The following is a 72,089-nucleotide window of genomic DNA, read 5'->3' on the forward strand; positions in this document are numbered from 1 at the left end:
AAAAAAATCCTGTTCATGCAAAAATACAATTGAAGCGCTGTCAGGAGCACGCCAACCCTACAGGCAGCGTAACTCCAATCTGGCAAATAAGAAGACGTTGGCCAATCAGAAGCCTGAAAAAAGCTGTTACCAGAAGACTATCCACTTACTAGAAGTCTGACAAACTTGTCCAAAACCGGCTGCATTGGCGTCAAGGTCTGTGTCACAGCAGTGTTGGATTCAGTGACCTCCGTAGCGCATTCTGTCGGCTTCGTTCAACAACACAATGGAAGAGTTATTGTACAACTATGTGAAAATATGTAAAAAAAAAAACAAAAAAAACATTAAGTCCTGGTAGCAAGCCTGTTACCAGTACTATTTTGGCCACGTCTGCCATTGCAAGAAATGTTGCCTCATTTATGACACCTCACAAAGGAAATAATTGCCCACACTCTGACAAGCCAAAAACTCTGTTTTCCCTGTTTACACTAAAACACACAAACAGTGTTTCCAAAAGTCTTCACCCTGGCCTGAGTTTTTCAAAGCTACTTTTACAGTGACCTAAAACGCAGCAAAGAAAAAGCTAAATAAAGAAACAAAAAACGAAAAAAAAACATGTACGTGTGGACTAGGCTTAAGTTTTGGGGCGGATCTAAATTTTGGGTTGGACACACAAAGTATTTTTCACTGTCGTTAACATTGCGAGATAGGGCATGGCTTTGGCAGAGGTCTGCGCTCCCCAAGTGTCCTTCCAATTTTTTAAATGTAGTTAGCTTTGACTTGGCTCATGCCCTTGTAATACATTTTGTTAGTTTTGGGGCTACATATCCGTGATACTCATGAGTAGGATTTGTGGTGATTGGGACTTTGTAGAACAGAGGTGTGTGCAACAGTTAAGTGTGTGAAGAAGGTTCACACAGACATTTGCACACCCTGCATCACAGATCAACATTGCTGACTTGTTTCTGTTGCTATCTGTGTTATTTTGAAACCAATATATTATTTGATTGCCACAAAGTGATCCACTGTCAATATCACTATATAACCAAAGCACCCAAAAGGATGAGACCTTTGTGTTATGATTTGTGGAAATGTATTCTAAAATATCACAGTTGTATTCTTGTTCTTGAGTGTGTCTGATCCGTCTCAGTGTGTATGTGTGCTGGATTAGGATGGCTCAGAACAGATTAGTTAATTATAGACACCTACTGTCTAAGTGTGGTGTGTGTTGTCAGGTGTTGCAGCATGAGGTCGACTTGATGCTGAGGGGGGAAAGGGCAGTGCAGGCTGTGGAATTGCGTGAACAAATACTTTGCCACACGCTCTTAGATTGTCTTTCTTCTCCCTCCCTAAGCTCTGAGAGCAGCACAGCAATGGGAATCTTCACACACTTCACGGATATAAAGTGTCACCTCCTCAACAAACTTACATCCAGTAACTCTGCAAACTGCAGGGATAATATGCCTATCTCCTACAGCAGCTATTTGGTCTTTTAATGGTCGATCACCCTGCAATCGTACAGCTAGCATTCAATTCTTCATTGATTCTGGCCACGCAATTCTTTGATTGCAACATCCTCATAACTAAACGACATATAAGACCTATTCGTGCACTAGTGTCCTGAGATAATTCCTGTTATGATTTGACACTATACATACAATTGAATTGCAAATTGAATTGAATATAATGTCGTTTAGGTATGAGGATCTATAAGGTTGATTTCCAAAGACTTTACGACCGTTCTGTTTACTGCAGCACGGTGGCGGTTTAGTCATGTGACCATAATCATGTGACTGTTCTATTTAATGTATATAACAGGCTAAGTTTTAAACATGTAGTAAATCTTGTGAAACTGATCTATTGAAATTTAGGCGACAAAAATACTTATTTAGGGTTAGTAAAACATCAGGGATTGGCTTTAAATGTGAATGTCCAATAAAACTACTACAATGAGGATGTCACGAACGTCATTGCGTCGAGGTCTAAAGTCCGTAAAACTTGGTTAGTTTGAAAATGACAGTTGACTTTTCTTTTCATATGAAACACAAACCCCGGTCTGCTGAGTGAAAGTCCTTTACCATCCCAACCGACATCCTTACGCGGAAATTGGCGCTTTCATACTATGTCAACTCACTTTCTCGTTTGCTCTCACAATAATGACTACAGCCACGAAAGGTCGCCGCCTAACCAGAAACCTTATTGTTGGCCGTTATGACCTGCTTGCAAAATCGACCCATACAGTCGTTTTCTAGGTAAAGACGTTCTGATGATTGTCACGTCAAGGGATAAAGTAGTATCACAGTCAACCTGCATAGCCCCATTTAACAACTAAATTATACCGTGGATAACAATTGATGAGGCTTAATGCAATCTTAAGAGACTACACATAATCATGACTGACCTATAATGAGAGACCAAAGAGGGGCATGATGACTGTCAAAATGTTAAAATGGCTCCAATGACCCCGGACACCTTGGTAATCATCTTGTCCACATAAAAAGTCCCAACATAACATTCAAGAATAAATGCTGCCATGGCAACACCATCACAATGACTGCATATACCATAGAAATTTCACACTGTGAAACTTCATAAGATAAGCCGCGGTCTCAGGAAGAGGTCTCCGTATAATAATACGGAGACCACTCAATGACTAAGCACCACCAACAGCTGCACCACTGCAAATACCTCAACTCAGATCAAGATTTAATGCTGGGAGAGCGGTGAGCGAGCAGAACGGGAAAACACTCAGGATCATATTATTGGAATACAATTTATAAATTCATGAAAAGTTTATATTTGGCTTGATTTGCTTTTTATTTGCCTTCATCCAAATTATCAAGTCATCTCAAGCAATCCAATGTAGTTTAAGCTGAGGAACAGAACTGCCAGAAGCCACTTGAATGCAGAAGCCTCCATTAAAATAAATATAATTATAGTAATAAATATGAAATAATATCTAAATATAAGCCATAATTGATGTCTGATTAAATAATCAAAACTGTGTAGAGGAAACAGCTGCAATCAGATTTTTTTCTGTTTCGCTCTCAATTAAGCTTTTATTTTGCTAAAAGAGTTCTCCTCGAAGCTTTTTGCAGGTTAATTTGGAAGTTATTGTTTATTGTTAAAATTGTATTAAGAACCTGACATTAAACCTTAAAGGACAAATGAACCTAGGGGTTAATAACACATGTGTACCAGGTTTGGCCGTTCTCTGGGATCTGTTTTCATGGTAATCGAATGTGACCAGTTTTATCGCAAACCGCTAATTACCTTATAACGGTAGTCGTCAGGGCACGGGTCAAGTAAAAAGAAATCGCTATTTCTATTTAGATTAGATTAGATTAGATTCAACTTTATTGTCATTGTGCAGTGTACAAGTACAGACAGCGAAATGCAGTTTGCAAAAAAAGCAGAAAAGTGCAATGCGATATACAAGTATAGACAGGTGGTGCATAGGCAGGACAAGAAAATAATAACATATATATATATATATATATATATAAAAAATATATATATATATATATATATATATATATATATATCTTTTGTATGTCTAACTGTCTGGACACTTACAAAGTTCTCAATGCTTTGGTTTACATGTAGGGACAACTAGCGTAATTAGCGGTTTGCGATAAAACTGGTCACATTCGATTAGCATGAAACCATATCCCAGAGAACGGTCAAACTGGGTACACATGTGTTATTAATCCCTAGATTCATTTTGCGCCGGATTTGTACTTTAAATGTGCTCACATATTAATGAAGCATGCAAATAAACCCATTTAGCATTACAAATAAATCACTTAGTTTGCAAGAAGCTTAGTCATGTTTTGAAGACCATTTTATCATGTGTGGCTTGCACACGAGTAGTACTTAATCATTTTCAAATTCCCCACATGGCGGCACAGATGAACAGTACACATTTGATCAGCCATTACAACGTGTGTTACCTGACCCTGATTAATTACAGGAAAGCCACATGAGACACAATATATGTATAGGCAAGGTGGTAAAGCTCATGGTAACGTTTTTTTTGAAAGGGCTGTACAAAATAAAAGCTATGCAAACCATGCTGTCTGTACTTTTCTGCAGTTGCAAACATGTGGACACTTAAAAAATTGCCCTGATGAATATGCATTGATTTGTTTATTCTCTAATTTATGAAATCTAATGAAATAAGCTGTTTAAAGCAACCCAACAAAATGTGTGTGTTTAGTAAAGTATGACTAATTAAAGATCACAACTCTAAACATTTATTTCTACTCATTCAGGACCTCCTGAGACTTTATTTCTTTGGAGGTCCAAAGTCAAATCACTCTTGCTGGAAGGAGAAGTAAACAAATAAAACCAAGCTGAAAAAAAGAAAAAGAAAAGACCGCAACAAGGATTTTCGCTCCCTTGCTAATCTTCGCAGGTTGACTCCACCCTTCGTGTCTGGCAGACTCCTGTCAGACCTCCAGGATAGTCAGTTTACCTTTACACACCTCCCCTGAATCTGTGATTGTGGATATACATCCAACGCTGAGGAAGAAGTGATCTGCAGATTTTTTAAGGACGGAAAAGCCCTTCCTAAAGGGACAAAAAATACTTGTTCTTACTGGATTTACTAATGCATGAGCCATGACTCCATTATATTCTTCACCGACGCAGATGGCTGTGTAGTAGCTCTGCACTAATACAATTTCAACCCAAATCAACATACAAATCAACTGGTAAGCATTTTAATTTGCATGTAATGATGTGGTAGCAGTTTATGAAATGAGTGGTCAAAACATTTAAGAGTGGCCATATTCTGCAGCTCCTGTGCAACTTTCCTGTGAAAGCCTGAATGATGCATCAGTGATGCAATAATAGATATTGTCTATTGTGTCTAGAAATAACTGTCATAAGGGTAAACTTCTGTCAGTTTTACGTCTGTAGTAATCATGTCGGCGATAGAGGGAGTAAGATGTTTTTTTTTCAGATTTCTCTGTCATTGCTCTTTAAAGAGAGGGCATACACTCCGTCATGTTCTGCCCTTTGACCCTTTTGCATCAGCCTCACAACCAGAGATCTTTAGAAAATAAATGACCAGCTTTCATTGAAAAATACATTAAATATTTCCTTCATTTGGTACGAAAACTACCTCAAATTGCTTATTCAGGAATATTTTTTTGGAGCTAAATGATTTGTCCAACGCTTTTGCTTTTGCTGTAGAAAAACAAAGAGAAATTGAAGCGAACACTCAATTTTGGTGTAGTGTGTAATTAGTAATATCCTGCATAACAGTCGTCAGGGGGGTATTGGTGACACCTTGACTTTTCCTGGGAAGCCCCTTTTCTGTTGTATAACTCGATCACTTGAGGTGCTAATTTTATCCTCTTTAAAAGGCTTAAGGTTTATTAATGCTGGAGCACAGTGCATCAGACAGGCGTAATTGACTTGGCAGTTGTTCTGTCCTCGCCCTATATGTTCCCTGTACCCTTTCATGTCTGGTACAGAAGCTCATTCAAATATTTAATTCTCAAACATGTTATTGAATGTGGGAAGAAGAGCGCATTATGTTTCTATAGTGCCTATAAGCAAAGCTTTGTAGCCTGTCTGTACTGTGTATTGTCCTAAAGGGAAGTCCTTTTTTCGGAGGAAGCTTTTCACATAATTCACCACGTTTGCTGAAAGAAACTTCAGAATTTTTCTGTTGGGTTTTATGCCAGCATTAATAGTCCAGGTGTTAAAGTCATGAAGGTCAAGAGTGTCCAAATGACACGGGCATTCACTGTTACATAACTGTGCACGTCTGTGCTCTACAGAGGATTTAAAGGCTGCACAGGGGAGAGCTGATCTTTAAGTCAAAGAGGCTTTACGGCAGACCACAACAAACCCGGCATACTTGTTGCTACAGTGAGATGATGGGGCAGTAAGAACAAGGACTGGAAATCAACATCTCTCAGCAATGAAATAAGAAAATGCTGGAAACTAATAGAAAATATCATGCCAAATCACTGACTACAAAACACACTCTTACACACACACACACACACACACACACATACTTTATGTGTATATCGTTGCTGTCGGGTGAAAACCTTGTATGTCCAAAACCATTGTTTTTCAGGAAATGGAAAAAAAAAAGGTTAATTTGAAAACATTTTATTGAGCTATTTACCTTAGATGAAGTCTGACGAAATGGCCTTGTGACTGCTTAAATAGTTGTAAAACCCACAGAGAGACGTAAAGGGTGACCAATAGTATTGATTTATTAAAAAAATAAAAATGACGAAATATGGAGATACAAGGTTTCTGTCCGACGGTGACAATATATGAAGTATTTGCTTGTGAAAAAAAAACTAAAGCGGATTTTGTTGCTCTCATATTTAATTCAACACAGAAATAGAATATCTCAAATTATCATAAATTACATAGACATCGGACAGAAGCAACAGCAACAGAAGCAGAGGGGAGGATATGACTAACAGCTGGTGTTCTGTTTATTCAATTTGAGTACAACTGGGATAATGTATTTAAAATGCAGATTATAAACAGGCTCTTTATTGATTCTGTGCTAATTGTTTGAGAATGTCAGTCACTAATTACAAAAGACCATCTGCAAACTTTTCACAACTTTGCATGCATTCAGAATGCAAAGTATGCAGAATAAATTGAATTGAATCATGTCTGCATGTGCCCTCATTAATTACTTAATGACAAGTGAACGCTTTTTTGATACAGTAATCTTGAATGCAATATTGTGAATTCAATCACTCATGCACATTGTTTTGTAGCACTGTAACTCAATGCTATCATAACTCTCATTTTGTGTTGGGACCCCCTTTTCTCCCCAGTTTTGGAACCACCAAAACCCTGTGTGTTGCCATCTTGTCACTGCTTTCTCTACTGTTGGTATGGTGAGGGTATTAGACAGACATGTGTCTCCTGCAGTGCACATGGTCGCACTACTAAACTTTTTTTCACCTGCCAGCAAGGAGGTGCTGAAAAGGAGGGACTAATATGTGGGAGGTTCACTTTACTCCCTAGGATCCCACCCTTACCTGTGTAGGTGACAACATTGTGATCCCTCACTGGCTTCCCACCAACACACATTGCCAATGATGTATGCTTGCACAACCAAGACGGACGTTCCTAACTAGGGATGTAACTGTACACTCAACCCACGATTCTATACGATTCACTATTTTAAGTTGACGATACGATTTTCTCTGGATTTGTTTGAAAGAATGAGCTTCAGACAAATGACTGAAAATATTCCTTTATTATATGAACTGTGCAAAACAACAGATGTGTCCTCTTATCTAAAGTGCAACTGAAATTGTATTTGATCTTAAATAACAAATATTAAATAAAAAAATAGGAATTAGATTTTTAGAACAAATCACACATCAAAATAACAGAATAAATAAAAAATATCTCTTCAAATAATTTAATTTAGAAGATGTAGTGATGTGTGAAGTCAAACAAGTGAAATCTACAGTAGATTACACCCTAGGCTGATTTTTTTTTTTTCTCAAGCGGTTGTAGCTAGCGAAACTTGGCACAGATGATCTTCAGACCATGCCTCACAAAAGTTATTCCATTGGGTATTGATATTCGAAAGTGTTTGCCCGTCACAGCCAATTGAAATCGATGGCGAAGCTGCCAATCAGGAAGAGAACTCATATCTCGACAATCTTAGTACATAGGTACAGGGCCCAATTAGGAAGGGGCTCAAGAAATGTGGTTACCTTATACCTATAGGGGGCGCTGTAATTAGCAAAATTACGTTTTGGCCTATAACGTTTGATGTGTTTGGAATTAAAACTTACTAGCAGTGTCTGTTAATACTGTGGGAGGTCCTAAGGCCGACACATGCCAATTTGTGACCTCAACCTAATTGATCCGGCCGCCATATTGGATTTCATCAAAAACACTAAAAAGCTTTCACAGGTCACAACATTTCTCAGATTTTCACGAAACTTGGCACAGATGATCTTCAGACCAAGCCACACAAACGTTATTCCATTGCATATTAATATTCGAAAGCGTTTGCCCGTCACAGCCAATCGAAATCGACGGCAAAGCTGCTAAACAGGAAGTGAATTCATATCTCGGGGAGGCTTTCACGTATCAAAACCATAGACAGTATATAAACTGGACCAACAGATTCCTCTACTATGCAACAGAGAGTCCCGTGGTTATGACACAATCGTTGGCCTATTTTTACAAAAACGTCTACTATGGAGCCATAACGTGAGATACAAGGTAATGGAGCCTTTTATACATTGTTGTGGAAGTAGGCTCATATCTCAGCAACGCTTTCACGTAGCAAAACCAAACTTGGTACATGGACTTGGGACCCCATCCCGAGGACGCACAATACATTTGGAGTCTTTTGACCACTAGGTGGGTGCTATAATCACAGGAAGTAGGCTCATATCTCACCAACGCTTTCATGTATCGAAACCGAACTTTGTACATGGACTGAAGACACAATCCCGAGGACGTAAAAAAAATGTGGTGACCTTTGACCACTTTGGGGGCGCTATAATCACAGGAAGTGAGCTCATATCTCAGCAACGTTTTAATGTATGAAGTCCAAACTTGGTACAGGGATACGGTAGCTGATTGTGAGGACGTGCAAGGAAAGTGGTGTCATTTGGCCTTTAGGAGCACTGTAACAAAGTAAATGAGCTGATATCTCAGCCATTCTTTATCCAATTGCCATCAAAGTTGCTGTGAGTGCTTGCTCATGCCATGGCAACGTCATTCCTGCTAGTGTACTGTTTGGCCCCCTCATTGCTGCTTGCAGCTATATTTATATCTATTTTTGACCAATTCATGGTGCATCTTTACATCCCTCTTCCTAACATTTCATGCTCAGTAATCATGGAATACTTCTACTAATATGTCCCACTAGACTCTTAATCCTAGTATAATCAAACCTCTATTTTTTTAACTATTAATGGCAACTAAACATCATTTTGATTACTAAGCATGTCTGCTTCTTTGTAATGTATATCACTGATAAATTCATCATAGTGCAACTTAGAAATCGGTCAGTAATTAACAACAGCTCTTCTTTCTTCTTTTTGTTCTTTCAGTGCCATCAAAATGCAGAAGCAAGTGGAGGTCAGGATGGATGAGACCCAAATGGAGCCCATAGTGGATGCTCCAGAGGGTTGGTGTAGCAGTTTTTGTGATAAAGTCATGAAGAACATGGTTCTCACTCTCACAATCCTGGGTATGTTTTTGGTCTGGCTACTTTCATTGACCATTTATCCATTTGCTACCCCCACTCAGGGGGGGCTGGAGCCTTTCCCAGCATACATTGGATAATCCACCCACCCATACACATATTGTGAAAACAAACACACTTCATCAGACTTCACTCAGGAATGACCCCCAGTCTTTCAAACCCAGGATCTTCTTGCTGAGAAGCAATAGTGCTTCACAGCTTCTGTCTTTATGTTAAAAGCATTTTTAAAGAAAAGGAGTTTAATGATATTCTCTCTCTGGGTTCATGCTAGATTTAAATCCCACTGTGATACACTGAAATGCCGTACTTTAATATTTCATTTGAATGTACCAGAGGCAAACTTAACAAGGGCAATGTTATCTTCAGCATTGTTTTCAAGTCATTTTTTTCTATGCTACATCTGTTGACAGAAGTTATATTTTCGTGGTGTCATTTATTTTTTAAAGGGTGAAACATAATCACCTTATGAAGATAAAAGTTATATTCCTTACACAAGGATTGCAGTATAGGTGACACCATGGCACTGTGACTCTCAGATGAGTTAGATACATAGTTAGTATCTCATGGCTCAGAGTCACCTGGCTTAGTGTTTGATTTGTGTTTTCTCGCTGGCTCAGGTGTGTTTCTGGGTTCCATTGCTGGAATGCTGCTGCGGCACATATCGCCTCTCCCTCCGGATGTTATTATGATCATCGCCTTCCCTGGAGAGATCCTGATGAGGATGCTGAAGATGCTTATATTGCCTCTTGTTGTTTCCAGTTTGGTCACAGGTGGGTGAGGTACAGTAGCTGCTGCAAATGTTCTGCTCAATTTGCTGACATCTGTCATAAAATGAGGTTGCATGGTGTGACTTGTTGCTACCTGAGAGAGGAGAGAGTGGGCATTTTTTTTTTTTTTTTTTTAGCATTTTGTGTATAACCAAAAGTGTGGAGGATGGGAGCCACAGTTCCTTTGCACAAGTACATAGGTATTATTGTTTTTTTCCATAACTATTTTTATTATGCTTTCCAGCTGTGTTCATGTGCATCTAGATCACAGTAGACATGTTTTAACAAACTTGATTCAGTTGTTATATGTTTTTTGTCTGAAATACCTGTGGTCATAACTCCACACGTCAAATCACTTAGAAGATACTGTACAACTTTGATTTTTGGACTCTGGCCCTTAGATGCACGAGTGATTGAAATATTGTCTACAGTACAGTGTGCAGACACATTCACAATATTGCCTCTCCACAACCTTGAGAGTGCACATAACTTCTAGTAAGCCTTCCTTACCAATCTCAGTTACCCTCAGTAAACAATTTATGTTTTAAACAGGGGCAGAGCAATAGGGTGGATTCTGAGGCTTCAGCTCTAAATGTTTTCTCAAAAGCCCTTCATCTTTTAGATTTTTAAAATAACTTCAACTCTGTGTCATTTCCCCTCAGTGTCTCTGACTGGATTGGCAAATCAATGCAGCAAATGTTCTATTACTAGGGAAATATCACCATTCATTCTTTGAACACTACTAAAAACATTCAAGATTAGTAATGCTGTTTAAGTCACATTCCTACCCTATCTATCTTATGAACCTTAAAAATAGTATCATCAATAGTTGTAAGTTTGTAAGTTTAGTAAGTTTGCAGTTTGGTGAGGGGAGGTGGTCAACTTAATTGTGATGTTTTAATCTTAGTTAATTCATAAACACCTAGAGAACAGTTCATATTTACTATGTATAAATGCATAGATTATAAATGTATTGACTCAAACCAAATCTAACTTTATCACTATCTGTTAAAGAGAGGAATTGCAGCTTTTTATATTGGACACTTTATTTTCCTGTAAAACATACTATGCCAACAGGACTAGCCGGTTTGGATGCCAAATCCAGCGGCCGCTTAGGCACCAGGGCCATGGTGTACTACATGTCGACGACGGTGATCGCAGCCGTCCTCGGAGTGATCCTGGTGCTGCTCATCCATCCCGGTAACCCCAAGCTGAAGGCTAATCTTGGACATGGAAAGAAGAACGACGAGGTGTCCAGCGTGGACGCTTTCTTTGATCTCATCCGAAATCTTTTCCCAGAGAACTTGGTGCAGGCCTGCTTTCAGCAGGTAGGAGTCTCACCCACCACATAACCTTTGTTTCATATGTCAGTTGCTCCAACTGTTTGTTCTTTTCTTTGCTTCTTGTCCAGATCCAAACAGTAACCACCAAAGTACCAGTGCCCACTAACAGAACTAAAGCACCTCCGCAATTCACAGTTAAAAGGTCGCTTCAGTTCAAGGGTGGGATGAACGTCCTGGGTAGGTAAAAAGTCTATAAAACACACCCACTAAAGAAGTGAAAAGAAATAGCAGTTGTTGAAGAAAAACACAAGTTATTTTTCATCCTCCACCAACATGGAGCCAAAAACAAAACCTCCTTCATGGATGTAAAAATTAATTAAATTTTCCTTTTTACCACTATATATCACTTAAGTACTTTTACTTTTTAGAATATTATCTTTTTCATATCATTAAAAACACATACCGAACAAATTTACATTTCCATGTGGCTTTCAACAAGTGATTCACTCTCATTCCATGCTATTAATTTTCGGTAAGACTAATTCAACATCACTGTATTCTTACAGGTTTGATTGGATTCTTTGTCGCTTTTGGAGTTATTATGGGGAAAATGGGAGAAAAGGCCAAGCTGATGTTGGAGTTTTTCAATGTCCTGAATGAGATTGTTATGAGGCTTGTTGGCGCAATTATGTGGTAAGTGTTGTCCACTACAGGCATTGCTCCACTCAGTTATGAGTATCCCACAGCTAACATTAACTATGTATCAATATATTCAAAATACTAATGATATACCTGCAGGCATACACGTAAATAACGTCATAATCCTAATTTTAATCACAAACATATCCTGTGTCTATCTTTAGGTACTCCCCTATTGGTATTGCCTGCCTCATCTGTGGAAAGATCATCTCCATTGCAGACTTGGAGGTGGTTGCGAGGCAGCTGGGGATGTATATGGTCACTGTGATAGTGGGTCTAATCATCCATGGAGGCATCTTTCTTCCGCTGATATATTTTGTGATAGTAAGACAAAACCCCTTTACGTTCTTCATGGGAATATTCCAAGCTTGGGTCACGGCACTTGGAACAGCGTCCAGGTATGAGGGATTTCTGTCTCCATGTTTTATATTCTAGGATTCAGACTGTATGACCTGAGACGTATGACTCTAATTCCAATTCCATCTCCAGTGTGCTGCATGTTTTTGTGAATACTCTAATTTTCCTCTTCCTCCATGGGTTCTGTGTATGTTCTTACATAGCAAAAGTAACCTTTATTTCAAATGGTAATGATAAAGTAATCTTGCCAGCAATGGCTTCTATTTGCTATGTGGGATAACTTTCCTGTACCTAATGAGGTGAGCTCAGTCCTCTAAAGTTCCGGCCTGCTCACTCCTCCGCCATCAGCGAGAAACTTATTATCATGCAAAAACATACATAACTGCTGAGTCACAACTGCTGTTTTCTCTGTGAGAACTTAAAATCGCATAACTTTTAGTTTTTTTGTGAAACTCACAAAAAGCTTTGCATAGTCTATTTCATGTAACAAATTAACAATGAATAAATCACCATTGTTCAGAGGGGATTAATGTCTGTATGAAAAGAACAATAGTATTATTAAGTTTAAAAACTATTGGAGCACCAAGGGTGACCCAGTCTGATTAATTCTCAACAGAAAATCTATAATTTATTGTAGAGTCCCTTATTTCTGCAAGTTTTTAGTGCCAAATTGGGTGCAGTTTGCAAACTGACGCTCACTGCATGTTGTTCGTGACTAACCTAACCTAACAAAGCAATTCTTCCTGTTTTATTTCCAACAGTGCCGGTACCTTGCCTGTCACGTTCCGATGCTTAGAGGAGAACCTGGGCATCGACAAGAGAGTAACACGCTTTGTCCTCCCAGTGGGTGCCACCATCAACATGGATGGCACGGCGCTTTATGAGGCTGTGGCTGCCATCTTCATCGCTCAGATGAATGGGATCAACCTCGACTGGGGCCAGATTATTACTGTCAGGTGAGAATGTGGCTATGGATTCAGATATGACAACACATTTGCAAGGTAAACTTTTGGTAATGAATTAGCCTAATTCTCAATCAAATCTGCCTGAGCAAAGGAATGAAAGTAATATTCATTAAAATATTATATTCTTCTGTAAATACTAACAAGTCCTCCAAACCATACACTCTAATATGACCCACCAAAGCGTTTAATAAATTAGCGCTCCTAGTGGTGACAGGAAATCCAACCCACAGGAGAGTTTTCCGTCGTCGTATCTAAACCAGAGAACAAAACGGTCATGGTTTCAAACATGTTGTTAACGTTGGGAAACGGTCGCAGTTTGGTTAGGTTGAGGCACAAAAACTACTTAGTTAAGTTTAGAAAAAGATCGTTGTTTGGTTTCAAACCGTTAAGTTACTTCATCTCCGGTCACGCCCGCTATGCAGAATGTGGCGTAGTTCCTTTTGTTCCGTTAAATTAAAAGAAAACTTGTCGTGTACTCTTATTTTCAAACAGGACATGAACCCCGGTCTCCTGGGTGAAAGTCCTGTGTTTGTTTGACCCATCCACCATCCCAACCTGCGTCTTACACTCCGTCACCTTACTTCCTGCTTTGCTCCCGACATATTTACTGCTGCTGCTAGAGGAAGCTGCCACTATAAACGTAAATGTGAGTGGTAATTGCTGCTGGAACGAACAACTTGTGGGCGTTTTTCAGGGTAGGACAGTCTCGTAAATACTGGTGAAACATGCGTAGGTCTACATTGATTTTTTTTTTTTAATATAGTAAACCTCGTTAACATTTTATCGAACAGTTTATTTCACATAAAGAAGACTAAACTATAGTTTTGGAGTTATAGTACCATTGTGGATATGTTTCCTACAATCTGTCTCACAAACAACTTAATAAAGATAATTTACTTGATTATCATTAGGCACTGAGGACTCATATACTTTGATTGATTAGTCCTTTCAAGTATTGGATTTGTTGTCAAACCAGTTTGATTAGAATCACAGTAACTGCATGTTAAGTACGTAGTGAGTGGCAGAGGAATGTTGGAGCCTTACCGCCTGTGGTTTGTCCTCCTGCTGAGAGTTTGAATTTGCTTCCTATTTAGTATGACAGCCACCCTGGCCAGTGTTGGAGCAGCCAGTATCCCCAGTGCTGGACTTGTGACCATGCTTCTGATCCTCACAGCGGTGGGTCTGCCCACTCAGGACATCAGCCTCCTGGTCGCTGTCGACTGGCTGCTGTAGGTTCAACATCAACACAAATACTAATACTGAAAACATACAGACACATACCAACACAATGCAAGGGTTTCTTATCTTCAGGTTTGTTAAAGTAACTAAAGTGAGATCATTTCTGAATACATCATTTTCAAATAATGGTGACTACCCCCAGTGCTAAATCTTTCATCATTTACTTCTACAACCTTTCACTTTTTAATGAGACATATACTGTATATATTTCATTTTCCATTTCAGGGTAATTTCTTTGGACTATTTTCCAGAGCAACACGTGTTTTGCACAGTGTAGAGCTAATCCACGAGTGGCCAAAATAGCATCAAAACAGCTGCTTGACTTTAATTTGAATGTGCAGTTTTCTACCGGTATCTAACATATGTTATGTGAGGATGTAAAAGTCTCGTGCTTTGATAACTTTTCTGTAGACGTAGAAGTGTTACTCTCCATACGCCCACTCATTCAGAAGCATAACTAACAACATGAACTTAAAGTTAGAACAATTTCATTCTTTTATTAATCATTTCAATCGTGTCTTTCACACCACTTTCCTCTTCAACATGCAGGGATCGTTTCCGTACCTCAGTTAATGTGGTTGGCGACTCCTATGGAGCGGGGATCGTGTACCACCTTTCCAAGCACGAGCTGGACTCCTTCGACCAACAGGCCCGGATGGATGAACTTGAGATGACAAAGACACAATCCTTCTATGAAAATAACAGCAACCAGAATGTTTACACTAACCACAACTCAATCTTGATAGACGGCTGCAAGGTACATTTCACGTTAACGGACATAGAGACTTGTATGTAGAGAATCCTACCCCGCTCTGTCTGTGTGTTCGTCTTTCTATTCCTTGTGTTTGTGTTTCTTTTCTATGTGACTTCTTTTATTGGTGTATTTGTTTCTATGTGATTGTGAATAGTGCATGTCATATTTTCATTTAAGAAAATGTTTTTTTAAAAGGGGTGAAAAGCTAAATAAATATTTCTATATTTATTTATTCACCTGTTACTTATATGAAAAAGCAGTTTTTGTGGTACCAGGTTCAACAAAAGTTTTTTTTATTTTTTTTTTATTATACTTTTGGTTTTTAGCATCTTCGAAAACTCTGTTTTACTCTCATGAAATCCAAATGAAAGTGTTTAATTTTAAGCATCAACCATTCCTAATGTGTTGTCTTGTACACAATTATATTTGACTTGTATTTTGTTGTGGTATGTTTTGATTTTATTAAGAAACTGGTTTTTTTTTGTCTACTAATTGGACATGTATTTGTGGCAGCCCTGACCAAATTACAGTTTTCAATCATTGGCCATCTTTTGAAAGAGTTTTTGTAGCCAGTGGTATACATAAAGACTGCTGTTTCAATATGTTTCATCCAAAGTGATGCATACATTCCTGAAATGCCAAAGATCCTCTCCTATCCACATTATAGCTAAGAAACAAGAGCAAAAGTATGCTAGTGTACTAGTAGAATTTTGTTGATATTTCATTGTCTGTATAATGTTGCGTTTGCATGCTGTTGCTAAAGTTGCATTCGGATAATTGATGACTGACTATTGTAATTCGTATGGGCAGAGAATCCATAAAATACATGGCCAACTCTGAACTATAATTATCCTTGTTCTCATATAATCGTGTCACTGACCAACTACATCAGAAGCATCACTGTATCATTGTATCAGTGTATGTAGATGACATGTTATTCAATGGTGGGGATTTACACATTAATTCTGCCCCAAAGTCAATTGCCTGAATGTAATGACCCAATGGCTTCTCTGCTCCCAACCATTGACAGTTTGCTAATGACAGTGCCTTGGCCCCATAGTTAGATGATCTCGATAATTGCTTACAGGTCACCATGGGCAAAAATGGCAACACTGCAGGGTTCTCTCTTGTTGAGGAGGGACCATGGAAATGCGAGTGAAGCAGATCCAGTGCTGCTGCGCCTTACCCTGAGTTCCAACAGCTTTTACTTTCTGCCGACACAACTATAAAAATCAACAAAAAACATCACAAAAAAAACGAAGAACAAGTGAAGAGTCTTTTTCTTTCAGTTACCCATCCGGGTAGCTACTGGAGCAGAATACAGATGACTCCCCAAGTTGTATTAGATCTTGCATTTGCACTAACTAGACACAAACTGTAATGAACTGGTGCATTTCATGCACTTTGTACAGAAGAATAAATCGTTCGGTTGACTACACTCAGGGCCTTACTTAGCTTCCTGTTCTGTCAACGAGAACAACAAGAACTCTTCAACCTTGTGCAACATCTCATTTTTCTTTTGTATTGAAGCATTTTCTTTGTAGCTTAAATGGCAGAGAGATGATGGCCTTGCCAGTTACATTTAAAACAAGGACCAAGTAAGAGAAGATGTAAAGGTTGGTGTAAATGGGTCTGAACAAATGTTACAGCTCAGCTTTCATTACTGAATGGTTTGTGACTATCAATGTGTATTTGTGTATTTCTGTATTCTGTGATGCTCTGTGTTCTTATAAAATGTCCATAAACACTGGACCAAAGGTTCAAAATAATGCAAACTGGGTTTATGAAAACAGAACAGTGCTTCCTGTGGCATAATGATGTACGTGATGGTTAAACACTGCGTTACCTTTGACTGGTTGACTTATGGGATTACATCTTGATGTCACACACACCTGGCCAAGCCTAAGAAGCAAAGCTTAGGACTTAGAACATAAGAGCAGAGGGTGTGACCTCTAAATGTTGCAACAAACAGTACAGGGTGTGTGGCAGAGAGCTGTAAGGCAGAAAATATGTATGTGAAGGGTGCCCCCACAGTTATTTATTATTGTTTCTTTGTATGTATGTTCTTTATGTATGAAGCACTGAGTTTCTATTTGTAGTCAAAACGTATGCCTGTGTACTGGGATTTCTGTGTGTTCTTGTGTGTCTCTGAGAGGAAGAGAAGGATTAACAGGGAAGAACGTTGGAGGTTCAACAAGAGCGAAAAAAAGGGTGGGCGTCTCTCAAACTCTCAGCAGGCTAGTGCATTGCTCTGTGTTTTCTTTCAAACTGTTTATTTCTTTGCTATATTGACAACCTTGCCTTGACGATGTCAACTGCAGAGCGCAGTCAGTGTGATGACTAACACATTTCCGGATAAAAGTTACCACTATTCATTTCAATAGAATATTGGGACTCACATTTTAGTAGAAGAAGTAAATATTCTCCACCTACCAACTTTACTACACTCAAAGCGAGGACGGCTGGGCCTTCCTCACAAGGTATCACGTAGATTTTGCAGAATGTAGTTTTTACACCGCGGATTTACATATAATAAATAAAAAGCTTGTAATTACATGTATGAGTTAAATAGCTTTGACGTCTGTTTTCCAAGTGCACACTAAATTATGCCTCCAGCACTCGCATAAATCTGAAGCCATGACAACAAGGTCATTGGATGTTGGCTGAACATGTTTTTGAGTTTATCTTCACGTGGCAACCAAGCAGAAGTTGAGTGTAGTTCAAACCAAGGTTAAAACAGGATAATTGATTTCTTTTTTTCATATAAGCGACGGCTTATATATTCATGTTTAAAGTGCCTCCTTGCACTTTGTGTATATACTCTCCTTAGAAAAAGTGTATAATGTATAGGATTTGACATGTTATGTCATCTATCAGACTTGTTTTTGCTATGCTAAAAGTTTCTATAAAGACTATAACTATATACGTATGCAACAATGTTAGTACAATGTTCATTTTCTTTTAATGGGCCTCGTCCCAATAGGTTGTGAATTTAGGGTTATTTATTTACATACAATGCATTCAAGTGATCTGTTTTTTAAAGAAACTCCTGAGCATCAAATTTCTGTCAAGGAAGAAAGTCCAATATTTCTCCCCTCTTTGCTGAGTGAATGTTTTTACTGATTATTTAAGGGTTATGAGCACATTAAGGCAGTTTTGTGCAAGCCATCCAGTGTTTGGCTTAAGGACCACCTTCCTCTAAAATGGAGTCTTCCTCAGTTATCAGCATACCCTGATTCATGTCAAAATACTGTTATCTATTAATTCATCACATCACTTTTCCATCTATTGAATCTGTTGTTGGGCCTTGCTCTTAAAAGGAATATGTTCTTAGACAACTGGCCTAGTGAAGCAGGTGTTTTCTATGAGCAGGTGAAATTGTACAATCTTTAGATAATAAAACATATATTTTCTATCTTTATTTTTGATTCCATGCACATATCGGTCCGAGAATGTATTCAACTTTGTCCTTTTGTGTCTGTTCCTTGTGATGCAGAACGTCTTTTGACTAAATGCAAGCGGGATTGAATGCACTCGTACTAAATAAACTATAACAAAGCACAAACCATATTTGACAGGCAAATGGACTGAAAGTGTGTCAATGTTTAAATACTTGTGTGTAAATATTAATGGGAGCAAATAAATGTTTATTGATGAGTTGCCGTTGTGTTTATTTCTCAGATGATGGCGGGTGGGATACAGCATATGAACATACAATAACTGCATGTTACGAGTGCTGTGTAGGTTGTCAAGAGAAGATAACCAGTTAGTGGGCTGAGCACTGTTTAGTACTTTAATGAATGTGGGCTAAAGAGTAGCTTCATATAAGTTACAATTGACAACATAGTCATCAATAATGTTTTTACAAAGTGATTTTAAATACAACAAAGACACCTTAAAAAGACATTTACACCAGACTGCACACAGAATTGTGTTCATGTTTCCACTTGGAGTTAAACAAAGACATTCATTATTTACAATAACAATAAAAAAAGGAAATAAAACACTGAGATTTTGTTTGAAATAAATGGCATTTGTGATTCTTACCCAACCAGTTTTGTATTTTATACTTAATACAAAACTAGAAAACTAAAAATATTAGTTTCAAAGTAAAGATATTATAATAGTTCTTGAAAGTCAGCAGGAAAAGCCAGCTCATGATTGTGGTTCACACTGGACTCAGAGCTGTGAAAGTCCACAGAAAACTTTTGCTCAACAGCCCCGACAGTTTTGTTCCTCTGATCAAAACCATTTGCTTTCAACACAGTCTTGTGGTTCTGTGATGAGTCTCAAAGCCTCCAGAGGGTCTGTTTCTGAACCTCAGTGTGATGAATGTTTATCTGGAATCTCGTCCAGGCTGATGACTGTGTAATCTCCTGCCTTTCCATTCACCATGAGCTCGTCTTTGTGCAGGAATGTCTCCATCTCTAGCCCCCTCTGCTGGTTTGAGAAGTTAGTTTTGGTCTCGATCTGGGATGCCTGGCGTGGTCCACTCCATCTGCGCAAAAAAAGGAACAATGAGCATTTAATTCTACATTCAAGAAAGTATTAGTCAAAAGTAGTGTTCTTTTTTTCTTATTTTAAAGTCTTACTTGTCTCTGGTAGCGATGGCAACAAAGACTATTACCAGTGCTGCAAAACCAACCATAAAAGCAAGGATCATGATCCAACCTGGAGATATGAGAGAGTAAGAGTTAATAAGATGGACTGTCTTAAGCCAGAGTTTAATCATGCAGATATCTGGTTTATTAAATGCCGTTTTTTTTCTGGACTCACCTGGCGTACTGTGTTCTTTGTTCTTGGGTGCCAGAACAATGTCTTGTTGTTCCACTTTGTGTGGTTTTTGAACTAAGAACAGATAAACAGAGGCTTAAAATCTTCCATAGGCAACCAATAAAGACATTATGATAGTGAGTGAAGCCTATATCTAACTAAATAACTATTGGGACATGTATAGGATATTTACCATCGTTAAATATTGCATTCACTACAATACTGGTTGACACTGTACTGAACTCCATTCCTGATCCGTCGCCTGATCCTTCACTTCCGGCAAACGTTACTAGAGCCTTTGGTTGGATAAAAGCTGCTGTGGAGGTTGATGCTGCAGTGCTAGTGTCTGTGTTGGAGCTAGACGTCGTACTGGTGGTTGTAGTAGAGTACTGGCCAAGCATTTCTCCATCTCCAGACCCTAAATCCGAACTCCAGCTGCTCAGGAAGTCAAAGGTGGAGACAGCGGGGTAAGTAGTTTGAGAGACTGAGATGTGGTCTGGGGTGACGCTTGACTGGGCTTTACTTGGCACTGATGAAGAGGTAAAGCTAGACTGATGGCTTTGGCTGGTGGATGAATCTGGACTGGAGTGGACCGTGACCCTTGGCAACACTACCTCCACGGTAGAGCTCTGAACGTGTGAAACACTCGGAGTTGTGGTAGCAAACTGGAGGAACGTGGATGTCTTGTCGTTGGTGTCCCCCGCAGCATTGCCTTCAATCATGCCCCTCTCTTTGGAGTCAGAGGACGGCTGCTGGGTGGATGCCTTAACGGTTGTGTTTCTTTTGGGTGATTCAGTTGTGAGCGACATGAGGAAATAGGGTTCTACGAGGAAGCCTTCTGTCATGGCCTCTTTGAAAACTTCATCCTCAACCTTGGTGGGGATCTGGGTTACAGCTAGGATAAGGAGAGACAGACAAATCCACAAGTCAATTTGAGTGTTTACGTACCAACCTTGGCATGAGCCTTTTTGATGTATTACAGAATCATCACACAGAGCTTAAGTGCTTCACTTCAAATTCTTGTATAAACTTGTGTTGAGGGACAGTAATAATTAACTTGGGTGACTAATGGTCTATGAGTGGGTTCACAAAGGAGAGGCAACCTCATCAAAGCATCAGTTTCACGAGAGCATAAAACAATTTTGACACACCCGGTCCAACAAAGTAACCCATGACTGTTATTTTGCCCTGTTTAAGTTGGAAGGAAGCCATTGTCAGGATTTTGTGCCGTTAAGAAAGCAGAAGCAACAGGACAAATTAGGCAATGTACTGTATAATTAATGCAAATATTCATTTTGTTATATTTCATAGCATACCATCACATTTAATGCTATTTTATAGTTCTACTCCACTAAATTTCAGTAGGAACAACACAATACAGAATAATACAATACAGATTAAATCTGTGGTTTCCAACTGTCTGAGTTCACAAAACTCTTAAAATGGGTTCGATTAAATTACTTGTCAGGGCCCAAAGAGGTAAAATGATTCAATATTTCATTTAAAAAAAGTAAAGCGTGTGGCCAGGTCAGTTCAGTGGTAGAGCAGGCGCACATATACTGAGAGGTTTATCCCTCGATGCAGAGATCCAGGGTTCGAATCTGACCTGTGACAGTTTCCTGCATGTCTTCCCCTTTCTCAACTAGCTGTCCTGTCAAAAATTAAAGGTGGAAAAGCCCAAATAGTAAAACAATATATAAATTAGTGTGGGATCACTTCATTTTTTCATCACTTTTTCTTATCTATGCCCCATTATTAATCACTTCATGACCTCAGATTTATGTTGTGACCTTTTGGAGGGGGGACTCCCCCTAGGTTGGCGACCACTAAGCTAAGGTATAAAGTTGTTATCATCACGAGCAGCTACAGCAGTAGAATGCTACTTATACATTGATACAGTATTACAAGTATTAACAATCTAATAATATAACATATTTTTCTACAGAATAAGTACTTTAACGTTTGCTACTTTAAATACATTTACTGAAAATACTTCTGTACAATTACTGAAGCATTCATTCATTCTTTTAGCTTAGCACTTTAAACACTTGACTTGGACAACTCCACTCTCCATTTCTGCCCAGTCATGTTCAGCTCTGGTGTTCCCTATGAAGTTACCCATTTGCCCAAACTTGTGTAACAGCTATTTTCTGATCTTTGGTTTCCCCTTACTCCAGACTTAGACATTAATGCACCTCCTGGAGCAGCTCAGAACATTTTACAAAGATCTCTGTGTGTAATCTGGAGGTGAAAGTGAAACCCGTGCACCGACGATGAAATACTACTCTGGAATTCTTACAGAAAGAGTTAGACCTGAAACATAAAGAGCATCTTGGCAGGGGAGGTGGGGGGGGAATGCTGACTCATGTGGTAAGAAAAAAAGACACCATGGGAATAATTGAAATTTCAGAAGTCTGTATAATATAGAATACTTTCTGTGTTTGTCAGACTGCAAAACCCATGACTATGGCCTCCAAAGATCTTAAGTAGAAGAATGTAATTTTGCCAAATAATTGTATTGACCACATGTCACAGCTGAGGATATGTGCAAAAAAAATCTACCTGGATTTGGATTAGAATTTTACAGTTTAATCCTAAATGACAAAATCACATGGCTAATAAAATCACACTAAAATAGAAAGTTTTGGTGTTTAGGAAAGACACACTGCGAAAAAACTAACAAACAGATGAAATAAGAAGAACACTTTCACTTACTGTTAACAGGTGTTGAGTGGACAACAGCGAGAAGTCCAAGAATAATAACCCCAAAAAGAAGATTCCTCATCATCATACCAGAAACTTGTGAAGGAGCCATTGACTGAAGTTGACTGTTAGCGAGTCGGAACTATTTGGAACACAGAACTGATGAAGCATTTTATACACAGCAGCAGGTAGGTGTTTCATCAGGACAACAATGGCTGGCGACGCAGACACTCACAGGAGGGCTGGCGCACGTGTGCACACACCCTCTTCCCCACTACGGTGTACATTTTAGGACTTCCTCAGCCCACACACTTTCTCACGCCTTTTTCTCCCTCTTCCTCAAACACAGCAGACACACACTCAATAAAATGAATAAGGATGTTAATTTCAGATACTTGTTGACAGTATTAGCATCAGTACTTGAAAGATGACAAACAACAGAAAAGATAACATCAGTTATTTAGGACAGCGTTTCTCAATCACATCAACTGTGAGGACAGCTGTCCATCACGCACCAGGGTGTGTTTAACCAACGACAAACCCTGGTTCACAGCCAAACTCAGACAGCTCAGAATGCTGAAGGAAAAGGTGTTAGGAGTCGGCACAGGAATGGGTTTGAAGAGTCAAAGTGCAGCTCATGCCATGTACCAGCCAGCTTCAAGTCCTCCACCATCATCCCTGTTCCCCAAAAAAACAAAACAGATCACATACCGAATAGTTTATATCGGCTACGTTTTCATTTCTGGGATGTCCGCCACCTTCCCCTTTCTTTGTGTTGGCATTCTAAACTCCAGTGGATTTATGAGGACTATGGTTGCTGCTGCTCCTCAGATCTCTGCAGGGTAAATCCAGACAGCTAGCTAGACTATCTGTCCAATCTGAGTTTTCTGTTGCACAACTAAGACAACTTCTGAACACGTTTCACCAAAACAAATTCCTTACTGAGGCTATTTTGCAGAGACACCGCCATTGTGGCCTTTGCTTAGCACTGCCCAGGATAATTGTAATTGGTTTAAAGTAGTGTTGTCAGTTAAACGCGTTATTAACGGCATTAATGCAAACCCATTTTAACGCCGTCAATTTTTTTATCGCGAGATTAACGTTCTTTTTGGCCTAGCAAACTTTGTAGTTTTTTTCACATGCTGTTGCAACAACTAGTAACGTGAGAAAAACTACAACACCACACCAGATCTAGCTAGACCGGAAACAAAACAACAGGCACGCCGCACACACTTGTTTGGGCTTGCGAGCCGGCCAAAGAGCAGTAGGCTAACGTTAGGTTTTGAGTGGATGGCGAGTGCGAGACGCCGAAATGGATGCCAATAAGATTCTGAATGAAAAGTTTACTTTTAAAAAGTTGCCAAATGGTTCCATTGACAAGACCAAAGTGATCTGTGTGTTTTGTCGTTGTGAACTGAGCTATCATCGCAGCACGTCCAGTCTGAGATACCACTTGATGGCCAAGCACCCTCGTCAAAGCCAGGCGACAAAAGCACAAAGCAAGCCGATCCACTTTTCCACGTTGATAAGAGCTTTAAAATGAGAAAAAATAATTGGACAAAAAGAAATCTAGGGACACGTAGAATAGATTAAAATGTGCGATTAATCGCGATTAAATATTTTAATCGTTTGACAGCACTAGTTTAAAGAAATGCCAATAAACCAGAGCACATTTTTCTCCCATCCCGAAATGCTGTGTTGACTAGCCAGAGCTTCCTCCGTGGCGCTGTAGAGGAAGGTCTGGCATTGCGACACTACATAGTGAATGACGGACCCGTCGCTCTGACCTCTGTGGTTACGAAGTCTGTTGAGCGCCTTGTTGTGTCAGTGTGTCAATGTGATTGTGGTTGAATGATCACATTGACCCCTCCAAATTAAGTTAAGATAAAATGACAATAAACACCGTGAATGAGGCTAAACCTTATGTTTACTACACTTTAATGTTAAGAGAGACAATAAAACAATACATGGCAGACAGAAACATCACTACAACAACAACAACAAAAACAACTAAGAAGCACAAGAAAATGTAAATGTCTTCTAATTGTCTTCTACCATTCAACTTTCAACTTTACTATCCCGAAGAACATTTGATCTGCAGCAGGCATCAAAGCACATCAAGGACCATGACAAACATAAAATATTAACAGCACAACAACAACAACAACAACAACAACAACAACAACAATAACATCCCACACCACAATGAAAAACAAGGTACAGCTGCCACACTGAACCAGAAGCTAAAAAAACAAGCTACTATACATTAGAAAAAGCACAGTAAATGCATACATGTTAAGTGCTGCAGAGACAAGTAAAAATGTAATGGAATAATTAAATAAATGATCAACCCAAGCTTATCCAGCTACCTAACACAGATAAACATAAAAACAGCAGTTAATTAAGTAAATTAAGTAAATTAAGCTTTGTAATTGCCACAGGGATAAAAGAAGCCTTGGCATGCCTTGTTCCTGTTCTAGGCATTTTAAAACAGCAACCAGACTAACCAACTCCTTAAAAAGTGGGTGGTTAGGGCAGTTGAGAATTTGTTGAGCCTTGCAGGAAACACGCTTACAATATTTAATTATTACAACATTGCTCAGATACATGTTGTACGTGACCAGACTCAAACCCAAACAAACTGTGGACCTAAGAAAAATGGAAGGAAATCAGGTTGGATGTAAACTTTAAGTATTAAAATAAAAGTATGGTTGTAATATCTGACTGGTTAAAGTCTCATCCACCCAGTAGAATATTTATCCATACATGCAGGTGTACTTGACCAGTAACATGATGCAAATAAAAAAGTCAAAAGGGGATGAGCAAAATTTCAATATGCTTTGATTTTCATTTTCTATTTCACATAACAAAAAAATCTAAAATCACTCGAAAAAAGAAACGAAAAAAGGCCTGTTTATTTTTTCATATTCTGAGACCTAATGTTGTATTTTCCAAGGCAACAGCGCCGGTGTACCAGTGTTGTTTTCAGCCCAGGCTAAAATGGCTTTGGAACCCTACTCTTATGATGCTTGAGGGGCCTTTTAAAGAGCCCCTATTATGCATTTTTGGATTTTTCCCATCTTTTTCACATTTCACTCCAAATTTTCAGAGCTTTTCTCTCCCACAGACAGCACTTCCCCAACTGCCTGAAAATGGCTCGTCCCCTTTCCTGTTTGAAATTCCTCAATTAATGATGTCATTGATTGAGAAAGCCAGCCCAGTTTTCATATTTGCCATTTCCCATAGGTGCTGCCTGAGCAAGCACAGCCCGCCCAGTGGCTTGTTCGAATTTGGTTGACCAATCACAACAGAGTGGGCCAGCTGACCAATCAGAGCAGACTGGGCTTTTCAGGAAGGCGGGCCAAGAGCTCAGACAGAATAGGCCCGTTCGAGATGAGCTGCGCCTGTGAAGTGGACGAGAGCTGGCGGCAGCAGCAGGGGGCGGTGACAAAAAGCAGTGGTCAAGTTGGACAGTTTACTACCGTATCAAGCAGCCTTCAGTCTGAACAGGAAGTCACAAAAACACTCACATCCTGTTATCCTTGATCTCGTGAGGTTATCGTTGCCCACGTGTCCATGCCGTCAGAGCAAATCATCACGAACGAGCCTAATGATTCAGACAGAGGAACTGCAACAATGGCCAGTATGTCTAACATAATATGTTTTTTGAACATCAAAGCATGTAAACCTATTCTAGTAGACCCCAAGAGGACAAATATAATGCTGAAAAGGAGTATAATAGATGCTCTTGAATTTATAATGTCACATTTATTAATTTCCCTATGCATGGATACCAGCTCAGGTGACAAAAGATGCCGTTGCCTTGGAAATGACAACATCCAGTCTCAGAATATGAAAAAAAACAGTCCTTTCTTTGTTTCTGTTTTCTAGTGATTTTATTTTTTGTTATATGAAATAGAAAATGAAAATCAAAGCATATTCTAAAATTCTCTCATCTCCTTTTGACCATGAAAAGGAAAAAAACGCCCTGTATTTAAATTTTTAATTTTGTATTTTAAAATGAAAATCAAACAACTGTTTTTTTTTTTTGTTTTTTTTTAATAACCCTTCACAAATGAAAATCGATTGACCAAAAGATACAAGGACCCTTCAACCACAGAAATAAATGTAATGATACAAGAATCTTCATTTTTGGTCTTGTTTCAAAATTTTCCCACGCACTTTTAGACTTCACCAAAGATTTCGCCACACACTCAGCTCAGTATGATCTCCCCACAGGCAGTGTGTAATGTATACAGTGACTGTTGTGAATGGATGCGTCACTGCAGACCTTTGGACTTGGTCCATCTGGCTTGTTCATCAATTTGAGACAGTTGTCATGAATTGATCAGAATGCGTGTGGGTGAGCACTTGCCCAGTCTTGCAATCCACACCCAGAAAAGGCTCATTTCAAGTGATGATACATGACAGGAATAACCTCAAGGCTAAAGCGCAAATCGTGCATTCACAAGTGTACAATAGTCAACTTCCCCTGGCTGGGCACTGCTCATGATTAAGTATTGAAATTATTCTCACGGTGTGGTTGTCTAGTGAGTGGGGAAGTAACAGAAGGTCAACACATTATATTATGGAAGAAGTTAAATCCTATGAGGCAAAATGTGGCGAGGGCAATCTCATTTTTAATCAAAACGCTTTGTCAAAAGCTTTTAATATAGATCCAAAAAGTCAAACCTTTAAATTATTATCCCTTAAACAATATTATTGCCCATTGACTACTTGAGTTATGACAAAATATGCATTTTTTGATGGAAATTCTAGACAGGATTTTGGGGCAGTAAAATAACGTCAGTGATTTTGGGAAAAGGCTGGGCTTTAAAGGCTAACTGGCTATTTATTTCATCATCCTGCAAAATTCATTGGCATATCCATTAACATTAGGGTGAATCAATAATGACTGAATGACTAACGACTGATTATTTTTAATTTTGTATTGACTTGTATTAACTTCTAACTGTGTTTTAATGTTTTATATAAAGCACATTGAACTGCTGAAATGTGCTATACAAATAAAATTGCCTTGCCTTGCCTTGCCTTGCCTTGCCTTGCCTTGCCTTGCCTTACTACTACAGCACCTGAACAGCCTGAGGAACAAGGCCCAGAGGTTCGCACTAAAGGACACTGTTCAGGAGGGGAGGATCCTCTTCAGTGGTGGAAGACAAACCAGCAGCGATTTCCACTGCTGGCGAAAACGGCAAATATCTACCTCTGTGCGCCACCAACCTCTTTGCCCAGTGAAATACTTTTCAGTACTGCTGGGGACATTCGTTCCCACACTCGCAACCGGCTGTCACCTGTTAATGCCGAGCATCTTGGTTTCCTGAAAGAAAACTCTCATTTCATGTGAAAGGTTTGATGTTATAAAGTCACCAAATATATTCTGATAAAAAAAGCACTTTTCTTTGCATTGTTGCACATTAATTGAAAGGTTTTGGTTTGTCCTTGGGGGTAGCCTACTTTATGGGATTATAAATCTAAAAGGCTAATATTTTGGACATTGATTGGATCTTGAGATAAACACTGACCTTGTCAAAAATAGTTATATACATATATATATATATATATATGTAGTTTAGATGTGAGATGACTAGAGCCTAAACCAGAACCTGCGCCGCCTTCTGTGTTAGAAGGGGATGTATCCTTCTGATGTTATGCAGCATTTATCTACATGATCCGGTAGTTGCAGCAATGTTGGCAGTGAAGGAGAGTTGTTTGTCAAATGTCACACCCAGGTTCCTAGCAGTCTGGATGGGGACTACCACAGAGTTGTCAATTGTTATAGTCAGGTCCTGGGTAGGAGAGCCCTTACCTGGAAGGAAAAGAAGATCAGTCTTGTCCAGGTTGACTTTCAGATGGTGTGGACATCAAAGAAAAAATGTCAGTCAGACAGGCCAAGATGCGTGCTGCTACTTGCGTTTCAGACTCCGGAAAGGAGAGAATTAGTTGGCTGTCATCTGCGTAGCTGTGATAAGAAAAGCTGTGCGGGTGAATGACAGACCAGAGAGAGTTGGTGTAGAAAGAAACGAGGAGGGGACCCAGGACTGATCCCTGAGGAACCCCAGTTTTGAGTGGGTAAGGTTCTGAGATAGATCCTCTTCAAGTAACCCGGTAGGTTCGGTCTCCCAGGTAAAATGTGAGCAAAGAGAGCGCAGAGCCTGAGACACCCAGATCCTGGAGTGTCGAAATGAGGATCTGGTGGTTCACTGTGTCAAAGGCAGCAGAAAGGTCCAGAAGGATGACAACGGAAGAAAGAGAGAGTTGCTCTAGCAATGTGAAGCTGCTCAGTGACAGCAAGGAAGGCAGTTTCTCTTGAGTGGCCAGCCTTAAAGCCAGACTGGTGGGGATGAAGAAGGTTGTAGAGAGTTAAATAAATGGCACGCTCAAGAGTTTTGTATAAAAATAGAAGAAGGGAGACGGGTATTCAAGTCAAGTCAAAAGACTCCCTCCCTAATTCTCTCCACCTCGCTGTTATCTCATGTTTCTTGGCAGACACCATTTTTCCCGTCTCCAAAGTCCCAAGGCAACCAAGCCCGGCGACCTGTGCACTGCAGCTCTCACATCCATTACCACCATGAATAATCAAGAGAAGCTAGTCAGCCCTTATCATTGCTATTCTACCATGGACAAATATCCACTTCAGTTTGCAAATTTCTGCATCAGATTCAGAAAAACACATAAAAGTGGTGCTCATTGCTGCCTCAAAACAGTATTGTATATTGCTTGATGACAACCCAATTTTGACCATATCAGTGAAATGTGAAAATGATTTAAACAGGGAGGACAGTACAATATTTCTATTTACAAGGAAATATTACATTCCCTGGAAGTTTGGAAAGTGCATGCACCATGTAATCTGAATTAAAACCATTAAATGCATATTTTTATTTTCCAGTCACTAAAGTGATTAGTCTTTATTTACAAGGTGTCACAACCCGGCTCCTAGGCTGGGGTCGTCACAAAAGTCCTCTCCGATACAAAAAAGGCATACTTTAATTGTAACATGAGTGTGCATGTTTTATATCAGTCGCACAAATGGAGAGGCTTACCACACTAAAACTAATATGCTTCTTCTCTCCCCTTTCACCTTTCTTAAGGAACCAAAATCAATGGTTTTGCCTGAAATCAGTTTCTAGGTCAGTGGCAAGTGAATAACTGTACAGTGAATTAATAATTGGGGCACTTATTAAGTCACATGTTAAAGGTATAATATACAATGATTTCCTCAAAAACAATGTATAGACTCATACAAATTTAATAAATCTAAATCAGCACTTACGACCCACTAGAGGTGTGTGTTGGTGTCTGTATCTGCAGAGACCCTGCTCTCTGCCTGTATTTTCTCTTTTCTTCTCATTTTGGAGAGTCGGGATCATGGTCAGGAGTCGGTACGCTTCTGGGCATCAACAAAGAGGTAAATAAAAATGTCTTATTTCTCTGAAGGTACCTTTCCATGAACTTCTCAGACACTTAATATAACCATGTAAGCCTGTCAGTGGCAAAAACAAGCTTTTTTATTGGACGTACATTGATGGTTCGTAATTGCCCCGTAGGATTACATTGCAGACGGTTTTGTTGTTGCTGCTGGGCTCTCGCTCAATACTGGACATGTCCCCATTAGTCACATAGACCATAAAACGTGAGAAAACAATGCAAAACAATTGTCTAGTTTTAAGCCCAAGTGTTTTATATACGATGTTTGTACGTAATTTCTCTCTGTTGATAAGGAATTTCACAAAGGTGCAATATCTTGTCACGTTTACTGTAGATTACTGTGATTCTGAGTTTCTTTTCCTGGTTGATTAAGTTGGAATTATTTTTGCTGGTTGAAAAGAATGCAAAATGCAGCTGCCAGACTCCCAATCAGATAATTTAGATATACTGTATTACTTTGAAATATCATAGTCATTGTTACCATTCTGAAATGCGTGATTATTAGTTTGTTTGAATTATTTATTTTCTAATAGTCTTTAAAGCCTACCTGCTTCTACGCCTGCTGTTATTTTTGAAAGTCTCTTTTGTTGCATTTACTCTACTCTCAATTATAATTAATACCTGTATCACATTTCATGGCATTCTATCCAAAAGTTGTCAGGTATGAACAAAAATGTCAACCCAATGATGGCTCCAGATAAAAAGTAAGTAAGTAATAGTTGTTTAGTAAAGAGCTCTACAATTCAAGTAAATTTCAGAAAGCATTAAAATCAGCTAAATCTACACACAGAGCAGCTCATCTAAGGGATCAAAAATATAGTAGTAGGCCTACTTAAGATTGTGGGTCTGTTTCAACTCGCTTTATACAAGCCTGTGTTTGTGCAACTGGTGCAGTTGATGAATTTATTGACGCTCGATTCTTACTCAGACGAGCACTTTCACCAACATCTGTCAGACGATTGACCAAAAATGGGAACCTCCACATGATACTTACAGTTACCCTTGGGCCTTTCCGATAGGACTTGGACTTTTTTCAACAGGAAACAAAGCCAAGTTGTGAGAAGGAGTGGCTGTATGGAGCTATTGTGAACCAAACAACAGATTGGCCTACATACAGTACATAGGCCTGCACACACGCACACACAGACACACAGACACACACACACACACACACACACACAAACACACACACACACACACACACACACACACACACACACACACACACACACACACACACACGCAGTCTCAAACCCATCTGTGAGCACTTGTTAGCTCCGACATTTGTAGGCCTACATTTAGGCTGTTTTGGCTGGCCATAAGCAAACGGCACGTTACTTTAATGTTGATAAAATTCCCACACACTGTCTTACTTGCAAAAAATATAAAGTTTTAATAATAGGCAATCTTCAGGCAAAAAGCAGCATTCAATAAAAATGTGACTGTGAACAGAAATAATACAGCACATTGTAGTTTCTGTATTTATTACCAACAATTAGTATGCAGTTAAAATGGGGAAAATGTGAAAAATTGCATTGCAGGTTTAAGGTGTGCGCCCCTGAATTTTCTGCCTGTGCCCCTAAAATTGCTCCTAGTAAAAAAGTTAGTCTGGAGCCCCTGGTACATAGGCTATATACATACATACATACATACATACATGCTGATATATGTTCAGACTAAATGAACACTTTAACATTCATGACTTACTGTACTTTGAATAAAATCTCATATGTGGTGTTTGCATTTATGGGTTGCATTTCATATACAGTAGCCTACACATGTTCATATGACAGCTGTTAGGCTATCTAGGCTATTCGATATCGGTATGGGCTCAACTTCTATAGATTTAGAGAAAGAAGGGGAACAGGGGGCCTCTGTCATTAGAGGCAAAGATTAGCCTACTACTTGTATGTTGATCATACATGAGAAATCATGGTAAATGTTTACTCCAACATTCTTTACCCTACCATACACTCTTGCACTACTTGTTCCTTGGCTCTGCAGCATATGTGCTCTGTAGGCTCTGCAGTATACCATACACTAAATATGATTTATTTAATTAAGCAACAATAATTTCTCAACTGTGTTCGGGCTTCGGGCGTCATCAATAAAACAATATTAGCCTCGAGCTCGATACGCGCTTCATAGAAGACTTCCTCAACAAGCCTCAGCACAGTACGTAACTACAAATCCCATCCGGCATTGTATCCTGTTTGGATGTCGCATATTGATGACGTAGTGTTAGTTAGATATCGTTAGCTGTTTTGGTATCGTATATTTAACCACAGACTGACTTCACAGCATAAGTAAGGTAAGAAGTTGTGTTTTTTTATGCATGTTTTGCTGGTCGTAAGAGTAGTCAAACTACCATTGCGCAGCACAATGAGTTTGCAAGCTTAACTAACCCATTTTCAAAGTTAGTCTAACTGCTGCAGGTTATCTAACGTTACAACTGTTATATCGTTTAGCTAGATGAGGCAACATTAGCGCAAGCTGCACAGACCTTAACCTGAATTTGTAGCATATTTACTTAGGTAACGACTCAACCTTTTCATGCTCCATAACTGAGACAACAGTAACGTTACTGTACGCTGTCTGACTCCTCTTTTTGGTAAAATACATTTGCGTAATTCAGTCTTTAGTGACACCTGTGGCTTATCATCCAACTATTCGTGCTGACATGTAACTGTTAGTGTTAGGCCTACAGTATTTCAAGACAACAGTTTTATAACTGGAAACGGTCTTTAGTTGTACTAAACAGGACGTGGGAAAGCAACCTTAAAGTTTATCTTATCATTATTATGTTTCTATGGCTGCAGCAACTATAGAGACGTGAGTCACAAACTGTAACGTCAGTAAGTTAACTTGGCTAACTAAACATCCGGCCGTATGTCGTAGTCAAATGACATACAATGACCGCTACACAGGTTATATTTCAGTAGGGTCCATTTGTTTTAAGGTACCCTGCCAGTAAGTCTTGTTAAAAGTCTGTAATTTAAACTGTTTTGGTTCAGCCTGAAACAGTGCTCATTGTGAATGCATTTGCCACGTGTACCATGTGGCATTTAAACAAAAAAACATCAAGTTAAATGGCAAATTAGTAGCAAGTTGTCCATTTATTGAGTAAAATGTACTATCTTGCATCTAATCAACTTAAAACAATATCAGTTTGTGTATATGTAAAGTAAGGTTCTATTCCAAACCAGCACCAAGACTACAGCAAATCATTTTACTGATAAAACAAACAACTAGAAACAGTGACACTTCATTAAACATAATGATCTCTTGTAGTTTTTTGTTGTGCGATGAGCAATACTGTGTCAAGTATGTCAATTTAATATAATATGCATACTCATACGACACAGTATTGCTCATCAAAGTACGTGTGCTGACATGTAGCCTACATTTACAGAGCATTTACAGCAGAGTTTATAGCAGGAAATGGTCTTCATTTGTGTAAAACTTCCTCAATAAGTCATGACCGAAAAGTCTGTATATTATTTATTATATACATTATTGTGGTGAAATGAAACGTTTGCTCAACAGAAGTATATGAGTGAGTGAGCCAGTCATTACTAAAAAGTTTATCTTATATAACCAACTGTTATTTACATTATCAATTAATCAGCTTTTTTTCTAAATTAGTAGTTTGGTATATCAAATGTCAGAAAATAGCAAAACATGCCAGTTACTATTTCCTAAAGCCAAGGGTGACTTCTTCAAATTGCTTGTTTTGTCTGATCAACAGTCTAAAAGCTTAAGCTTTTCAAAACAGCAGATGAATCAGAATTACAATCAGCTTTAATGGCCAAGTAAGTGTGAACACATTAGACTTTGGCTCTGCCTGTTGCTCTCAAAGTACAATACACAGAATAGAAATACAGCTAAAAACAAGGACATCAAAGCTGAATGAGGTAAAGATAAACATTTGACTACTATGTACAGATATAAGTTTATAAAAAAAAAAAAAGAATACTGTACACACTAGGAGTGTAATGGTACATGTACTTTCGGAACGGTACAGGATTTTTGGAACGGTACACAGAATGCAATCTTTAACAGAAATGATTAGGCTTGTTTTGCTCGTGGAACATACTTCAATTCCGAGTTCCCGTCATATTAAGTGGTGGACCAAAAGTTAGTTTAGTCTCTGCCCTGCACTTTTAGCGCTTCCTAGCGGTGTGTGATACTTAGGGTTGGGCATCGTTTGGATTTTAACAATTCTGATTCCGATTCTTTTGATTCCGGTTCTTATCGATTCCGATTCTTTGAGGGGTGGAGTTGAAACGGGTCACATGCCTATTTTCTCAAATGAGAGGAAAGTTTTATTTTGATTCAATGGTGGGTTGCAGTTTTACCGGGCTTTTTCAACGTAAAATAAAGCCAGACTAGAGCGTCGCTTACTGTGCACCATGGCTGCAACACAACAAGCGCCTGGCCACTACGGAAACCAAAACTTGCGCATGTTAAATTGGGAAGCGATGATCGGATTTGAAACCAAATCCTCCAAACGATTCCAATAAAGAAACGATTCGACTGGAATCGTAATTTTTGAAACGATTCCAAGTAGGAATCGGTTCTCGCCGATACCGATACAAACGATACCAATACTTTTTTAATAATTAAGGTGGATGCATCATCAAATTGATAAATCTGAATGAATTTTCATGACCTTTTTTAAGTGGTTTTGTGATTTTTTTTTTTTTTTTCCCAGGATTATTAATAAGTTAAAACTCGTTGTGTTAACACTGTATCTTACAGCCTTTTTTTTTTTTTAATTATACAGCTTGCCGTTCATTTTTGGCCTGAAAATATAGCCACACGGCGCTCCTCTTCCTCTCTGCCGTTCTTCTGCTCCATCTCAGTGCTGCTTGTGTGTTTGCTGCTGGCCGCCGCCGGGCCTGGCTGCTTGCTTGCTTGTTTGCCTGGCGCTGCTGAGTCACGTGACGGTTAGAGCTGCAACAATAAATACATTATCCGATTAGTTGTCAACTCTTAAATGAATCGGCAACTATTTTGATAATCGATTAGTTGCTTTGAGTAATTTTTTAAGACAAAAGTAAAAATTCTTTGATTCCAGCTTCTTAAATTCAATTCAGTTTTATTTATAGTATCAAATCATAACCAGAGTTATCTCGAGACACTTTACAGATAGAGTAGGACACTCTATAATTTACAAAGCCCCAACAATTACAATAATTCCCCCAAGAGCAAGCATTAGCGGTAGCTATTGCGACAGTGGCGAGGAAAAACTCCCTTTTGGGAAGAAACCTCGGACAGACCCAGGCTCTTGGTAGGCGGTGTCTGACGGTGCCGGTTGGGGGTGTGATGAACAGTGGTAGTAATAGTCACAATAAAGATAATGGAACAGTGACTACAATGGTAGTCGTAGTAGGTCATGTCATAGTAGGGCACATGAATAATAAATGTGAATACTTTCTTAGTAGTTTCTTCTCTCCTCTGTGACAGTGAACCTGTTGAGTTGTGGACAAAACAAGACATTTGAGGACGTCGTCTTGGGCTTCTGGGAAACAGTGTTCCACATTTTTAACCATTTTCTGACATTTTATAGACCAAACAACTAATCGAATAATCGAGAAAATAATCAACAGATTAATCGACTATGAAAATAATCGTTAGTTGCAGCCCTAGTGACGGTACAACATCAAATCACAAGAGGGGGGGAGGAGCAAAGTGTGCCTGCTCTGCGCTGTGACAGGAGCTGCACAGACACAGACAGCCAGGTCGCCTCTTTGATCAAACCGCAGCGGTGCATACTGGAGACAAACTGAAAATAAAGTATCGATCTCATTACACTGGTATTGATCAATATCAATACCAACGTTGGTATCGATACTAACGATATTTGGATCGATCCGCCCACCACTAGTGCTTACACACGGTACGCTTATACCGGCCAAGCCTCCCGCTAGCTAGCTACCGTCATGGCCAATGTAGAGGTCTCCTGTTCTCCTGTCATTAAGGTCTCCTGTTTGGGAACCCTTCAGTTTCCCCGTGAAGTACAAAAACAAGTGGATAAGACGAAAGTAGTGTGCCGACATTGCTCATTAGTGATCGGGAATGTTGCTGGCAACACGTCAAACTTGCTAACTCACTTGAAACGGCAACACGCAAATTGTGTGAATATCGCTGCTACCAGGACGAAAACGACTGTGGTGCAAACGCAGCGCCCCTCGGCATTTAAACAGACTTTTGCTGGTAACTCAGAACCGGGCCAAAGCATTAACAAATGCTGTTGGTGTTTTTATAGCAGCAGATCTACGACCATATTCAGTTGTTGAAAACACAGGTTTTAAACACACGGTGAAGGTGTATGAAATTCCTTCTCGACCACATTTCAGCCATACAGTAAAGTCATACCAGCCCTTTATGAACAAGCAAAAACTGCTTTACGTAATAGTCTTTAGTTGTAGTAAACAGCACGTGGGAAAGCAACCTTAAAGTTTATCTTATCATTATTATTGTTTTGTTGTGAGATGAGCAATACTGCGTCGTATGAGTATGTAAATTTAATATAATATGCATACTCATACGACACAGTATTGCTCATCCAAGTACGTGTGCTGACATGTAGCCTACATTTACAGAGCATTTACAGCAGAGTTTGTAGCAGGAAATGGTCTTCAGTTGTGTAAAACTTCCTCAATAAGTCATGACCAAAAGGTCTGTATATTATTTATTATATACATTATATATTTGTGGTGAAATGAAACGTTTGCTCAACAGAAGTGTATGAGTGAGTGAGCCAGCCAGTCACGATTTCCTAAAGCCAAGGGTGACTTCTTCAAATTGCTTGTTTTGTCTGATCAACAGTCTAAAAGCTTAAGCTTTTCAAAACAGCAGATGAATCAGAATTACAATCAGCTTTAATGGCCAAGTAAGTGTGAACACATTAGACTTTGGCTCTGCCTGTTGCTCTCAAAGTATAATACACAGAATACAAATATGGCTAAAAACAAGGACATAAAAGCTGAATGAGGTAAACATAAACATTTGACTACTATGTACAGATATAAGTTTATAAAAAAGTATACTGTACACACTAGGAGTGCAACGGTACCTGTACCGGACCGTTTCGGTAAGTAAGATAATAGACATGCCAAAGTGAAAATGGTGCTGGAATAAATGAAGAAATATATATATATATATATAATAAAAAAAACAGGTTGCTTTATATCTGAGGTAGGATATGACAGCATAGTGTATATTTGAAAGATATTTACATTTTTAAATTATATGTATCTAAGATTTAAAATGCCTAAAGAAATAAAGTGAAATACAATACACATTGTTACATGCATTTCCTTTATAGGTAGACTAGGCCTATGTATTATTTATGTAATAATTAAATAATGGTACAAAAGGACACTTTTATTAGGCTAGGTCTTGCCTTACAGTCATTTTCTGAAATTCAGCAATTTGCTGTCAGAACAGAAGTGACAGTTGACTATCAGTAGTACAAGATTGCACTGCAAAACTCAACCATCCTGTAGCCTCACATTCAACCCTTCAGGTAATACTATGTAGCTATCTAGCTTACAGACATATTGGCATTAGCGTGTCCTTCTCATTAAACAAGTCAGTGTTTACTGTAAGCTAACACAAGCTAACTGACACTAATTAGGAACAAAAGGAACCCTGTAGGTGTTTGTTCGTACAACGTCCTCAGTGTACAGTCAGTGCTTTCCCAGCTATCCCACAGGGAACTGTTTTAATGTGAAAGGCTCGGTGTTAGGGCTGTTGAAATTAATCACTGCATCGATGCATCGCGATGCGGACCTAGACGATTCTGCATCGATGCAGTGACAGCATCATGAAATCGATTTGAATCGTTGACAGGATAATCGTAATCAAATCGTGAGACTAGTGAAGATTCACACCCCTACTGTCTGTCATTTAGGCTACATCGTCTTGCAGTTTGAATTTTGAATAAACTATATATATATGAAAAACAGTCTCAAAAGTACCCAGACACACAGATTTACAAATATATTTACATTGAAAAATACTAAGCTCATTTACAAATGATGAAATAAGAGTTACAAATTAGACGCACAGACACAAATACGCGATTTGTACACATACAAATCGCTCTGCATTCATTTGTGCATTGTGTTTTACAAGTTGCAAATACTTATGAGACTGTTTTAGCACCATATGGTTCCACCCTCCCAAGCTGTGATTTAAACAGTTGACTCTTTTTTTCGTTTCGGCAGAGTGCAGATCTCAAGGTGTGTCTCCCTCTCCTTTCCCAAACAAAGAAGCGTTGGATCTGACTCAATAGTCCCTCCTGGTAGGTAGGCTATATTTGGTGATAGTTGTGTTTTGGTAAAACGGCGGCCCTGCCGGCACATCAGTATCTATCATAGACTGTCTATTAGGGTTGTCCCCGACTAAAAATGTACATAGTCGAATCAGAATCATCAAGTCTTTTCTATCGTGGACTGAGGTGGCGGTACACAGTAAAAAGTGAGGGTACTCATGTGGACAACAAAGCTTGCATCTTTTACTATTTCAAAGTGCACCCACCCAGGTTTAAATCCCTGCCGCCAAGATGCTCTTCTATCGGTCACGGATAAGGTAACTTAAATCTCGGAGCGGTTGAATTTATTCACGCAAAAAAATTATTAAAAGTTTTTTTTCTTTTTAACTGATCATTTACAGCATTATTTGTTGATATTTATATCATACCAGGCTGTATATGAACTTATTGGGAGAAAGCAGTTAGTTCTATGTAAAATCCGACATTGAGCACCCCCCCATATAGCCAAAATGGCATGATCCTCGTTTCATTAAACCTCTGCGAAGATTCGACCGTGAGATTGGCAGTCGAATCGGGCTCCTTAGATCGAAGCATCGAATATTCGACTATTCGTGGTCACCCCTACTGTCTATTGTAACCGTTCAGGCGGAGAGTGGTACTGCAGCACGGGAGAGGGCAAGACTTCCAAAACCATAACCCATAAAAAAAGTTCTGTAAGAAGTTGATAAGGGAAAAGCTGCTAATTTCAGGAAGACACCACAGTAACTGCAGACAGCACGTGTTGTGTTGAAGTGGTGTTTCTAAAGAGACTGTCACTCTCGCCGGACTGCTCTTCTTTTCTGTCCATTTTACATTAATGACAAACACGGTGGTGTCTGGGGAAAAGAGGGGTGACTACCTGGATAGAATTAAAATAATGTTTTAACACCTGCTCTTTATTGGATTATGAGTTTGCCGAATTACAGGAGCTGTTTGGACAGATTCAGAAACAATGGCGAATCTAATTTTATTGGTAGATTTTAGTTGGTAGCCTTATAAGAGCCGGGTTTGGTTTTATAAAGGAAGTCTGCTGATACAGGCACCAGCTCAGAGCAGGACTGTGCAGGCAGCCGATTGGTTCACGACCTGCTTTAATCTTCATTTCTTTTTCTTTTGTTGACTTCATCCTTCTGCACGTCCTCATGAAAACTAATGACGGTGTTTTGCATTTAGTGTTGGCAGGGTCTGTGTTGCTCTCTGCTGGACCACATTGACATGCGATATTCCGTTTCACTGTTTTTTCTGTAGTGTGATTTTATTGATTCATTCATATTAAGACAAACCTAAAAGCCATGTGTATTGTATTTCACTTCATTTCTTAGTTTGATTTGTTTTTATTTAGGCATTTGAAATCTTACACAGTTAATTTGAACTATATCCTGTTTAAAGGTGCAGTAGGTAAGCCTTATAAAACTAACTTTCTGTCATATTTGCTGAAACTGACCCTATGTTCCAGTAGAACTACATGAAGCTGGTAATTAAAAAAAAAAAAAAATAAATCTGCCTCCTCTGGCTCCACCTACAGCCTGTAGTGCGATTTGCAAAAATCCACCGCTCCCTGTTCAGATGCACCAATCGGGGCCAGGGGGGGCTGACTAACTGCATGTCAATCACTGCTCATGCACACACATTCATTCTCCCTTGTGGGGGGAGGGGCTTAGGAGAATGTTTTGGGCTTTAGCAGAAAGGGGGGAGGGACTGAGAAGTTGTTGATGTTCACATTTTTTGGCTAAGTCCTGGATCTTCACAATCCTACCTACAGCACCTTTAAACTGACACCTTAATCACAACAAAATGAATCCACATTGAACTATCTACTTAGCAATCAATTCCAAAATGTTTTTGTACTTGTTTTTTTTCTTGATGATATATGGGCTAAGCCAAACGTGTGTCTTTTTATGCTGATAAAACCTAAATATGGCACAGAGAATGATGATGTGTGTATGTTATATATAAGATCTGGTATTTTACCTTTGACGGTTGAAACTGGACGATATGTTAATGTAGAAGAGGAAAAACGGATCTGTCTGATGTGTTGTTTAAATGGTATAGAAAATTTAGTTTCCTTTTGTTTCTACTGTACTTTTTATTGTGAACAGCGTGATTCCTTGTTTAGCAAGATAAAAACAAATATTGATTTTGTAAATATGGATGATGCTCAAAGACTGAGATGGCTCTTCACATGTGAAACATAAATGAGCCAGTTATCTTGAGAAAGCCTGGGAGAAGAGGAACAAAACACATCTTACCGAGATGATTTGTAGATATTTGTTTGTATTTGGTTTTGGTATTTTTTTAATTTTTTGTTTTCTGTTATTCATGTATTTCTCCACATGATTTGTATGCGAGACCGGACGATGTCAGAAGTTAAATAGTGGTGTCTTGTAATCCCAAATGGGATGGGCCAAATGTTTGGAATGGCGCAGAAATAAAACTAACTAACTAACTAACTGTATCTTATTGTTAAAAATCTTGTTGGTAAAAATGACCATAGCTTTGAGATTTTCCATTGTGTAATCGTTCGTATAGATAGAAAGTAAAATCAATAGTGGCATCTAAGATTTTTTTTTTTTAACAGCGCTGGCGATCTGCCCTTCCTTCAAAGGAAACCGTGGCTACTCCCTAACTGGTGTGTGGGAGGAGAAGGAAGAAGAGGAATTTGAAAACTGTAAATCAGTTCTCGCTTATTCTTCCCTGTGTTTTCTCAACCGTCTTATTTCAACAGGGAATAAATCAAAATAAGGAAGTGAGACGCTGACAGAACACTGTTTCATTGTGACTTAAGAGCACTACGTCTGTCTCAAATGACACTAGAATCAGTTTTACGGCAAACATTTCCCACACATCTTCTCTTGTGAATTGTCTCTAAATGTGCTCAATCATTTTCTCGCAGGAGATGTCATCTCTGTGTGGCACCAGCAGCAGCTGTCAAGATGCAGGTCAAGAGGCCACAGAGAAACAGGCAAGCATGACATGACACACAAACACTTTGAAATGCATTTCAATCAGGAGAGACTCCGTTGAAGATATGCACACATTTATTTATAAGATATAACCAGTAAGTTTAACATAATCATTTGGAGATTAGAGTCCATTGTAAAGGGGTATCTATACAAATCTAATGTTTAGGAAAACTAAACATATCCCCCAACGGAATCTAGACACTGGTGGTGGTGAGAAAATCGGAAGACGTAAAAACGTGCCGTCAACCGGGAGAAGACCGAGAACACCGTCAAAAATGCCTGGAGGTAGAAGGGGAGGAGGCGGGTCGCACTCTCGTCTGAAAATACAACTGACAGAAGCAGGAGAGAGAACAGATTTAAAACATGGTAGTATGCTGTGATTGGTTAGAACATAAGTGCCCGATTCTAATTGGTATACAGAACCGTAACACCCACTGCCCAGCTGATCAGTTAAAGAGAAGAGAGACAACGTAACAGAACTCTCTCTGACAGAATTTACGCTGAGCTACATTTGTATGAAATTATGCTATGGAAACACAGCTGAATTTAGCTGAAACTACAGTATATATTATGGACTTTTAGGAAGCCTTCAACTCATTTTTTAGTAGCGGTAATCATGTATGCATTGGTAATATTGAATAATAAGATTAGACTAGAAAATTCCACAAGAACTTTTGACAGTGTGCCCACTACTTGGTGCACAGAAAATGTGTGCGAATAGCTAAATTGCTAAAGCTAAACTGGATTAATAGCTTAAATCCGTAAGAAGTTGAAGTAGTGAGAATAGTTGGAAAAGTGTGAATGTTTTTTTTGGTGATTAACAGTTTATTGGTTTTTCAGAAAATTTTAACACACATATCCATCAGCAAAAGAAGCAGTATACATACAACAAAATAAAAAGAGAGGACATAGCGCGACCATAAACAAAAACTAAACTATAATAATTACAGACATTATAAAAAAAAGAAGGGAAAAATAGACAGTGATGCACAGACCCTTGAGTTTACAACCTTGCCTATATATAGGTACAGTATTCTATCAAAATGTATCCATCAGACATGTTTTCTAGTTAATTGCTATGTTTATGAGCTGGAACATTAAATGCAAATCCAATCCAAAAGTGTACGAGTGATACTTCCCCCATTTCAAGTTGTACTCCTCCACTTTGTTAAGCAACCTATAAGACAGTTGTTCAAGGGCAGCCAGCTGACCCAGAGCGGCGCGCCACAAATTCAGTGCTGGTGCAAAGGGGGCTTTCCATTCTTTGACCAGAAGTTTCCGGCCTAACATGAGGACAGTCTGGGTCCAGTTAGAGAGTGGAGGGGTTAGGTCACTTAATGCAGAGGGGTCCCCCAAAATAAACAGACTAGGGGTGAACGGGATATTCTGGTCAACAATTTTCTCTATGTAGGGAAGACCAAAATGCCAGAATTTTTGGGCAACTCCAGAGCATGTGTACTAGGGTACCATTTTTGTCCCGACACCTCCAGCATTCCGAGTTATCAACCAAACCAACCTTATGCAGCCTGGATGGTGTCCAATAGATTCTATTCAGTATTTTGAATTGGATAAGTCGCGTTTGCAGTTCCCTTGACATTTTTTTCCCATTTCTAAGAATTCTGCCCCATTCAGCATCTGTGAATGACAGTTTCCCATGTCGTTTTAAGGAACAATATATTAGAGTCCGAGGCCGTAAGGAACATAGCGTAGTAAGCCGAGGCTTGAATCACCGGCTTCATCTCTGTCCTCCTTCGACTCTGAAGTATAAACTTTTACATAAAAGTCTCTAAAAGCTGCATTAATCTCCTTAGGATCATTCAGGACAGACCCATTGTCCCTCCTAATAGCATGAATAGCACTCATTGCTTCTTTTTGTTTAATGTGCCTGGCAAGTAGTCTACCAGACTTGTCACCCTCCTCAAAGTATTTCTGCCTTGCCCGAAAGAGAGAATTCTGCCCTCTGGGTCATAATTGATTTAAACTCATACTTTAGTCAACCTGGTAAGATTTTCAGAGGACATTTTTTTTTAAATTTACTTCTGCAGTTATGATCTGTTTTTCAAGCTCTTGGAGCTTAGTGTTGTTTTCCTTCTTCCTGAATGACGAGTGTTGAATTATGTGGCCTCTAAAAAGGCTTTCAAAGCCTCCCATGCTACCCCTGCTGACGGAGCCGTTGGGAGATTGGTCTCTATATAGAGGTTAATTTGTGATCTAAGTGATTCCTTAAAGGTCTCATCTAATAGATGGCTAGAGTTTAATCTCCATCTAGTTGACCTAGCTGGCTTATTAAAGGACAAAATATGGAGAAATATTGGGCTATGGTCTGAAATAATTATATTACCAATGTCACTCGTTCCCATAGCCGATACCAGCAAATGAGACACCAAAAAAAAAATCTATTCTGGAAAACGAGCTATGTGGTGAAGAGAAGAATGTAAAATCTCTCGATGATGGGTTTTGTAGCCGCCAAATGTCTACTAGACCAGATGCTTTGGACATATCTTTGAGCACTGCGTGTGCCCTAGTAGGGCAGGCCGATGGAGAGCTACGGTCTAATATATGGTCCATTACCTCATTAAAATCACCCCCCATTATAATTGGTTAGTCCCCCAAATCATTCAGTTTCTTCTCAAGCAGCCCAAAAAATGCCGGATCGCCTCTATTTGGAGCGTACACATTCGCTAGTATGATACTATTTCCCTGGATCTCACAAAACATCAACAGCATTCTCCCTGCCTCGTCTGCACTCTCCTTTTAAGCATTTAAATTGTAGTCGCTTGTTAACTAGAGTAGCCAATCCTCTGCTCTTACTACTGCCACAGGCAACCGCCACAAAGCCCACCCAACCACCCAGAAGCTTTTGAGATTCAAGTGGTAGTAAGTGGGTCTCCTGCATAAATACCACATCGCATTTTTTTAGAGCTAATGAAAGTTAATACCTCAATCTACCTGGGCGGTGCACCCAAATAGAACCTATGTATGGGAAACACTGAAATGAGTAGGGGGAAATGCAACGGCACCAAGCCACAGCCGAGCGACGTGCGTCGCCATGACGTGTAGTTACATTTCTTGAGAGGTGCACGTCAGGCTAAGGCGCAGGTCGGTATATCCAAGTACCTACATACCTACCCACGGCGTAGATTTAACGCAGAAGCAGGAATCAAGCTTAAGGGGTAGATATGACTGAGCTACAATTAACAGTATGAACAGTAAGGAATTCACTAAAATATATGCAGTAGGTAGGCAAAATATAATGGGGATAAATGGCAAAAGTGAGAGTGAGAGACACAAACAGCTGGAAGTATGATATGAAAATGGTTTATATACAATAGATCAGATATATAGAGTATAGACATTGGTGTACATATGAATTTGTACTGTATGCCCATCAGTATAAATATGTACGGGTATATGAGTGCATATATGATACTGGTAAGTGTATGTACAGTAGAGTGGTTGTAAGAAGTAAGTATGATGTAGCAGCCAGAGGCCGAGACAGTGGTAGTGCGGTCATAGACTGTGGTGAGAAACGTGGTCCGCCGACATCGCTTTGTGCTGGACAGCCTCTGGTATGAGACAGAGCAGTTGCCATACTATACTGAGATGCAGTTGGTAAGAATGCTCTTGATTGGTGCAGCGCTAGAAGTTCACCAGATTATGAGGTCTCAAAAGCACAGTGCATGCACACATTTTAAATACATGGATGGTGTTACTCTGTATTTTTGTTATTGTCAACAAAGACCAAAACCAACAATGCGCTAGTCCGTCTCTCAATACTTTCTGACTTACCTAACCTGTTTACACATATGGTGGGGGATCTAGTAGAGTATTGCAAGAGGGTGGTGTATGTGAGATTGAGACAAAACTACTAGAGTGTGTGTGTGTGTGTGTGTGTGTATGGTAATTAAGGAACAGGTCATTCAGTACAATGATGTGGCTATTGATGTATTTTTTTCTGACAACAATGAAGCACTAAGGCACAGAAGAATAATCAGACTCGACAATACTTCCTAATAATTTATAATCTTTTTATTTGATACAGCACCTTTTACAGACAGTCACAAAGTGCTTCACACAATAAACATTTGTTAAAATACAGTAGGATCCAAAACAGAAAATAAACAAGCAAAAACAAATACAATACCAATAAAGGTAAAAGATTAAAAGACTAAAAAACCCCAAATTACAAACACGAGACAAAAGCATCAACCGAGACTGCAGAGCGTAAGTTAATAGGAAGGGCATTCCACAGAGTCGGAGCTACCACTTCAAAGGAACGGTCACCTTTTAGTTTTCAAACGAGTGCGTGGGACCACCAGTAATCCCTGGTCAGAAGACCCGAGTGACCTGACCGTAGTGTACGGATCGAGCAGGTCAGCGATATAAACAGGTGCCTGACCATGCAATGCTTCATATGTAAGAACAATAACTTGAAATTGGATCCTGAACTTGATCGGAAAAGCCAATGTAACAAGGATTAAACGGGAGTAATGTGCAACATCCTGCTGGACCTGGTCAACAACCTTGCAGCAGAGTTCTGGACCAGTTGTAGATGGTCCTGTGAAGACTTGCTGAGACAGGTGAAAACAGAGTTGCAGTAATCAAGCCGGGATGATATGAAATTCACATTGCGAAACCACGGCTCTAAGTTTAGCAATGTTTCTCAGTTGAAAGAAACATGTGCGGCTTAGTGATTTGATATGCTGGTCAAGAAACATGTTATGATCAAATATAACACCAATATTTAGGAGTTTGCACTGTACAGCCGAAGAAAGGGACCCCAAAAGCTGAACAACCTTGGAGGCTGTAGTATCCGGCGCAACAGTAAGGACTTCGGTCTTATCTTCGTTAAGCTGCAAGAAATTGTTCACCATCCAGTCCTTAATGGAAGACTAACATTTGAGTAGTACTGACAATGACACACAAACATGAACAAACATGAACAAATATGTAGCCTACAATTATACCAAACATTTCCTTATATTCAGTCGGGCATTTAACAGCAAATAAAATGCACGCTATACTAAATAACAGTTTGCTGTTTTCTGTTACAGTGACACAGTACTGGTACAGCAATGCCATCAACATAAAAAGCACAGCGCTTTTACATTTAACCATGTGCCTTTTAAAGTTGAATGACTTCTATTCACACTGATGTATGCTAACACTGTTAAACTTGATCTACAATGACTTACAGGAGAAGGAGCATCCTCGTGTTCTCATCCCGGAATTATGCCGACTCTTCTACCAGCTGGGATGGGTGACGGGGACTGGCGGAGGGATCAGTCTGAGACGAGGGTTCGTATGTACATTAATTTCTTGCAGAATATTGTGAAGGATCCGAAATGACACCCCTTCATTTAACGTTTCTGTTTGCATATCTCTGACAATCACGCCAACAATTGAATCCTGTTATGGGGATTTTGTTTTCCGACATTTGTATGCTGACAAAAGTGCAGCGAGGCTGATGTGAGGTCAGTTACATCAGTTTTGATAATGTTTGCAAATCAAGGGTGAAGACAGAAGGTCACAGTGTTGCCAAAATGAAACCAAATTCAAACTGAAGGCTTTGACAGGTTATTACGAACATCTTTGAACTGTGATGTTTTGGATGGCAGCTACAAGGAAAGCGCCACCCATCAGCAAATCTCTGTTTGAAATGGGGAATGGCAGACATTTATTTGAGCCAACAGGGGAGCTTGATGGAACCTCAGATGAACCCAAATTAGATTTACTGGCTGCCAATCCATGTATGCTGGTATTTCATTCAGATAGAAACAAATTGGGAGTCTTAAATGATTGACAGGAGAATGTCCTTTCATGTTGTTAAATTATTATACCTTTTATACCATTTTGATAGGAAATAAGCAGTTCTAAGCTCCACTGCAATACTTAATCATTCCTCAAAATGGCTGTTTTCGTCAGAGTGAGGACTATTTTCTAGTTTTCAGTTTTTTTGTAATGAAGTTGAAAAACAGGAAACATTCAAGTCCCAAATCTCATCTAGTAAATGAGAACTATTCCCACTGTATCCATATTGTGGCTGTTTACACCGTTTATAAATTGATGCTTGGATTGTTCATCTTAGGAACCTAAAAGCTGTTTTAACATTTACTTTAGATAAAAGAAAGTGGATGGAAATATGTAATGCAATCTAGACAGTATTGTCATTTTACACACACTTCTAATAAGTGTATTTATTTTTTTTTTTTTTTTTAATATATTTATTTCTTTGGTTTGACTCAGATATGACTCAGAGCCTGAGGCGGCCTATCCAAACATTGCACACAAAAATCAATAGGCTACTCCTTTATCTGTTGTCTTTATGGCTAGATTGAAAAAAAACAAAAATAACGAGTACAATGGCTTTGTCCTCTACATTCTATGGGGAAACGTTACGGCTCTCAATATTTAAGCAAGAAATATGATCATGAAAGATGATGAGGGGATCAAATGAGGCGGTTTGTTTAACTCAGTCGATGTCTTTACTTTTTATAATTTTTTTTTAGTCCAGGCTGTGGAATGAAATATTTTCCAACAATGACTTATTTCATGGTTAAGGAAATGTGATATGTTGAAACACTATTTACAGTACAGTTCAAAGGGCATTCCAAGTAAAACAATGGACACTAAGACACAAAAAAAGAAAAAAGGATGACTCTAGCAATAACCACAGGAAGTCTATGGAAAACTGTTATAAAATAATTACTTAAAATAACTGCCCAGGGAAATGGGTTCTTTGTGGATGGCTGGAAAAGCTTTAGTGAGTGTTTCTTATGTAGTAGTAGCCACAGACGACTGCTCTTTACATAACCCCATACCATTTTCTGTAAGGCAAAGACACAATAACATGAGAAGACTCCTATGATTTTTATACCATGCAAGGCCCTCTCGTCCTTCTCCTCCATATTAAAACACACCATGCTGTTTGTTGTATAACTCACAGAGAGCAGATCTACATCGCACCATCAGGCGTCCAGAAAGAGAGAATACAGGTAAGCAGGTTGCTGTGTCGTTCTGCTCAGTACAAATAATCAAGAGTTCAGATTGAGCAGCATTAATTCAGAAAAGGATTTGTGTGTTTACACCTGTGTAATGTTTGTGTTACTCAGCCCGAAGACATGTTTGTGTGTGACATGGAGGAGAGGAACATCAGCTGTCCACCTGCTTGGAAGAAGTTAAAGAAGAGCCAGTGTACACCACTTTTTATGAATGCCTATACTATGAGAGGTCAGTCATTCTTATTACATTCGTACACATTACCACCCATACTAATCACTGTTTGCAGTCAGTCAGTGATAGAACTGGTCAGTAATCCCAATACCCCCAATTATCCTTTTTTAATTAAGTCAGTGATATACTTGTTTTGTCTGTGTCAGAGTCCAATCCAAGGTTTACTATTGCACAAAGAAAGAAATAGGAAAACAGACAAATTGCTTTTTTTATTTAAATATGATTGTTTCTAGTTTGAAAGGCTGAATGGAATTAGAAACCTGGTATACGTTTCCCTGAATGTTGTGATTATGTTCACTAAAGGTGGTAAAAACCATTTAGTCATTTGAAATTATGTAACAAATAGCCATGGAAACGAAATTGTAAAATCATTAATAGACGCCAAATATTCTCCTCTGGTCTTGTTTCTTTTATTCAGCAGCTACATTTCACAAACATTTTATTCAACAAACTTGGTTTATGAAATTATTTTTCTTAGGAAAAACTTCCTCTAAAATAAAGGCTGACAGTTTGCTTATTATCCAGTCATAAAGTCGTGTAATTTACCACTTCATGACTTTTCATAAACAGCTGAAGGAGCGGCGGCGCGCGTTGTACATAGTGGAAACCCTGTTGTGCGTCTGCCCTATTTCTGATACCGTGGCGGCAGAAATTTTACTGTGGCGGGCCGCATAATATCAACATAGAGGAAACACTGAACATGGTACATCAAATCAATCACAGGAAGATTACAATGTCATGGTCCATCATCGTCTGTGGGTATTTACACGGGAAAAAAGTGATGATATGAACAGCTCTTTCATGGCCATGATGTCTTTGTAAAGAAATGTGCCCTGTCTTGCCTTGCTTTTCTCAATAACTGTGATGCAAATCACAGGATAAACGTGCGTCACTGCCACAAAGTTGTTTTGTACAATACTGATGTTGCTGGAAATAATGAAATGACATTTTAACAGTTCAAAGATTGTGCTTGTTACCCATCCAGGTAGCTTAAAAAGAGGTAAATGTTGGCAGAGAGTTAGATAATTATTCTCTAGTTAGAGCTAGGAAGGAGGCAATTAGGATTATTAGGCCTGTTCACAAAATGAAGTTCTTGCATGGGGAAGTTGTGGTTTGTTGAAGTATTGCTTTAAGATAAAATTCCAAAACCTATCATATTTTATAAAGAAGCAAACAAGGTTCCATAAGGCATCATAATTAAAGGCCAACATTGTAATGAAATACCTCAGCCAAAAAGGATGATTTTTGTTTCAGTTACTCATCCTCTCTGTCGTGGAATACCAGGTGAGAGTTTGCATTTCTTTTACAGATAAGGAAGCCACCAAAAATAGAACTTGAACTAACGCAATTTAAATTGTACCAAAGAATTTTAAAGCATTGATGTCTGATCATCATCTGTGGCATGCTTTCTCCTGCCTTGTTACAATTATAATTTGAGAAAGACCAGTAGAAAAAAGTGAAAACCTGCTTTTCCTTTGCTAAAATACAGGGGCACAGGCAGTTATACACACCCACTCCAAGGCTGCTGTCATGGCAACACTGCTGTATCCTGGCAAAGAGTTCAGGATAACGCACCAGGAGATGATCAAGGGGATTCGTAAAGGCACATCGGGCACTAACTATGGGTATGTAATCAAGCAGCAAGGATTAATGAAGTCCAAAGAGCTTCCAAGCATTTTTATTTTCAGTCAAGTGAAAGTTCATGAAGTCTTGGTTATGAAGTCTCTTGGCACAAATCATAGCTGCAAAGTGAAAAATATGGAACCCTTGTGTAGATCTGAGGAGTGTCTGCACTCAGCTTGGGCAGACACATTAGACTTAAGGCACAATCCTGCTTGATCTCATGTTTTGAAATGTTGCTGTTTAACTGAGCTTTAGTAACATAACCTTGTAATTACACACTCAAAATCGGCTCAAACCCTCTCTCACAGCATATTAAAAAGGCCTGAGGGAGTTATGACTGTAGGAATAGTTTTTCTTAAATACTTTGGCTTTGTTGTTTGAAGACACACCTGAGATTAGATGTACGTTTTTATCCTTTTATTAAATTGTTGTGCAGCAGTTGCAGTACACAGTTATAAAGAGTGCAAATAAGTGTGCATAAAAACTAAATACAAACAAAGGTTATCTATAAGGTGCAAAAACCAAATGTACTGTACACAATGCCAGAAATGTAAACGGTCAACCGTAAGGATCGTAAAGGTTAACAGGTTAACAATAAGGTGCAAATCCAAAATATCCACTTCGGTAAAGGTAAACGTAAGGATCACAGATTTTGTATGAAAAGTGGCATATAGCTATATACAATTTAAAATCTTAGTACAGGTAAGTGTATGGTTAGTCTCACATTGTCAGACCAACCTTCACAGCGCTGTGGAGTAAGGTCAGGCTACACCACACATACGTTCTGGGATAGGAGAAAAAGTTGGACGTCAAAAAGTAACGTTATCTGAAAACGGCGTGTAGTTTCTTTTTAGCGTCTCACATCACACTTTCAGTCACTATGACCACTACTACGGTCAGAAACATTGTGCCAAAATATGAACAATAACGTCGCTGTCAACGGTCTTATCTGCTAATGTTAGCTACCGACCGTTACTTTGAAACCATCCAGCAAATAGACGGTACCGTAGGATGCCGTTACCTGAAACCGGTGATTTAACGTCGCCGCTCATTTTACACACAGTTTAACAACGAAACGCTGAGTGAACATTACTAGCTACGCTTTTCATGTTGGTTTTGAGCGGTATGCACCCCCGCTAACCTGGAAACCGGTTTTAAAACGGTAATGTTAATAGAGCGCTACAGAGGACTACAGTGTCTCCTGCAGCGGGGAGTCAAAGGCAGAGGGACAGCCACCGCAGCTTTCGGTGACGTTAGCTTCTTGTCTCATCTGGGGTCTGATAAACATTAAATTCATCAAATTCCGTGTCCACAATGCTATTTTCCAACAAACTGTAGCTTTGATATTTCACGGGAAACGCGTGAGTGCAGATTTCATGTCGCGGCTTTTTTCGACGCTGTTTGTCACTTTGCCTAAGATTGAGTGACAAGTAGTACTCGCCCTGTTGTTTGTTTGGTTGCCATGACTTTGCGAGTGATGACGTCGTGTCACTGTCCCAGTTGCTCACCCTAAAGGGGAGAGAGAGCGGATGACAGTTTGCTTATTATCCAGTCATAAAGTCGTGTAATTTACCACTTCATGACTTTTCATAAACAGCTGAAGGAGCGGCGGCGCGCGTTGTACATAGTGGAAACCCTGTTGTGCGTCTGCCCTATTTCTGATACCGTGGCGGCAGAAATTTTACTGTGGCGGGCCGCATAATATCAACATAGAGGAAACACTGAACATGGTACATCAAATCAATCACAGGAAGATTACAATGTCATGGTCCATCATCGTCTGTGGGTATTTACACGGGAAAAAAGTGATGATATGAACAGCTCTTTCATAGCCATGATGTCTTTGTAAAGAAATGTGCCCTGTCTTGCCTTGCTTTTCTCAATAACTGTGATGCACATCACAGGATGAAACATGTGCGTCGCTGCCACAAAGTTGTTTTGTACAATACTGATGTTGCTGGAAATAATGAAATGACATTTTAACAGTTCAAAGATTGTGCTTGTTACCCATCCAGGTAGCTTAAAAAGAGGTAAATGTTGGCAGAGAGTTAGATAATTATTCTCTAGTTAGAGCTAGGAAGGAGGCAATTAGGATTATTAGGCCTGTTTTGATTACAGCAGTAAGACATCATTATTCTTATTAGTGATTATCATCCATAATTGTTTATTTTATAAAATGGCGAAAAAGGGTCCCAGTTGGCAACCTCAACAGTTGCAAAACCAAAAATATTGAACTTACAACGATACACAACCGAGAAAACCAGCAAATCATCACATTTGATGCTGGAAGCTGGAAATGTTTGGTATTTTTACTTGATAGACTACTTATCCAGTTTCAGTACTGTGTCTGATTTACCGTATCACTTTGACAATCAGAGAGGCTGTACAACAGATGATGGCAGCAATCTTTGAGAACAGGCATGCAGAGCCACTATCTGACAGCCCTCTGATTGCAAACGTTAAAGCCTCGAAAAGATCTCAGCCTGTGTTTAATTTGTCATTTCGTCCCCTGCATATACACAGGTATGACGACAGCCTGGTGGTGCCTATTGTTGAAAACACCCCAGAGGAGAAGGACTTGAAAGACCGGATGGCTCGGGCAATGGAGGAATATCCAGATTCATGTGCCGTCCTCGTCCGCCGACACGGTGTCTATGTCTGGGGCGAGTCGTGGGAAAAAGCTAAGACCATGTGAGCATTTACCTCCCAGCACTATTAACCTTTAGTTCTTATTTATGACTAAGAATATATTAGTATATTTGTGTATAGACGGCATGTTTTAACAAAGAAACCCGATTTTTTTTTTTTTTAAATACCTTGCATTGTATTTTTCTCTTTCAACACTCAAAATACTGCTGCATTTTGTAGGTGTGAATGCTACGACTACCTGTTCGAGATCGCCGTCCAGATGAAGCAGTGTGGACTGGACCCTTCAGCCCTCCCAACGGAAGAAAAAGGAATAGTTTGACATTCACTGTTGCTTTTAAAAGAGATTTGTCGCAGAAAGGTCAGAGGTGTTCAATCAGAATCGCAGATTGTAATCATTTGCCTTTCACGCCGGCCTGCTTCAAATTTGATGAGATTTGATGGTAAGGGCAGATCCAGGGTTAAAGGAAATGAAATGCCTGTGATCCGGAAGCACCTGGAGGTATGCTGAATAGCGCTGTGGGACAACTCCTGAATGAGCAGCTAGCAAATCAATGTCTCCGGGTTTAAATTGTCCTATTCATGTTCGACTGCACTGGAATCATGATCTTAGTGTATGTCAGGCACGAACATACTGTGCATTTCAGTTGATCTACAATGATGATTAACTGCCTTTGCTCAATCAATAAAAACTCATGGCATGTCAATCGTGAGTCGCAGAAATTATTTTGAGATGATTGTTTAGGTATTCCCTTACCTTCCGTCTTCTTGGTAGTCCAGATGTCCCCCTTCCCCAGCAATGTTTGCAAGATCCAAAGCTAAATGCCCGATTTTCTTTGTTTAAGCTACAAAACATTTCTGAAGCCATATTTAAGTTTTAAACCAATGGCAAACATAACTTGTCATAAACACTGCATACACACAAATGATTGTGGACATCTTATCAAACACCCTTTCAGTAAAAATAACCCTGTGTTGTGTAAAAGGACCCTTGCTGTGTCCATGTACATCCTGTCATTCCCACACCACCATCCCAGCACCAGACAAGGGCACTTGGTGCAGGGATAGCACAATGGCTTTAGATCCTAGCACTGCATGCCTCCAGTCTGCATACTCATTTCTCATAAATGTCAGAGTTCTGTTAACAAGCTCCCTATGTGGCCACCATCCTTGCTTCCACTACTGTATTCCCTCAAAACAGAGTGGTGTCAAATACTGTATGCTGCAGGCTTATTTGAATTTTTTATTTTGTGCTGCGCTAACACTGCAAAGATTCCCCTTCCTCTGATTAATGAGGAATTCCGGTAAACTCAATTGCAAACAAAACTGAACACCAGCGTATAACATAACAATGACATTGTGAAGCTCACAGTGTCAGAGTCTCATTGTCTCCATTCTTGAACAGATAAAAATTTTCTTTAGTCTTTCTTGTATCGTTGCAGTTGCTGTTGCTGTTCAGTGATTTTCTGAGGAATGAGCTGTAAAAATCTGTCAAATGTCAGTGTTTCGGAAAAATGAAAGTTCCTAAAGTATTTAACATTGTCAAAGTCAGACTGTGACTGACTCACCCTATCTCCTGTTCGGGGCTTCGGGGTGCATCGCTTCATAACTGCTCTGTTTTTTTCTGTACGTCTGTCTTGTTTATCTTCTACGTATATGTGTGACACTTTTTTTTTCTTTTCTTTTTGTCACGATCACCAATAAAAACATGTAATTAAAAGTCAGACTGTACCCCAGCACCCAAAACCAAATATGTGTATTATATATTTGAATATTTATGCCATCATGCATTTATATTAATATGTATTACCTGTCAGACTGCAAAGTTCAGCAGTAGACACACTAGGAATATAATATGAAGCCAAAGAAGACTCGCGTGATATGGGGGCTCAGGATGGCACTGTAGCAAGTTGTCCATACTGTGGAATGGGGCCAGCGGGGCACCTAGTGATTGATGGTAAGAAAGAGTTCTGGGGTCTCATTTATAAACGTGGCGTACGCACAAAACGGGGCTAAAAATGTGCGTACGCCACTTCCCACGCAAAGGTTGTGATTTATGAAAAACAAACATGACGGGAGTGTGCGCGGTCCTCCACGTGACAAAACCTGCATGAAGAAAAGTGTGTTTGCCTATTACACTTTCGTCTTCAAATTGTATCTTGTGGGGGGGGGGGATACCACTAGTTGATGCTGTGGTTTTGGCAAGGTGTCTACAATCACTCTAATTGTTGTAAACAATAATACCGCGGTGACCCCCATGCGTAATGCTGCATGATGGCACTGCCGGACCCAGCAGGAGGACTAACCCCCAATGGAAGAATCGGGAGAGAAAAAGGCTTCAGGGACCAAGACAATGACTGGCTAATATGCCGATTTAAATTCCCTAAAGCTGTGCTCTTGGATCTATGTACTGAATTGGGTCCAGTAGAGAGGGCAACGCGCCGGAACCGTGCCATCCCGGTACAAATACGGGTCCTCGCCACTCTGGGGGCAACCAGCTGTTTCCAGAGGGAAATGGCCAGCTAAGTGTGTTTTTTTTAAAATAAATATTATAAATAATCTTCACCTTTATCACTAAGGCTTGTTTGGATATACAGTATAGTTCTGGTAAATCTTATCATACAGGTCTGGTATATCGAAGCTGTCCCCGAGTGCTGTAATGCCTGCCGTTTTGGACGGTATTATTAATATAGGTAGTCTATAGATCAGGTTTCCATACACTGTGCGACAAAAGGCCGAAATTATGATTCAATTGGCAGCAATTCACCAGCGTCCGAGAGGTTTTCTGCTTTTTCTCCGCCAGTCGTCATGATTCGGCATGATTCGGTGACTGCCAGTGTCATTAACATACTTATCAGCATTCACAAGGTTGCAGCATTGACTATTTATGGTTAAAAATGGGCGTGTACTGGGCGGGATAAGAGAATGATTCACGTACGCACACTTGTAGGTAATCTGTGATTTATAAAGGGAACATTGCTTACAGATGTACGTTTTATAAATCTGAATTGTTTTTTGGCGTACGCCATTTTGGGCTTTTGGGCGTACATACACTTTTAGTAAGGATCCTACGCACAGTTTTATAAATGAGACCCCTGAGCTATAGTGTAGAGTGTACATGGGAACAAACATGCCTTACCATTTTCAAAGGCAATAGGTTTTCTGAAGGATCACATTATAAACTTTTGAAGAGTTGTCAGTAACCTGTCTGATAATAGGGTCTGTGTCCCTAGATCTAACTAAGTGGGTATGTTACATTTTATAAAAACCAATTACAATGATGATTGAAACAAAAGACAAAACACTAGAATTGTTATATATATAAAATATAAATATAATATAATATATAAACATTTTGAAGTGTCAAACAAGTATATTAGTTCCTTTCCCAATGTTGAAAGGAGTGTATCACATTGTAAGAATATTACAAGTGAATGGCCATCTAAGTACAGAAGTATTATCTGCAACATGTTCTCAAAGTATCTAAGTAAAAATACTTGTTCTGCAGAGCAATGGCCCCTTTGAGTTATACATATTCTATCATTTTTACCGATGCATCAGTTGCCGTTTCACATTCAAGGCGATAATGTTGCGCTGTTTTTCCACCTCACCGTTCTGTATAAAAGGTACGGACACGGTATGGGGGGGACGGAGTTGAGTCGTTAAGCCAGCAGAGGTGGTAGTAACAGCCGAATTGACAAATGTAAAACGTGCGTGCGCACACATACACACACACACACACACTAGGCGCCAACGTTGTTGTGTTAAGGCCCTGACACACCAACCCGATTATCGGCCGTCGGACAGTCTGGTGAGGTCAGTGACTCGAGTCAGTTTGGTGTGTTCCGTGCCGTCATCAGTCGGAGGAGGAGCCATCGGCCTTCATTTGGGCCGATTTGACTTGTTAAATCGGAAGGCGGGCAGTTGGACTCAATGGCCAATCTGATTGGTGGAGTGCTAACCTTTGTCGATCTGAAATTAAGACAGATTCAGCAACTGCATGGCCTATTTCTCGCTTAAAATGTTTTCAGAAACACGTTTCGGTGAACTATCTTCATAAAATATGAGATCGTATTCCGAACGAGCCGCCATCGGGCCGCTATTATGCCCGGTTTTAAAATCTGGGAGCAGCCAGACCCACGTGACGTGTTCGTCCAATCAGCTGCCAGTCTTCATTTTTTGGGCGGCAATACAGATTAGTGCCGCCTGCTGTTAAGGAGACGTATTACGTCTCGCGCACGCGCAGAACGTACACTCAAGTCGCTTCGGTGTGTTCCGAGGCGACTTTTTTCAACAACTCGGGGAGGCAGTCAGACCGACTGCCTTTTCTGCCGAAGGTCGGCTGTCGGGTTGGTGTGTCAGAGCCTTTACATGTCACGCCTCTTTTGCTTCTGAAATTCCGGCATGCTATCTAAAATGGCACACTGGGACAGCATTATGCCACCATTGTTTGGTTGAGTATAAAAAAGCAAAGCCGGCGTATTAGCTGACGTTCTTTACGGCAGCATTGCGGAATCCCTCTGTAAGAGAGTCTAATGTGTTTTACTGTTGTAACTAATTGAGGTGAAGAAGCTCATTTTTAACTACTTCATATACCGGTGTGTAGTTGTGTATTGCAAGTGTAAAACTCATATGCTTTTTATGCAAAATCTTAATGTTAAAAGTAATTGGTAAACTCAGATAAATGTATTGAAATAAAGTACAATATTTCCCTTTGAAATGTAGTGGAAAGGTATAAAGTGGCATAAAATGGAAATACTCCAGTACTTGAGCCAATGTATTATTGGTTCCCTGTATTAAGTGTTAACCTTTAGTATCGCTATGGATTCAAAATGTTTCAAAAATGGGAAAGGCATTCAACACATTTGTTAGACCTCAAGGATACACATAATGCATTTACGTGATAGCACTGAATGTAAACATAACTTGTGTCTATAAGAAAACTCCATAGGGTTCTATTAAAACATAGACAAAGTAATATTTTTTTTGAAAAATGATAAATTACGTAGGCTTATCCCTAATTTTAGTCTGGGAGGGAGGCCCTCCATGATAGATACAAAATATTCTCTTTTTTTTTTTTAAATCATTTTTGCTCCATGTTTGCATTTCCATTTGAACTCCCTCAAAAAGCTTTTTTTATTTTTGTTCATAAAAAATTAAATGGTACAAACAGTATGTTGCCTGGATAGACAAGAAATCACATTAGTGTTTTTGATCCTCTTTTGCTTCATCACTACAGCCATTAGTAGTCTTTTTGTACAGGGCATCTCATTATAAGCATCTTCTTTCCCAGCCCTTTCAATCAATTGAGGGATGTATAACTGTTCAAGTGCTGTAGTGGCGCCTCTCAACCCATAAATTATCTTCAAGTTGTTTGGCACCCATGTCTCAGGAGAAAAGGAACACTCATTGCTGCACCATATTTTTATGATATTGATTAAAGCGTAAATGTGTTTATGATTTTTAGCTTCAGTAAAAGCCTTCTGACAGGCCAAATGGTGATATAAATTAATAGTATTGATGTTCAGACACGAGTACTGTAAGCCTATGTGTGTCAGCCACTCAGCCAGCAGTCACACATCCACACAAAAAACACTAATGTATCTCAGCTTTAACATTTAAAAGATCACTTTTGCATTTTGACATTCTTCATCTGCTCCTTTCCGACACTTTTCTTTGGCATTTCACTTTCATTAGATAGTTCTAACAAGGTAGTAACAAAAAAAAGTGGAAAGAGAAGAGCCAGCATGATAAAAGGTGGATTTGACAGCAGAACATAGCAGTTACATGGTACTGTTTAGTACTTAGCCCACCGAGTCACCGCATTAGATTCTAATGTTGGTTCTAGAATAACGTTTTTGTTGGGGTTCAGTATAATCTACTTTAGTCCCCTAAAGGAATTAAGTATGATATATTTTTCACCAAGAAATGATGAGGCATTTTACACAATAAAGCCCTTGGTACAAAAAACATGCTATGGAACCACTTGAACAACCTTTTTCTATTGATTACAGCTCATTGACAACAAAGCGATATGGATTTTCTTCTGGAAGCCTTATCCTTACAGGGGGATAGAGTGGGTTGCAACCACATCAGTGTAATTGACCAACACTCATGTCAATCAAGCTTACTCACTTACAAATATAGCATACCGCCCTTCATGCTTTCAGTCAAACTGTATTTTTCAAAAATTCTACCAACAAACATCAAATAGAATACTATAAGTGAAATCAAACTGCTGTACTTCTTTTGGAAACATCTTTTTGCATTTCAAGAGAGAATTTGATAGTTTTGCCAATCACTTCATTATGGTCAGTTATCTTCACGCCAACATTTAGAAACCACAAATTTTAAGTCTGTTGAAAAATGGTAAAAACATTTTTTTACCATAAACCCACAGTTTTAAAAAGTAATTAGTTACAGTAACTAGTTACTTCTTCCAAAAAGTAACCCCACCTCCACCTACCCCTCTTTCATGGAACTTAAAATACATGTGCATGTTCAATTATTTATGATACATCTGAATATAATAATGAAATGGACACTTAATACAATTAATACATTATACATAATACTTAATACATTAACAGAAACAATGTACACAAATCTAAACTATTTTAATGTTGCTGTGGGACGAAGTGAGACTAACCTCCAATCAAATGCCATGTCTGTAGATATTATGTTTATATAGTGGATCGATACAAATAACACAACACCTCAACAGGCCACAACTGGGCAAAATTAAATTATGCTTGTTAAGCACTATACCAAAAATAAATAATATATACACTCTTTGTAGTGCAAATAATGTAAGTGGCCTGATCTTTATACTTGCGCTGGTGTGTGTGTCGAGCCATGTGTGTGTGTGTGGGGAGTAGGTGATAGAGCGAGGGAGAAGTGAGAGAGTGACGGTGATTAGCTTTCGAGCGAGTAGCGACTCTAGAGTCATAGTGAGAGAAACAAAGTGTTTCCGCTGTTCTTTCTGACCACGGTGGGACATCTGTAGCAGGAAAAGTTAACCCTCTCCTTGATTTCATAACGCCATACCTGTCTCTCTCTCGTTGACTGACTTGTGTTGTTCGTTTTGTGTCTGACTATGCATGCTTTCGTACCCGCCCAACTCTACCTCTGATTGGCTTACAATTACATTTTACTCAACCTCAGCCAATCGTCTGCATGTATGCGCTTGCGTCGTGCCCTGCCCACTAACCAAGGAAGAACAGTAAAAAAAAAAGTCTTTGCCTCTTGGCTCAGACTCAGAGATCTAGTTCGTTTGATGAAAAAAAAAACAGCTTCAAATATAGTAACGCGCCGCATTTTTTGGCAGTAACGGTAACGGCGTTATTAAGATGGGAAGAGTAATCAATTAGATTACTCGTTACTGAAAAAAAGTAACGCCGTTAGTAACGCAGTTATTTATAACGCAGTTATTTATAACGCCGTTATTCCCATCACTGTAAACCCAGTAGTAGTAGTTGTATTAATATACTTCAAAAGTCTTAGTTCTAACCATTATAAACCCCCATATCAAACCATGAGTAGTCAGTTTCCAGCAAGCATGCTTTGACATCTAAAAGCATTCACTCCTTGCTTACCTGGAATCAGCAAACATACAACTCAAGCCACTAGCTGGTATAAAGGTTGTACACCTAGCTGAAGACAAAGATACTCTTCTCAATAGTTGGTGGGTACCAAAAGCTTAGCTAAAATGACAGTGACTATTGGACATACATTCGACAGGTGGCTAAAACATGACTCCAATGGGATGCCCATGTTGCTCAATGTGTACTAGATGTATTAACAGAAAAGTATTTGCTAACATGTTAGCCATAACAGTAAGCTGATGGCACCTCAGAGCTATGTTTCTGTAAGTTAGTTTTGAAGTCTCTCCGCCCTTTACTAGTTACAGTCTGTAGTTAAAAACCATGTAATGTATCTCAGCCATAGTCATTTCTGATTGGTGTGAGCTGTTAACCAGGGCTGTAGTCAAGTCCACCTTTGTCGAGTCCAAGACAAGTGTCACAAAGAAAACACAAAGAAAACCCAGAGACTAAATACACAGGATAACGAGGTGACACAAGGGATAGGAACAGGTGTAACACATCAGGGCGGGGCAGACTATCACAAAGGTGGGAAAACACAAGGCAGGATATAAAACAAGACCAGACAAGGGAGAAAACCAAGGGGGTAAGCGAGCATCCACAAAGCATAGCTCCTATGGAGACATTTTGTTGCTATCAAGCCATCACCTGCCGTTAGCATCCCATTGACTGCCATTCATTTTGGCATCACTTTGACAGCGAATAACTTTACATCTGATGGTTTAAAAACTCTATTTGTCCATTGTTTATTTCTAAAGAAACATGACAATGTATAAAAGGCTCCATTACCTTGTATCTCAGGTTATGGCTCCGTAGCAGACGTTTTTGTAAAAATAGGCTAACGATTGTGTCATAACCACGCGACTTACTGTAGCATAGTAGAGGAATTACCGTACACTACAGGAGAAGCTCGCAGGCAGTTTCAACTTACATTAGCTGTTTAAGTTTAATTACTAATGTTAACTAGCATTTTAGTTAGCAATAATTAGCCTGTGCCTAGGTTATCTCCTTACATATACCTACGCTCTCCGTCTCTGTAATATTCGGAATGATTGAGATTTCTCTTGGCACAGCTACCAGAAGACTTACAACTTTCAGACAGGTTGCTCACGTCACATATACGTCGGCAAGCTCAGTTGGAGGCTGCGCAGTAACGCTCAGCCATCACCGGAAAAGTGCTTCTAAAATACTTCACTGGTCTCCGTAGAAAACAACGGCGTCACTTTGTCACACATTTCTTTAACTGTCTATGGAGAAAACAGAATACTACAAAATAAAACAGGAAACACTACATAGAAACTCACAATCGTGACAGACCCCCCTCTCCCCCTTAAGGGACGGCTACCAAACGGACCAAAGAACAAAAGAAAAACAAAACATTTCCACAGAAGGGCAAAAAGCCCAGGGAGGGCGAAAGGGGAACAAAAACGGGAGCGAGGCCCGGGGACCGGGGCTGCGGGAAGCGGCGAAGGCGGAAACCCTCTGGCATCCGACCAGGACGGCGAAGACTCTCTGGAGGCCAGGGGCGAAGGCGAAACCCCTCTGGCGGCTGAGCAAGACGGTAAAGACTCTCTGGAGGCCGGTGGCGAAGGCAAAACCCCTCTGGCGGCCGAGCAAGATGGTGAAGACCCTCTGGAGCCCGGACAGGACGGCAAAGGCGGAGACCCTCTGGAGGCTGGACAGGATGGCGAAGACTCTCTGGAGGTCAGCGATGACGCTGATGGCGAAGACACTCTGGAGGTCAGCGATGACGCCGACGGAAAAGACCCTCTGGAGGCCAGACAGGACGGTCAAGGCAGAGACCCTCTGGAGGTTGGACAGGACAGCAAAGGCAGAGACCCTCTGGAGGTCGGCGATGATGCCGACGGAAAATACACTCTGGAGGTCGGACAGGACGGCAAAGATAGAGACCTTCAGGAGGCCGGCAATGACACCGGCGGCGAGGGCTGATTCCCTCTGGAGGCCATGCCGGCCAGCAAAGGCTGAGTGTCACTGGAGGTTGGACTGGCAAAAGGTCCGCTATGCTGGAGCCAGGCAAAGGGACAGCTGGGCCAGGGTCTGCCAACCAGGCAACTGGAACAGTGACAGGACTCACGGAAAAAGGTCACGAGACTCTCACTGACCAAATCAAAAGGGTGGAAGTGTGGCACAAACTCGGGGAGACCAGCAGGCCCATTACTACCAGACTGGAGAGGAGGCTCACCACCAGAGGTCTCAAAATATACTGCTGGTTCCATTCTTGGTTGGATCATTCTGTCAGGGATCTCTCACGGAAATAGCGAGGCTTGGACCCAAATGCAGATAGAAGGAATTTATTAAAGGTAGGCAAAAACGTACTCGGAAAATTATCCACACAGCAAGAAAACCAGGAAGAAAGACAACTGGAGCAAGACACGCCATGGCACGAAAGTACACGACAGAGAAATTAACACACCACAATCCAAGACAGCACAGAACAGAACAATGATCCAACAAGACACAAAGAAAACCCAGAGACTAAATACACAAGATAACGAGGTAGAAACAAGGGACAGGTGACACAAGGGATAAGAACAGGTGTAACACATCAGGGCGGGGCAGACAATCACATAGGCAGGAAAACACAAGGCAGGATGTAAAACAAGACAAGGGAGAAAACAGAATACTACAAAATAAAACAAGAAACACTACACAGAAACTCACAATCATGACAGACCACTCACTTACCTGTTCATAATTTATGTGATGTGAGAGACAGTATATCTTCTACTATAGGATGATAATTTTGCTTTATTATTTGTAATAATAATAAAAAAGCAAGTGCAGAGTAACACACTATAGGATCAAATTAGGCCATATGATTTACTTAAAATATAAAATGGAAATGTTCCCATTCTTAAACATCTTCATAATTTCATAATTCATAGTACAAAGTGCTCGCTGACATTGTGACTGTGGCCAAAATGAAAATGATTGATACCTAATGATTGAGGTGTATGATGCAGCCAGGCGTGTACCAGGCGACCAATCTCAAAGCCTGTTCTAGATAGATATTGAATTAAACTAATACCTGTTTTGTTTTGTTTTGAAGGTGGAAGTTACTTTAGAACAAAAGCATATAGTGCTGGACTCGGTCAAGACCAACTACAATATTTGGTGAGTCCAATGCCCTTGTCCGAGACAAGTCCGAGTCCAAATACCAAGACCGAGACAACAGAAAACTTGAGTCTGGACTGAGGAGGTACTACAGAAGTACTACAGCTATGCTGTTAACAGTGGTAACAGGTAATTGTTATCAAGATAAAGATAGTTATGTTAAAGATAATTGCAGTGGGACTTCCAGTTTGGCGATGTAGGTGAGAGACGTAGGGTGAAGGGGCTCCCGGTCAACTTTCTTAATAACTTCAATAATCAAAGTTTTACACGCATATTAAGCGTCGTACCGGTGTAAATACAGTTGTTGAACCCTCACGACGGCGAAATGGACAGCAATAATCCTAAATCACAGAGACACTCAACTTCAAAGTGTTCTATGATTGCCGTGTTGCAGCGTAAACATCTGCTGGCAGGCTCGTCGTGTCTGGAGTAATGACTGTGAATCTTATTTTGTGGCAACTGTGCACTCTGTGTTCAGGGATTGACTGCTGACTTTAATAAAGAAAAAAGAAAAAGACAACAGAACAACTCAGCCTTATGGTGTTTCCGTCAACGTGGACTGCTTTTAGTTTCTCCAGGCTCTTGGGATTCAGTTTCAAGAATCCATATGTAAATGGTTTACTTTATTTTTCAATATCTACCCACACATCCACGAGTAATGTTGGATTATGTATTTTCTTGTTTAGACTACCATATTATTTTATTTACCTGTCTTGTTTTATTTTCTAACCGCTAACCGATCTAAGGCCCAGATATTAATAATTTTGGGACCAAATGTTTAGATTCTCTGTTTTAATGTGCTGCAGTTAGATAGCTGCACTGTTATGTTAACTTGAACTTGAATCTGGGCCACTGATCACATTACTATAAGGTTGATTGTGATGCTTCCCTGAATAACAGCATATTTGCATACATATGCCACTGTTTGTAAACACTGTTACTTGTTTGGTTTATAGATTAATGTAATTCCTGCATATAAGTTGATTGGGTGCCCCCCCCAAGTTAGTTAATAAGAGGATGGTCTATCGGGAGACCTACAAGTTATATAAGGAGCTGCAATTTGCTTCAGTTGGGGAAGCGAAGGCACAGTTAGGATGGGTTCTAATGGAGTTCAGGTTCAGTGCTGTCATATTAGGTTATGTGATCCATTTGTGTTTTTTTTATTTTATGGTATTTGATTTTGTGGATAAGACAACATGCTTTCATATGGATGGCTTTCAGATGAGGTCACTGGGTCACAACAGCCATCAAACTGAACAACTATGATTGACTTATCAAGTAGCAATGCTAGAATGAGAGGTTCAGCAGTCCGCTTTACTAGGTGGAATGTAAAAGGCATGAGAGGGCCGGTGAAACGGGCCAAAATTTTTGCCCACCTTAAAAAATTAAAAACAGAAATAGCATTTTTACCAGAAACACATTTCCAGACCATATGAAACTTAAAAAACCATGGGTAGCGCTCTAACCTGTTCCGCTATCTTCAGATTCACCAGTTTGTTCGTACCATTAGCCCATGCTTTCCTAATTTACCTCCAAAAAAAGGAATAGATTTCATTCTGCAAATTCCCATGCACCATAGAGGTCTCATCTCAAAAATCTATAAAAGTATCACACCACTCAATAAAGTATCGCTTGATAAGATCAGAGCAGATTGGGTGGAAGAACTTGGAATAAATATCTCAGATGCAACCTGGGATGGTGCATTATATAGAGTAAATGGGTCCACCTCATGTGCCCGCCTTGGCTTGATTCAGTTCAAGGTTCTCCCTCGAATCCATTATAGCAGAGTCAGACTCTCTAAGATATATTCTAATGTAAGTAAAACATGTGAACATTGTCATGTCGCTAAGGCCGAACTGACCCATATGTTCTGGTCCTGTAATAAACTATATCATTTTTGGACTACGATATTTCAAACTTTATCTGAAGCTTTTAGCAGAGATATTCAACCCAGTGCTGAAATGGCTATATTTGGAGTTCCAGGGGAGGGTATATCAATGACAAATAAAATTAAAAATGTGCTTGCTGTTTCAACTCTCCTGGCCCGAGAAGAATCCTGTTGGAGTGGAAATCAGCACATGAACCCAAAGCCTCCTCCTGGATGAAAGACCTGATCCTATTCCTTAAGCTAGAAAAGATAAAGTATTGCATTAGAGGGTCGACCCAAAAATTCCATGATACATGGGCCCCTTTACTATTTTATTTTGAGAAACTTGAAGTCCTCGCACAAAACTGAACATTAAGCAGGAATAAATCCTGTTGTGCTGGTGCTTGTACCTCCTTGGAGACTCAGAAAACCGGTGTAGTGATAATCACAGAAGGCATATAGCCTACTTGTACTGTCTTGAATATCCACTTTTTCTCTTATTTATTTATGTATATATATATACATATATATATATATATATATATATATATATATATATATATATATACATATATATATATATATATATACATATATATATATATATATATATATATATATATATATATATATATATATATAGTGCTGCTCATAAGTATCCATGCCCATGCTAGGGTTGACTAAAAAGAGGAATAAAAAAATCATCTTTTGTAAATTGATCTTAATGCCTCAATTAAAAAAATGAGGAAAAATCCAACCTTTTAAGGACACCAATTTTTTTTGTGAATGAATAATGTATCGTAAATAAATAAATGTTCTTCCTTAAAATGCAGGGGGCATAATTATACATACCCTTAGCCTACTAGCTAACTGAGGATAAGATCCATATCAATGCAAATCAAACCAGCTATAAGGCTAACTGAAATAAAACCATGCCAATCTCTAGGTATGGTGAAGGGTATGTGATGATGTGGGGGGGCTATTTTAATTCCAAAGGCCAAGGGAACTTTATCAGGATGCATAGTATCCTGGATCCATGAAATAACTGGCCTTTAAAAATAAGAAATCTGCCTGCCTCTATGGGAATTTAACATAGGGCTACGTATAATTATGCCCCCTGTATTTTAAGGAAGAACATTTATTTATTTACGATACATTATTCATTCACAAAAAAGTTGGTGTCCTTAAAAGATTGGATTTTTCCTCATTTTTTTAATTAAGGCATTAAGATCAATTTCAAAAAGATGATTTTTTTATTCCCCTTTTTAGTCAACTTTAGCATGGGTATGAATACTTAAGAGCAGCACTGTACATATATGTTTTTATTTTATTATTATTTCAATCGTGTATATTTTCATGCTTGTAACATTTTCAGTGTAATATTGGAGATGTGCTCTTTGAGTTTATTATTATTATTATTTTAATTTATTTTTTATCTTCTTTTTGCACTGGCAGCATGGTGGGGACGGGCGGGGGGAAAGAAAATAAGAAAAACGATGTATGTTGAATATCTGTGACCAATACTCATTTTCTCAAATAAAAACATGTTTAAAAAAAAAAAAAAAAGATAGTTGCAGTGTATCAGACACGCTTGTACAACTTACTTTTTAATGCAAAAGGTCTAACATTGGTTCTTTTAAAGTGATTTTTGTGAATTTACATGTCAGTAAACTTATCTAATATCATCAGATTCTGAGTTTCCTGCCTGGAACTTAAGATGGAAAATGAATTTGGAGGAACAGGGAAACACAAGTCCAGTCCAGTGGATTAATTAACATCAAAGTGACATTGACACATTTTTTTAAACCTATTACTAATGATCAAATATTAAAAATGTGAAGATCGATGGCTGTTCTGTTCCTATTTGCAAGTTAAATTATATGTTAATTTACATTTGGCAAGCAAGCTAGCTTCAGTGCTTTGTGTGAAACTATGAATTTACACAATGGATCTTAGCTAAATATCTCTGTTTGGTGTTGTTGAAGAAACATTAATTGTCATTCAGTTCTCATCTACTTTAGTGCACACACATTAAGCACTTGTGAATTACTGATTGTACTAATTGAAGTACACTGACAGAGAAGGGGGCTTCATTTCTGTTAGTCACCCTGTTAAAACAAAATGAGGACCCTAAGAGCTGCTGCTGGTTCAGGTTGGCACTCAGACTTTAGCCTCTCAATCAGCTTTAATTTACGGAGATGCATGCCACATAATCTAACATAGGTAGCTGGCTAAATAGGCTTAGTAAAACATCAATAAATCAAGCTCAGTGGCTCAGTGTAGCTGATGTGAGCTGTATACAAACTAAAGGGCTCTTTCCACCGTCTGTGCTGCTTACAGGTTTCTAGCTACAGTTTAAGAAAAACTAATGTGTCTATTTTTTCTTCTGTCCTCTGCAAGCAGTAACAGTTTGATGTCTACCAAATTCGAAGCAAACTTATCAGACCAGCAGCAGCACTTTGCTCTGGGCCCTCTTCTTCCCTTAATCCTGTCACCCAGGCCTCACTTTGTTTTCTTGCCTGCTTTGACTTTGCTGATAGAGATGTATAGAAAGTCAATCCACTTCTAGAAAACCTTTGTTTGCACGCCAAAATACAATGATTTCTGTTCAAACTGTAGATATTTGCTTTTTTTGGTTAAAGTCAGCGGTCAAAAACAACCAAAAGTGCCTTGTGTGTCTAAACGTATTAATATCACATATAACTTCCAAAAGAACTTAACAAGCATCTTTTTCTCTTGAAGTTGTATGTTCAGCCCAGGCTTTTCATAATTCTTGCACAGAACAAATAGCTTAAAGTCCTGTTTTTTTATGTGGTTCCCTCACAAGTTGGATTCTGCAGTAGGTTCAAAGAAGTGAATAAGTGTACCAAGTTACATTGCAAACCATCTGATAATTAGTAGTATTTCACTCTGGATCGAAGTGTTGCGTTGACCAACCAGCTGACATCGTCATCCCTAGAGCTTTGCCTCAAGACGGGCTAATAAATAATGAATATATATATATATATATATATATATATATATATATATATATATATATATATATATATGCACATGCACAATTACCAGTAAATGAAATACATTCTGGTGCACAGTCCTGCTAACTATATTGTCTAAATATATGTAATCCTACAATAACGTGGGATGTGTGTGTTCTCATTTAAAATGAACTAAAACTCCTGAGCATTAACGTTCCATACATAAAGGCTTGTTCTATTTTTTATGTGTGTTTGTATACATTGCCATTACATCTACCAGATGATGTGCCAAAGGGAGCAATGCGTGGGAAATAATATAACTGTTGTCCTCAATGTAGCTGCATGTCATAACAGAAAGAAAAGAGCAGGTAATTGGTCTGAGTAATGATCGCTGTAAATAACTAAATATATATTTTTACAACGTTTAAATAATAAATCAGCGGTCTATATTTTGGGGGAAAATGTATGGTAGCACAAGCCAATGACTAGATTGGTAAGATCCATAGTATAAGTTTTGTTGTAGGGTCAGGTGGAAGGAACCATTCAATGAAGTTATTTGTGCATTCATTTTACTGTTGTTGTATCTTTATCTTAAATTATCTATGATTGTTTTGTGCGAAAGTTCTTCCTGCCAATAATTCACTTTGTTTTATCTAGAGGAAATTACATTTGCCATTACAATCAAAAGAGTTTATCCTCTTGGGGTCATAAATGTTCTCAGCAATTTCCATGTCAATCTGCCATGCAATCTACAATTAGGTTATGAGAAGTCATGCATGCAGAGTTGATATATTTGCAAGAAAAATACATCACCAAAACATTTAGATTTCTCCTCTGGGGACCATTATTATCCACAGCGAATTTAATGGAAGTTCAGTTGTTTTTGGGGGGATATTAAGGCATGCACCATGTCAGTCAAGTATTTTTTTTTTTGATCACCGGTGGGGAAATTACAATTTAGTAATGCAATATGCAGGAACAGTAGGTTCTGCATACATTGTCAATAGGTGTGTTCCACAGTATGAAGCATACTGTGATATTTGATCTTGTTAAATGAAGAATGGAAACTTTTTGGAAGCTTTTGTTATATTAAAGATATGACTGTGAATTACTCTAGCATACTGAATGCTGAAAAAGAAAGACTTTAGTATTATATTAGTATTTTGTATTGGCTTAAATTAAGAAGGATTCAATTAGAAATAAATAGCATTTCAGAGACAACCTCATATGAGGTTTCCGGTCACTTCCTCTTTTACATTACATTACATGTCATTTAGCTGATGCTTTTATCCAAAGTGCCTTACAGTTGCTATATATGTCAGAGGTCGCACATCTCTGGAGCAACTGTGGGTTAAGTGTCTTGCTCAGGGACACACTGGTTGATGTATTGCAGTGGAAATTGAATTGAACCCACATCTCCCACACCAAAGGCATGTGTTATAGCCACTGCGCCATCACCACCCACTCTTCGCCCCCCTCTTCGCTCATCAGATTGTACAAGTCAACTGGATGTCTTGTCATCAATCTAGCATCAGTGGACGGCCATTCATTTTACAGTGTACTTGGAGAGAAGCTCAAAAATAAAGCTCCATTAAAACTGGTGTGATGATCAATGAACAATAGCCACCTATTTATGAATACTTTATAAGTTGACTGCATTTATAGAGTAGCATTTTATATTTGAGTTTAGTATTCTTTGAGGAGATGCCCGCATGTCTGACTTCAAACACGTGGAGTTCATTATAACTTTGGCTTTGAGAACACAGCTTTGACTCTAGCTTGGGTTTTCTCCTCAGCAGATTTCTTTTCCCCGAGGGCTCTGAACAGATCCTCAAACGAATGGAATGGACATGAAATATCAATAAAAAACCTCTGAATTAATATTACCTTTTATGTGCAAATGTGTACACATATCTGCCTTTTATTTTAATTGCGTGTAAGGTATCTCTCATTTATGAAAGAGCAGGACACTGAACATACAAGAGAAGTAATGCAAGTGAGGTATGTGATGTTGCATAGACTACCTGCCAGACTTATCATTGATTGATAATAATTCCTCTAAATCCTAATTTCCAAGTGACAACCAGGCTCTGGATGGCCCAAAGTCATAAATTATGTTGATCCTGCAGACTTTAGAACAGACAATAAATTCCATTCCGAATATATGTCTGCAATACTAATTTCTACCAAAAAAATTACAACTAAATAATGATGCTGGTAAGATCGAAGCAAACACTGTTCTCCAGAAGCACACCAGTGAATAATATGTTCATAAAATGTTGATGTTATGTTAAAGCCTGGGTTAAATTAGCTGGTGTTAAATATACAGTAAGTCTGACAAGCCAATACAATATATCACTTTATCAAGAGCGCCTATAGGCAAAGTGATGATGGTGAATTGTCCTTGAAAGCGTTGAGACATTGACAAAGATTAAATGAATTATGATCATAAATTCATGTAATGCATCCTCTCACATCCTTCATGTTCCATGCAAGTGTAGTCAGGATTGCAGTCACTAATACGTCTATGAGTAGCCCTGCTGACATTTTACATGGTATTAGTTTGAAAATATGACACATGTGAATCTTAAGTCTTTTATTAGTCCTGAAACGAGTCGGATTGATATGATAAGCATAGTTAATCGTAATCCTCATAGACAGTTTAGTGAAGATGCTGCAAAAGGAGCCTTATAGCATATGGATTTAAACGTGAATACTATTTCTGCTGCTGTTAATAATAAATATGTTTTATTAAAAATAATTATAATATACACAGCATAATGCTTTTCTTAGCTGAGGCTATTCATTTTACTATAAAGAATAAAATGCAGAGATAAAAGACAATGGGCATCATAATAGAATAAAAAAAGCACTACAATAGCACTGCAATTACATAAGTAGCCTAATTTAAAACAGAATACCATGTCTTCTGACTTCTCCTTGCACACATAGTAAAGAAAAACTCATTACATACTGAACATTATAAAATGAGAGCCAGTAGTGCAGATAAATTATATTTAAGACGCAAGTATTCAAAAGCAATGTAAAAACACAGCTTCCAAATCATATGTTGATCTCCCTCCTGATCATGCATGCTTATGGCCTTGACACAAAATGTTCACTTTTAAGTTGTTGTTTGAATACCTTTTGCTTGTTTGCTCATTTGATCAGATCATTAATAACTCGTATTAATGTAGTACTGGAGACCAGTAGTTTCCAACGTTGTGGTATGTCCCATGTAACCATTGCTAACCATTTCCCATTTATGTATTTATTTATTTATTTCCTTCATCACATTTTTGCTGGATAGTCTGGATACAGCCACCTAAAGCACACATTTGTAATCTCAGCTCCATTCACAGGTGAAACCACATGGGAACGTGACCGACATAGCCTGTTTTACTACTGATGTACTGATCAGCATGCGCCATAAATATGCATAGCATTGCACAGGAAAGGACAGCATTATTCAACCACGTCTTGTGCACTCTTGTCTTGGTTTCCAAGTTAAACAAGGGGC

General features: G+C 39.2%; 3 protein-coding genes across 7 annotated transcripts; 2 read left to right on the forward strand and 1 right to left on the reverse strand.

Moving 5' to 3' along the window:
* The first annotated feature begins 9,066 nt into the window (after positions 1–9,066).
* slc1a2a (solute carrier family 1 member 2a) lies at positions 9,067–16,434 on the forward strand. Its single transcript, XM_078256764.1, has 10 exons — positions 9,067–9,196; positions 9,829–9,981; positions 11,056–11,306; positions 11,390–11,498; positions 11,828–11,954; positions 12,125–12,358; positions 13,079–13,273; positions 14,377–14,511; positions 15,071–15,278; positions 16,363–16,434. Exons 1-10 carry the CDS (start codon positions 9,067–9,069, stop codon positions 16,432–16,434), a joined length of 1,614 nt encoding a protein of 537 aa, XP_078112890.1.
* A 2,620-nt stretch (positions 16,435–19,054) lies between these two features.
* On the reverse strand, positions 19,055–22,934 carry LOC144526420 (uncharacterized). The gene is made up of 5 exons (XM_078263935.1): positions 22,764–22,934; positions 20,242–20,943; positions 20,052–20,123; positions 19,868–19,946; positions 19,055–19,773 (listed from the first exon to the last, which is right to left on the reverse strand). Exons 1-5 carry the CDS (start codon positions 22,861–22,863, stop codon positions 19,596–19,598), a joined length of 1,131 nt encoding a protein of 376 aa, XP_078120061.1. The 5' UTR covers positions 22,864–22,934; the 3' UTR covers positions 19,055–19,595.
* A 9,470-nt stretch (positions 22,935–32,404) lies between these two features.
* On the forward strand, positions 32,405–54,727 carry apip (APAF1 interacting protein). Of its 5 annotated transcripts, none has more exons than XM_078264226.1 (10): positions 32,407–32,511; positions 38,438–38,518; positions 41,417–41,485; positions 46,684–46,784; positions 48,433–48,481; positions 48,599–48,716; positions 49,974–50,003; positions 50,209–50,344; positions 52,866–53,033; positions 53,211–54,727. In XM_078264226.1, exons 3-10 carry the CDS (start codon positions 41,420–41,422, stop codon positions 53,308–53,310), a joined length of 768 nt encoding a protein of 255 aa, XP_078120352.1. In that variant the 5' UTR covers positions 32,407–32,511; positions 38,438–38,518; positions 41,417–41,419; the 3' UTR covers positions 53,311–54,727. The 5 variants fall into 5 exon arrangements, with proteins under 5 accessions (XP_078120266.1, XP_078120352.1, XP_078120185.1 ...); XM_078264059.1 differs by having other exon boundaries at positions 38,438–38,514; XM_078264140.1 differs by lacking the exon at positions 38,438–38,518 and having other exon boundaries at positions 32,405–32,511.
* Positions 54,728–72,089: the final 17,362 nt, after the last annotated feature.

Source organism: Sander vitreus, chromosome 1 (genome assembly GCF_031162955.1).
Source record: "Sander vitreus isolate 19-12246 chromosome 1, sanVit1, whole genome shotgun sequence".
Lineage (NCBI taxonomy): Eukaryota > Metazoa > Chordata > Actinopteri > Perciformes > Percidae > Sander > Sander vitreus.

Excerpts from the sequence above, each read along its gene's own strand:
- slc1a2a (XM_078256764.1), top strand. The coding sequence starts at position 9,067 with ATGCAGAAGCAAGTGGAGGTCAGGATGGATGAGACCCAAATGGAGCCC. Across the intron at positions 9,982-11,055 it reads TGTTTCCAGTTTGGTCACAG|GACTAGCCGGTTTGGATGCC; the intron begins GTGGGTGAGGTA and ends CTATGCCAACAG. Across the intron at positions 11,955-12,124 it reads CTTGTTGGCGCAATTATGTG|GTACTCCCCTATTGGTATTG; the intron begins GTAAGTGTTGTC and ends GTCTATCTTTAG.
- LOC144526420 (XM_078263935.1), bottom strand. The coding sequence starts at position 22,863 with ATGGCTCCTTCACAAGTTTCTGGTATGATGATGAGGAATCTTCTTTTT. Across the intron at positions 20,944-22,763 it reads CCACTCAACACCTGTTAACA|CTGTAACCCAGATCCCCACC; the intron begins GTAAGTGAAAGT and ends TCCTTATCCTAG. Across the intron at positions 19,947-20,051 it reads CAAAGAACACAGTACGCCAG|GTTGGATCATGATCCTTGCT; the intron begins GTGAGTCCAGAA and ends TCATATCTCCAG.
- apip (XM_078264140.1), top strand. The coding sequence starts at position 41,420 with ATGTCATCTCTGTGTGGCACCAGCAGCAGCTGTCAAGATGCAGGTCAA. Across the intron at positions 48,482-48,598 it reads TCCAGAAAGAGAGAATACAG|CCCGAAGACATGTTTGTGTG; the intron begins GTAAGCAGGTTG and ends TGTGTTACTCAG. Across the intron at positions 48,717-49,973 it reads GAATGCCTATACTATGAGAG|TTACTCATCCTCTCTGTCGT; the intron begins GTCAGTCATTCT and ends TTTTTGTTTCAG.